Source organism: Balaenoptera borealis (genome assembly GCF_965194805.1).
Source record: "Balaenoptera borealis genome assembly, chromosome: 12".
In the NCBI taxonomy this organism is placed as follows: domain Eukaryota; kingdom Metazoa; phylum Chordata; class Mammalia; order Artiodactyla; family Balaenopteridae; genus Balaenoptera; species Balaenoptera borealis.
Window position 1 is genome coordinate 71,694,848 of NC_138869.1, and position 58,106 is coordinate 71,752,953.

Sequence of the window (58,106 nt, forward strand, 5' to 3'; positions counted from 1 at the left end):
AGATAAAGCCTGGGGGTTTAAGCAATCAGAAGGCGATGAGAGGAAAGGGCATGGAAGCCCCACTTCACTCACTAGGCATAGTTTGACCAATTGCAAGTAGTTTGGGCCTCGAAGGCACCATTTAATCATAATATGTTATCTTTTCATAACCTAATTCAACTCAGTAGGGTTTGCAGCAAATTGTCAGAAAGACAAATAATTCCAATCAAAACATTCCTTTGGGCATGCAGAATAGTGGAGAAATGGACAGGGAGTGATTAAAGAGTTCTCCGGTGCAGAGCAGGCAACAGATGTCAATGATCACATACAAAGCCAAAAATTAGGAAGCTCTGTGGTAAAAACGTGCTGTGTGCCTCCTCTAGTACAGATACAAGGGAGACAGGCACAGGCCTGTTTTCCAAACTCTGTGCCCTCAAAGTTCTTCCACTCTTCTGTCCTCTCCTTTAAACATTTATTCAATGTATTTAATATTTCAGACAGAAAAAGATACAAAGAATAATATGACAAACAACTGTGCAGCCTCCCCTCAAGAAATAAAGTGTGGCCAATCCAGTCGAAGACCCCAGGCACACACGCCCTGTTTCCCTACCCCAACTCCACCACTCCCCCAAGAGCTAACAACTGCTGTGAAGGATCTCATTTTCCTCTCAGGTCACCACTACTCTTTCTGACCAGGAGTTTGTCATTTCTGTGCATTTTCTTTTCTACTACACATTGTATGCATCCCTAAACAAATGTACTGTTGTTTGCATGTTTTTAGGTTTATATAAATGGTATTATACTCTACATATTCTTCTGCAGTTAGCTTTTTTTGGGTCACCACTGTAAGTGATATTCATCCATTTTGTTCCATGCAGCTCTCTGTAGCATTCGTTCCACTGAACGATTACAACATAATCTTTTCTCATGGTGATGGATAGTTAGGATCTTTCCAATGTTTTTGCTATCATAAACCATGCTGCAATAACCATTCCTATACTGTCTCCCAAACACAAGTGCAGGAGCTCTCAGGGACTATACCTCATGGGGGATATGCAGGCTGACAGTGTATCAGCATTTCACCAGTACTAGATTTCCCCAACTATCTTGCCAGAAGTGGCCCCAATGTGCGCCCCACCCCCAGTGCTCTCACTCTCACCCTTACTGCTCGGAGGTCCTTTTGCCAGGCTTTTTCTAACGTTTGTCGGTCTGAAAGGTGTCAGATCTCTTGTGGTGTTTTAAACTGCGTTTCCCTGAAGCTGTGCGTAATTTCCTGTTTACTGGCTATTTAGCTTCCCTCCTCTGTCAACAGTCACATTTCTACCGAGTGGTTTCACATTTTAAAATTTATATATATTTTATTAGTAGGATTATTCTAGATACTAATCCTTTGTCAGTTAATGCTTTTGCAAATACTTTTTTCCAGTTTACTTTTTTCACTCTTTTAATGGGATCTTCTCATGCAAAGAATTTTTTGCAGTTGAAATTCCTTAATCTTTTTCTGTATGATCTGTGCTTTCTGTTTCTTTAAAACACAAAAACAAAAAACCTGTCTTATCCCCAAGACTGCTCTGATGTGCTTCTTCCTTCTCCTGCTCACTGACTGTAGAAACCTCTCAAGGTGAACTAGAGTGGCATCTAAGACATGGAGAGTGGTCTCTTACACAAAGATTACCATACTTGGTGCTACCTGTGCCTACCACTCCCATGCCACAGCTGATGGAATCACGGATTAATATCCAGCCCTAAAGCAGCCACAGGTCAGCCAGTTAGCCATTAGGAGGCCCACGTGAAAGCTCTGCCTGGGGCATTCGACACAAGAAGGCAACTAACAAAACCAATCAAAGCCTCTCTTCCAGCAAGAGAGCCTCTAACAGATACCGCAGATGTCCTCCGAGCATTTCCAACCCCTTCTCCATGGCCTGCCTCAACCTCAGAGACAAAAAAGGCAGGTACTGACCAGTCCCGTCTGCAGCTAGGGGTAGCCAGATGACCCAGTTCTGACTTACTGACATAAACAGAAGCCATTGAGTAGAGCTTCTAGGAAAGCTATAGCTTTCCTGATTAAAAAAGGACAACACACTCCTGTCTTTCACCCATAGCTCTTTCCTCATCTTCCTTCTTTGAAAGCAGAGGTGATGTCAGGAGCAGCAGCAGCCACCTGGCAACCATAAGACAAGTTTGAGATCAAAGGCCAACACACTGAGAATGGTGGAGTGGAAGGACACGGCAAGCCTGGGTCCCTGACAACTCTGCTGGGCAGATGAACCAATGCCTGCAACTGCTCACCTCCAGACATTTTGTTATGTGAGAAAAACAAAAGCTCTCTTTGTTTAAGCCTCTGTGGTTTTCTGTTACTTGCAGCCAGAAGCATCCCAAATTGATACAATCACTTTGTTAGTAACAGTCGGAAGGGGGAACTGACTAGTGGAGCTACTATTGGATTACCAGGGCAAATGCCAGATACCAGATCTAACACAGCAAACAATACTACAGTTCTCCAAGAAGCTTTAGCTCTTAAGATAGAGTCCTCTCTTCCTCACTTGCCTTTGGGGTCAGAGAGATCTGGATTTCGGTTCCCACTCCACCACTTACTAGCTGTGTAACCTTAAGCAATATACTTACCCTCTCTAAGCCCCAGTTTCCTTGTCCAAAAAATAGGAACAGTAGTAGTACTTATGTCTCAAAGGACTGTTATGAGAATTAAGTAAGACAATGCATGGAAACCATGTAGTATATGACATGAGGCAAACACAGTAGCATCAGTGATGATGAGCCTCCTCTAACCGAGATAATCTGGGCATTTTCTGCGAGAGACGACTGTAGGTTGTGACCAACAGTCCACCCTGGGAGGCGGTCTGCCCAAGTTTACGCCAGTTCCTCTGTCTTCAAACCTCCACCATTCCCCCTCTGCTCCTTGCTCTTTGTGGATAACTTTGTTTCTTATTTCACTGAGAAAAAGGAAGAGAACTTTCACAGGTTCTCATCACCAAATCCACTTTCCTTCCTATATCTCTACCCGTTTACCTTGCTTCATCCATTATTAATACACTGTATAAATAAATTGTTCAAATGACTATCCCACCACCACATACTAATCAATCCCATTCACCTTTAAGGAACTTTGCAGCTACAATTTTCCCTTCTCCTGTATCAGTTTTTCTTTCTGAGAGATCATTCCTATCAGCATAAAAACATGGTATTACTATTTCACATTTTGGAAAAACGACGACAACACTGTCTTCCAAGTATCTCCCCATTTCTCTGCATCAATTTCCAGAAAAACCCCACCCCACTTCTTCTCCAGCCTCTTGAATGCTCTCCATTCAGATGTTTGCCCTCACCATTCCCTGAAACTGCTCTTGTCAAGGTCATCAGTACCACCACGTTGTCATTAAATCCACTGGTCAATCCTCAGGCCTCACCCTGCCTGACCCAACAGCAGCATCGGACAGTTGATGCCACCTTTCTTGAAATCCCACCTTCCTGGCAGCTCTTCATTTTCCTCTACTGGCTCCTTCTCCACTTCCCTCTCTCCTTTCACAGATGTTAGACCTGCACTGATATGTGAAGACTTCTCCTTCCAACACTTGCTCCCTCCCCCCTTTACCTTTCACAAGTGTTACCCCATTAAATCTCTTGAATTTCTCACTCTGTCTTGGCATGTGCTTCCCAGAGGACCAGAACCAACAGAATCCCTATCACCATAGTGCAAACTATAAGCTTTAGCTTTGACAACAGTGAAAGCTTCTACTTCATCTCCCTGCTTCTGGCCTTGCCTCCTGCTTTCCACACCAGTCTATTCTGCATGTGCAAGTCAGGGGATCCTTTTAAAACAAGTCTCATCATGGCAGTCCTCTGCTCAAAATCCTCCAGTGACATTTCATCACACTTCAGACAAAGTCCAAAGTCTTCATCACAACTTACAAGACTTTCCATGATCTGGTTCTCTGATACCTCCTGCCACTCTCCCCCTCACTCACCTGCTCCAGCCACAGTGGCCTCTGTGCTGTTTCTTGCAGAGCACACTCTGGTTCTAAGACCTCTGACTGCCGTTCCCTCTGGATTGTCCTTGTCCCTGACATTCTCATGGTTCATTACTTTATTTTATCCAGAGCTCTGCTCAAATGCCTTCTTATGAGAGAGGTCTTCCCTAATCACACTATCCAAAGTAGCACCTCCCTCATTATCCCAGTGGTTCTCAACCAGGGGTGACTCTGCCCCCTGGGGACACTGAACAACGCATGGAGACATTTTTGGCTGTCACACTGAGGACTTCTACTGGCATCTAGGGAGTAGAGGTCAGGGATGCAGCTAAACATTCTACAATACACAGGACGGCCCCCACAACAAAGAATTATCCAGCTTAAAATGCCAGTACTGCCAAGGCTGAGAATCCCTGCTCTATCCCCTTGTACATCATTTTTTCCATAATCATTTGTCACGCACAACCTGACAGTGTATTACGTACTTATTTGTTCATTGTCTCTCCCACCAGAATGAGCGTTCCATGAGGGCTTTCTTATTCATTATTGTATCCCCAGCTCTTACAATAATGCCTGGAGTCCAACAGACATTTGTTAAATGAATTAACAACCAAAATAAACAATAAACACCCATACTTTTCTGAGCTCCTATTTTGTGTTGAACCTGTGCTAACCATTTTATAAATATCTGCTCGTTTACTACTCACAACAACCCTCATGAGGTACATATAACCACACTCCCCATTTATATATAAGAAGGCTCAGCAAGGTCACATAAGTTGTCTAACATAACACTTAGTAAGTGTTCGTGTGAAGCCAAGATTCAACCCCAAGCCCAGCGGGCTCCACGACCCTCTGTTCACCCCCACACTACACTACCTTGCCGTATATCACGGCTGGATTAAATGTCCTCACACATTTTTCTTATCAAGAGTCCAATATGGTCCCTGAATGATGCTAATTCAAATCTGAACTCCCGTGTGGGAGTCTCCATGAAATGGCCCAATCTTAACCCCCATGCTGTCTCCTACTACTCTGTGCACTCTGCCCCAAACTGCTCCTCCCTTACTCTCCCCTAAGCATGCAGTTTGGGGGTCTCAGAAATCACATTTTATGCATCTGTCCTGGGCGTGGAGAGGTGGCTGGGTCACGTCACAGAGCCAGTCCAGCATGAGACGTGACACCTGGGGTGGTGGGTTCTCCTTCACACCTTACATGTGTGTCACTTGTGCCTCCATTCTGTATTCACTCTTCTTCCTAAATCTATCAATAAAATGCCCTTCCCTGTCCTCTCAAAAGTTAAAATCCTGCATTTCCTTCAAGGCCCACCTCAAAATATTACTCCAGCCCATTCTAACCCCATTCCACTGTACTTTTTCTCTCATTATGAATTATCCCAACAAATATTCTATACATAATCCATAGCATACCACCATGCATTTGCATATTTATCATATTATTACTTTCTAGTTGTTTCTTATAATGAATACACTGTCTTCTTGGCAGGGCAGGGTTCTCTGCAAGGAAGAGAAAAATGCCTTGTCTTCTAATGCTTAAATACTCCTCACAGGCCTTAGAATAGTACAGGATACCCCACAGACTCTTAGCAAATATTCATCAAATGAATAAAATTAACAAGAGCTTGCTGTTCAACACGTGAAATTTCAGGTGTTCCTGGAGCTACTAGGAGGTGAGACGAAATCAGAGTGAGGGTGACACACAGCATCATCAGCACGTAATTAATCACTGTAATCACGGCAGCTGGTGAGCACCGTGAGGCTACATGCAGAGCTGGAAACGTGAAAGGAAGAGCTTGATAGGATGCCATGTCTTACAGGGAGAGGAGAAAGAGAAGAAGTTAGTAGAAAACAGAGAAAAGACATTCAGAGGGCTAAGAGAAGAGCCAGCACAGAGTTATTACAATAATGGAAATTTAAAAGAAGAAAAATGGTTTAAAATGAAGCAAGAGGTCAAAGTCAAAGACATCTGAATTGAGAAAACATCTGGCAAAGGTGTATCAGAAAGACCCTGGAGGACTTCCCTGGTGGCACAGTGGTTAAGAATCCGCCTGCCAATGCAGGGGACACGGGTTCGATCCCTTGTCTGGGAAGATCCCACATGCCGCGGAGCAACTAAGCTCGTGTGCCACAACTACTGAGCCTGTGCTCTAGAGCCCGCGAGCCACAACTACTGAGCCAATGTGCCACAACTACTGAAGCCCTTGCGCATAGAGCCTGTGCTCCACAACAGGAGAAGCCACCACAATGAGAAACCCACACACCACAATGAAGAGTAGCCCCTGCTCGCCGCAACTAGAAAAGCCTGCATGCAGCAACGAAGACCCAATGCAGCCAAAAATTAATTAATTAATTAAAAAAAAAAAGAAAGACCATGGAAAGTATAGTTCCAGAGGAGCCGGACTGAGGGACAGAAAGGATACATCGGGGATAGAAAAGCTACATCGACCTGCTGAAGAGCCCAGAATGCCACATGCTGGTCATCTGAGATGTTCAGCAAAAATTATGCTACCTAGTCAGCCAGCAGTCCATACTAGTGACCCAGGAGGGCCTAACTCCTGTTGGCCTTCCACCATAAGCCTGCCAAAAGGCTTAACTCAACCACTCACTATACTTGAGGCTGGACGCAATTATTTGGAAATCTTTTGAGTGATCCAATTTCATTAAAATTACATCATGGAAATGTGACATTATGAAGGATTGCGAACTAATTACAGAAATACAGGGAAGCTCTGACAAGAGCACTCACATCTGAGTCACTTCCAATTCTTGTACACTAATCAAGAACTCTCAGTTCACTGGTGTTATGAATTAAAATTTTATCTCATAACAACAAGAAAGAGGAAGAAGATAGGAAAGAAGTACAACAAAGTGTTGACAGGACATTTTCAGATAAAGAAAGTGGACTGAAGCAGAATTAGACTTAGCCTTCCCCAATAACTGATGAGGCAAACACAAAAAATTCAATTGTTTTCAAAGCCAAAAATTCATCAGCAACAACCAAATAAGAAAAGGGAGACAAACTTATTCCAAAGATTCTGAAAAGAGTCAGTCAGGGAAAGAAATAAGAGATTCTTCTGCCTGTACTCCTGAAAAGTAGTAATCAGGAAAGGAGGAGTGTCACCCAGAGAATTCTCACAAATACCCTCCAATTTTGAGAAGCCAACAAGGGGAGTGGGTGAACAGCCCTGAAGAAGTTAAGGAGAAGCCCTTGAAGACAGAAGCCCACACACCACAGGCGCTCAGGAGTGGCAGGTCAGGGTAATAGCAACGACCACCTTAGTTAGGTGGAGGAACACAGGGCCATGACAGGGATCAGGACATGCTACTCCAAAATAAGGCACCCTGGCATAATGAGTATTTCAAGTTGAAGGAATGTGAGAAACGGCAGGTGCAGGAAGGACTTTCTGACATTCCCCTGAAGTGGGTCATAAGACTCTCAAGTGAGAGGTCCCCTCCGTATACCTGGAGGAAAGGAACATCCCTACTTTCATGAAAGAGGGACACCCAAGAGGAATCTGAACGAACAAGCCTTGCTAAGTCTCCCCTAGTTTACTACACTGAGCTTATACTCATACCCCTTTTGTCCGCTCACATTTTCCCACAACTTTCCACTCTGTATCAAACCTAGCCTAAAAACGCTCAAGGTAACCCCTTCTTCAGGTCTTCATTTCCCTATAAAGGAAATGTCATGCAGAACTTATATTAAATAAATTTGTATGCTTTTCTCTTGCTAATATGTCTTCTGTTATAGAAACCCAGCTGAAAACGAAAAAAGGTATGAGGCTCTTTTCCCTCTGCTACAGCTATACTCAGGGGCTACCTAGGGCCTGGGGTGGGGGTAGAGGGACACCACCAGCATGGAGTCTCGGAAGACAGAACAGAAGTCAGCCCTCCCACAGGGGCTCACTCAGCATGAGCTGAGCCGGTGTTCTCTCCCACACCCTCAGCAGGCTAGAATAAAATGGAAAGAAAGCAACCTAGCACTTGGGATGGGGAAGATGACTGGTCCCACAAAGGTAGGGAGAGTGACAAAGAGAATCCACTTAGTCCCACAAAGGTAGGGAGAGTGGCAAAGAGAATCCACTTACACTGTACCCAAGCAAATAAAAGGTAAGGTCAATGCAGGTTCCGACGTTAAGCGTGGATTTGACAACAAGAAATGGCATGGAGACTATGCAAACATACACAACAAGTGGAAGGAGAGAAAGAAGGAAGAAAATATAATCCAAGAGGGGCTTCTCCATGGTTGTCTCAGCTACAGATGCTTCAACAAAAATAAGAATCCAAGAAAACAAGAGCTCAAAGACAAGATAACAAATCAACAGAATAAGGTGAAAAGATTGCAGAGCTGAGGAAACAGACTGAGAGCCAAATGACACCAAGACAGCACTAATAAATAAATTAGAGCAGTAAAGAACAGAATAGACAGGGCTCAAAACTGAATAAGGCACAGAGTAAAGGTCTGAGATTATTTCAGTGGATGCAGGAAAAAATCGAAAAACATCACCTCACTTACTCAGGAGAAATGTGACAGATATGGAAGGCAAAGGCAATGAAATAAAGAATAACTAGTTTCCTGAAACAGAAAATCTAGTAAGTGTAACAGAGAAAATATTCAGAAATACAAATAAAAAAATTTCCCTGAACTGAAGGAAGGAGTAAATCCGGCCTCAGTATTCTCCAAAGCCATGTTCAAAACCAGAAGGCAATGGAGCAGAATTGTCTAAAAAGATCTGAGAGAATTAGTCTGGCCCAAGAATAGTAAATAAGTCATGATCTTTTTCAACTAAAAGCGTAACTGGCAGAAATTCTCAAACATGATTGAGTTTGAAAATATAACACCCTCCAGCCCTTGCAATAAAAACCACTCAACAATATATTCTGCCTTCTACCACTTGTGAATAGAAAAGCCTAGTGGTGAGCACTGAACCCTCTGAAATGTAGAATCCACACTGTAACTGAGGGACTCACGGGTGCAGAATGGAAAATACTGTAAACTCTGATAAGGAAAAATAAAACTAACAACAAAAAAGTGGCAGCAAGGGAGGGAGGACAGGTGTGAGATAATAGAAAAAAAGATATATCTATATATACATATATTTAGAGAGAGAGAGAGAGAGAGAGAGAGAGAGACATATAGATGCCCCTGGTTCCTGGCACAGAGCCTCTAAAACCCTTGTAAATTCCTAAGTGGTAAGAACACTAGGAGCGTCTCTTGTTCTAATATTTGGTCTTTGACCCTATCCCTGACACAGGGCTCCTGAAATCCTTATAAATTCCTAAGTGATTAGAGCACTAGGACCATCTTTTGTTCTAATGAGGTGACTCTGGGTGGAATCCTGGATGGGGGCTGGTCACCAGAAAGACCAAGTCATGATTAGAAGCTTGGAATTTTCAGTGCCTGCCCCACCCCCTTCTCCAGAGAGGGAAGGAGGGGAGAAAGGCTAGAAATGGAGCTAATAATTGATCATGCCTACATGAGGAAGCCTCCATAAAATCCCAATAGCACAGAGTTTATAGAGTTTCAAAGCAGACGAACATATCCACCCTGGGAGGGTGATGCACCCCAACTCCATGGGGATAGAATTTCCCATCTCAGCACCTTCCCAGACCTCACCTGAAGCATCTCTGTTCATCTGTATCCCTTACAATATCCTTTAATAAACTGGTAAATGTAAGTAAGCACTTAGGTTTCCCTGAGTTCTCTGACCTGCTCTAGCAAATTAATCAAACACAGCTGGTGTCACAGGGAGCTGTTTGTTGTGGGGAAAAAATTCCATACATTTGGTGACCAGAAGTGTCAGTGAAGTGTTCTGTGCGAGCATATAAAAGTAAAGGAAAAACCCAGGAGGGAAGAACTGAGTTTTTCCCAACACAGGAAGCAAGTAAAACTAAGTTTTTCCTAAACAATAAGAATGGGTAGAAATTTAAGTACTAATTGCCTCATCTTTCATAGCAGGAAGTCAATTTTTCTGTTAAGTATATACAAAATTCAATAAAATACTTTTTGTTTTAGAAACAATAGCATGCATGACATAGCCTATTCTCTTGAAATTATTTCCATCTAGCTAGTTATCCATCCTTTTAACTAGGTATCTGAAAAGAAAGATGTCTAGAATAATGGCCACCAAAAGTTAACGTTCATCATTTCTGAGAGGTGGGACATTGGGGGAATAGCTAATGGTGGTTAGGAATCTTTAGGAGGTAAACTTATGAGTGATTTTTTTTTTCTTTTCTTTTCTTCTTTGGCCACGCCGCACAGCTTGCGGGATCTTAGCTCCCCAACCAGGGAGTCCTAACCACTGGACCATCAGGAAATTCCCTCTTATGAGTGATTTTTTTGTTCTTTTTTTCTACTTTCCTCTATATTCTATATTTTGAAATGTGTCCATATATATTGAAAAAATAGAATGCCTCTTTGTCATAAAGGATAAATAAAGGACAACTGAGAATGACAAGGAAGAAAAAGACTGAGAAAAAACTGCCACCAAGAAAACCAAGCTTATTTAAAGGCAAAAGAGCAGGAATAGGAATTAGCAGAGAGAAAATGCAGACTGGGAAGCAAGGGCCCTTGAAACTTATAAATGTTGGCATCTACCAATTTCACTAATAAATCCCAACTAAACGATGATAACTCCCAAATTCATACCTACATCTCAGACCTTTCCATGAACTCCACACTCATATCCCATTAATCAACATTTCCACTCTCTTTCCAATCTCTTTCTCTCACACGCCTGTCCTTCCCGGCTTCCAACCTCAGCAAATCCCACTGGCTCCATTTCTATCAAAATGTAACCTGAATCCAGTCACTTCTCACCACCTTCTCTACTATCAGGCTAGTCCAACCACATATATCTAGACTGGATGACTACAGCAGCTTTCTAACTGGTTCCCAGCTCTCACTCTTGCCCCACATCATCTAGTCTCCAAACAGCAGTCAGAGTGATCTTTTTTTTTTGGCTGTGCCACACAGCATGTGGGATCTTAGTTCCCTGACGACCAGCGATTGAATCCGTGCCCCCTGCAGTGGAAGCACAGACCCTTAACTACTGGACCGCCAGGCAATTCCCAGAGTGATCTTTTTAAAGAATAAGTCAGATCATGTCATTCCTTTGCTCAAAACCTTCTAATGGCTCCCATCTTATTCAGAATAAAACCCAAAGTCTCTACTATGCCCTACAAGGTCCTACATGATCTCCTATGTAGGCTCCTGCCTCACAGCCTCTGGGTCTACTCTTCCCTCCATGGGAATGTTCTTCTCTCAGTCACAAGGTTCATTCCTTCACTTCCTTCAGATCTCTGTTCCAATCACATCTTTCAGACAGGACTTCCCTGACCTTTCTACTAAAGTCCCATCCCCACATCCTTTTCCTGCTTTATTGAGAGCAGGAAGTTTGGGTTTTCTTTTTTTTTGTCTAGGCACAGCCATATCCCAGAGCTCATAAAAATATATGACACAAGGCAGGTGCTCAGTATTTGTTAAATGAATGAATCAATCTAAGAACTCACTATTTTCTTTTCCTCAAAACACTGCAAATGTCCTTCTTTACTCCTGATTATCCAGACTACTCTATGCAGTACTATAATTCAGGCAAACATTATTTGCTCTTAGAAAGCAATACACAGAAGTTATGAGAAACTCTATAAAGTCCAGGAGTCAAGATTGGTTTCTGTTCAATTCCACTTGTGTGTGTTTGGGGAAGGGGGTGTGCTAGCAAGGGCAGGAGTAGCCACCAGAATCAACTAACCCAGTCCCTGGTATATGGAAGAGAGCCCTGACTACCTTCTACCCAGTTATAACAGGATGAGGCTTCAGAAACTAACGTTGACTTAACTGTACCTGTCCCTGTTGGGTCACCTCCCTGGATCATAAAGTCTTTGATGATTCTGTGGAATTTGGTGCCATTGTAGTAACCTCGACGAGCCAATTCAGCAAAGTTCTTACAAGTCTTTGGAGCATGCTTCCAGTACAGCTCCAGCACGATGATCCCCATGCTGCAGGGGGAGAGGACAGTAGAGCTCCAGTCAAGAACAAGGTCACAGCAGACAGAAACATTATGGGACTGCTCCATGACTCTTCCTTTCCAAGCTTATAAATCATGAAATTATGATAAATATCAGATTTCATGCTCAGCAAAGGAAAACAACACAATGCAAATAACATAAACACAGATACCTCCTTTGAGTAAAACATGCAGGGGCTTCTGGTACTTCTTTTAAGCAAAATAACCATGGACAACTAAAAATTCTAACACCTTGTATACAAGAAATCACTATACCAATATAACCAATATAACCAACCCTTGAATTATGGGAAAAAAATCTTACACTTAATTTGTAATTTTTTTTAAGTTGGACATTAAAATATTGGGAATTCAAATTTATTTATACATACATAAGTTTCTGGGTGGGGGTGGAAAGTGGGTAAATGGGAGACAGGAAGGTTTTCAGTGAATATCTTTTTTAAGCTTTTGTATTTTTGAACTATGTAAATTACTACCTATTCATTAAAAAATTTAATAGGAAAAAAAAAAGGTACAGTTTGTGTGTATTTAGGAAGGGTACAACAAAGGCAAAATCTGATTACTTCAAAGCTTTACACCTGCCCAGTGTGATGAGTGCTTTTCCCCTTGAAGTAGTGCTAAGGAAAAGGAAGAAGTAAGACTTAGGACAGGTGCCTTCCCCTCCATTTCATCACTCACCTAAACTTTAAGCTCCAAGAATGTGTGAACTGAGTCAACTCTGTATAGCCTGAATACCCAGTGCCAAGCACAGTGTAAGCACTCTATTAATAAATGTAGTATGTGCTAGAACATAGTTTTCTAACAGCCTTTCTACTGGCAATTCATCCTTCACACTCCTAACATTCAACACGGATTAACAACTACTCTGTGCAAGATACAGTTCTAAGTGCTTTTCCTCTCATGGAGCAACATTCTGGTGGATATTTGTAAAATACAGGGAATAACTTTTTGGAATGGCAACCAGAAAATACCTATACAAATTTGAAATGTGCATACCTTTTGACAGCAATTTCAACTTCTAAGTTTCTAGTCTATGGAGAAACTTACAAAAATGCTTAAGGATACAATATGTGCAAGGATGTTTATGCCAGTATTTGTCCTAACAAAAAAAAATATGAGAAGCAATTTAAGTCTTCAAAGAGGGAATGACTAAAATATGAAATATCCATACTACGGAAGGCTGCGTGTACTAGTGTGCGAAAGAAGAGCAAATTACAGAAAAAAAATATATATATATACAATATGGTCATACAATCTTATTATTGTTTAAAAATAGAACATAAAAGAGATGCCTATGTGTACAGAGAAAAAGATCTGGATGGTCATCCAACAAACTATTAATGGTGTTTTTACAGAGAGGAGTGGCTTTCACTTCTTATTCTATACACTTCTACAACTGCTTGGATGTAAATTTTGATTTATGCTATAATTAAAAAAACTAACAGGTGAGTTCAGAAATAACATACTTTCAAGTTGAGGCCAGAAAAAGTAGAATTTTCTCATTAAGAAGGTGGGGAAAATGGCCAAGGGGCAAGAGCAGCATCTGAGAGAACTGTGCTCTGATGGAAAAGCAGCACGGGCAAGAATAGAAAGATGGAAAGATGACGGCTGGACCTTGGCTGCTGGTGTGAGAACAGCAGATGTAGGGAGAGAGGTAGGCAAAGGCCAGGATGAAGGTCAGACTACAAAATTTCAATTTTATACTGTTGTAGTAGTAAGAAGTTACTTAAGGTTATTTGTCCCACTTTGGAAAGATCACTTTTAACTTTTTCCAAGGAAGCAATGGAATGAGTGGGGCTAAAGAATCTAGCACATAAGGCAGACAGACCAGGCTCCAAATGAGGTTCCCCTACTTACTAGCTACATGGGTTTAATCAAGCCATTTACTCTGTAAAATTTGACATTTCTCCTGCTAAAACTGGAGAGAAGCTGAAATTGTACCTACATGATCTGAGTTGCTAAGAGGATTAAACTAAATGTGATGCTACACATCAGGGGCATGGCACTAGCTGTTTGGTGCTCAATATTACCACTCTTTGATAGGAGAGAATAAATGTGCTTCTTCCTGTGTTCTCCTAAAAATCTGGTTATACAACTGTGCTACTTACAACCTTAATATTTACAAATCTGTCTCCTTCACTATACTGTAAGCTTCTAAAGGCAAGGCTGTGTTTTATCCACCTCTGACCCTCAGATCCTACGTCCCCGGCCTGTAGATTCAATACACGTTAGTTGAATGAAAGGATGAACGAACGGAGGGGTGAGAGGAAGGCAATCGGGCCTCTGTCGCTAAAGTCTCAGCGCGAGTCGGTGCGGAGCTCGGACGCCGGCAGTGGCGGTCCCCACTCAGCCCTCAGGCTGCCGCCACGACCGCGGCTCCACGAGGAGGTCGGCCTCCCGAAGGAGCGCGCCGGGAACCCAGCCCCGCGGCTAAGCCTGGGCTCCGCGTCGCCTCCGCCAGCCCAGCCCCAGAGGCCGGGCCCTCACCTGGTCTCCAAGTATACGTTGGGCGGCTGCCAGGAGTCTGGAGGGATCGCCGCCATAGCGAAGCTGGCGGAAACCTCCCGTAGCAATTGCTACTTCCGGCGATTCGCCTGGGACCCGATTCGCCGGGGACCCGCCGCCGCTGCACACACTTCCGGTTCCCGCCATTCAACTCTAGCGATGCTAAAATTTGGGGGCTTGAGACAAGGAAGGGGAAGGACCCCCACCTCCAAGGACGAGAATCTGGGGTGCAAGGCGAAAGCAAGCTGTCCGCAAGGACGGAGAAAAGTGCAAGCTCTATAAAAGGGGGTCTCCAAGTGGAGAGATGCCGCGCCACTCTCCGAACGCTCTGATTGTCTTTTAGGCGTGGAAGGCGTGACCAGCCAGCAAATCTGCACTTCTATTGGCGTTAAATCCTAACCTTTCATTTGGAAGAATTCCCTAGTCCCACAATCTAAGGAGAGGAAGAGTGGAAGGGAATAGAGATGAGAGACGCCAGTAACTAACGCTTGTAAGGCACTGTATATTTAGAGAGCACTTGAACATTATAATCTACTCCGCAAAACAATCCTATAAAGTAGGTGTTATTATTCCCATTTTTCAGATGTGAAAACTGAGATTCAGCAGTTAAATGACTTATTTGTCCGTAGCCATACAGCAAATCAGAGCTTCTAGACTCCAAAGGCAGAGTCTGGAGAGACGGGAGAGGGAAGGACAGGGAAGAAAATGAGAGATAAGGAAAGGGAGAGACAGGAGAATGAAGATCAAATAGATCAGGGCTAGAGCAAGGCTTAGAGTGACTGTGGCTGGGATAGATGATGCCCCAGGGTTATTAGAGTTTGCTCAGGATCAAAGAGAAGCAAAATAGAGGCAATGTGATGAGGTTTGGAGGGAGGACAAAAAAGAAATGGGGTAAATAAACATATTGTAAATGCTCTGCACACCGCTTAATAATGATGGCTAAATGAATGCTTACTTTGTGCCTGGCATCCAGCTAAGGACTATTGTGTACTTTCACATTGTTAAAAATCAAACACAAATGGAGCCCAGACTTGGAAATTCTCTGAGCAGACAAATCAGTTTAGTCGTACAAGTAAAACTTAATTTAGCTTATTCTGTAAAACAAGCAAAACTTAACTTGGGCCACTTCTTGTTAATGCCTCTGAAAATCATAAACGAAACTTAAACTTCCCCAAAATTAATGTGAGGTAACCACTTTTAACCCATTCCCTAGCACTAGGAAAACTCTTAATAGTATAACCAACCACTGTGAAGAATAAACAACCACTGCCTTCTCACTGTATAAGCTGCTTTATAAAAATATACCTTTGAGCCTCTTTCCATGTTCTGAGTGCCCCCAGTTTGCAAACTGTTTTGTGTGTGTGTGTGTGCAATAAACTTTTACTAACTACTATTCCAGTGATCCAGTGTTTTACTTCTGCTATTTCTGAACTTTTTAAAAAACTGAGGTACAGGGACTTCCCTGCTGACGCAGTGGTTAAGAATCTGCCTGCCAACTCAGGGGACACGGGTTCGATCCCTTGTCTGTGAAGATCCCACATGCCACAGAGCAACTAAGCCCACGTGTCACAACTACTGAAACCCCTGCGCCTAGAGCTCATGCTCCGCAACAAGAGAAGCCACAGCAATGAGAAGCCCACGCACTGTAACGAAGAGTAGCCCCCTCTTGCTGCAACTAGAGAAAGCCCGTGTGCAGCAACGAAGACCCAACGCAGCCAAAAATTTTTAAAAATTTTTTTAAAAACTGAGGTACAGTCGATTTACAATATTTTGTAAGTTTCAGGTGTATAGCCTAGTGATTCACAATATTTAAAATTTTACTCCATTTATAGTTATTATAAAATATTGGCTCTATTCCCTGTGCTATGCAATATATCCTTGTAGCTTATTTCTGAACTTTTGACAACACTTAATCTTCAAACCCACAGGAGGTAGATATCACTATTCCCTTTTTACTTTGAGGAAACTGAGGCTTACAGAGATTAAATAATTTGCTCAAAGTACCACAGCTGTGAGCCTGTGCTCTTGACCACAGTTCAATCCTAGTTTCCTTAATTGCCAAGCAGGAATAAGGGTATACAAGGTTGTAAAGGTCAAAGTAGACAGTGAGCTCCTTAAGAGAATAACTGTGCCTCCTTCATCTTGGTGCCCTCCTCGCAGAGGACTGAACATAGGATGCTCAGGTTTCACTGAATGACTAATGGACAGAAAATAACGTTTTAGACTGATGAGTGCTGTGCTAATGTAAGGTATAATTAATTTTACACTTCCTGCAGTTTTGTGTTATGACCCTTGAGCTGGATGGAAAAGTTTTCATCGTTGGTCCTTTCTGTCTGTTATCTGAGTTTCCTTTCTTTGGACTTTATGTAGTTCCTTACTGTATATCTTGGGAGGCTTAGGGTACAGTGAGGATGTATTGGGGTTTAACGCAAGAATAAGACAGCGTCTTGCTGGCTCATTCCAAATCCTTCCTCAAGAGGCTCAGTATTTGTTGGACTTTTTGTCCCCAAGAGAACATTTGGTGTCAGTGACTTCAGGACAGAGTTGACAAAGAGGCGTGGATTCCTTTTCTAAATTCACTATTATTAAATTGTAGCTTGTATAATACTTACTTCATTTATTCTGTATCTAAGCTTAATGTGTCTTCTGAATAAATGTCCCTTATTAAAAACAAAATTATAAACTTTTACAGAAACATCATTTTTTGAGCGGGAAACCTGAAGATCATCCTCTTTCTCTCTGCTCCCTATAAGTGACACATCAAGACGTGTCAGTTCTTTTTTCCAAAGATCCCCAAATTGTATCCCTTCCTTCCCATTCCCACTGCTGTTTCAGACCTTTAACACCAGGATTATTTCAGAAGCCCCTTTGTTGGGTTCCCTGCCTTTTGGCTTCCCCCCACTAATACATCTTACACACAGCAGCCAAAGCCCTCCTCCCGAAATACTACAAGATACTGCCATGAAGTATTAAATGGTTTCCCTTTGCCCATTAAAGTCCCAAATCACTTGGCCTGGGCTTGAAGGCCCTTCATCATTGACCACTCACTGACTTCTCCAGCCTGATTTCCTATTATTTTATTATCCAAGCCTTAAATGTGGCACCAGCATTCCCACTTCCAGACCTCTGCCCAAGCTAGTCTTTTTCCTTGCAATGCTTTCCCAAACTTCGCCCATGTCCTTGTTCCAGCTCCTTCAGAAAACCTCTCTACTCTTCCTGTCTACAGTAGACTCTCTCCCCTTCTCTCTTCTTGGTCTTTAATTCGGTGCCACCTTCCACCGTTGTCTAACTGCTTGTGTCAGATTTTCTTCTCACCAAGAAGATTGTTAACAGCCCATGTTAGGGACCATGTCCTAATTCAGTTCAGTTCAACATTCACACAGGGCCTGTTCCAGACCAGAACCTGAACAGAGGGAGCTTCCAGTGTAATCTCGAGCAATTTAACCTTTTCATAAACTTCAGCTTGGTTGGTATGAGGGTAAATGGAGGTTGTTGAAGCATTTTCGCGAATATAAAGTCCTTTGTAATGTCTGGCAAAGAGTAAACTCTCAATTAACATTAATGAGTGGGCCGTGTGTAAATCTGAGTGATTTGTTTGCCTGCCTTTCTTTTATTATTTTTTTAATTTTAATTAATTTTTTGTTATCAATTCTTTATTACTGCCTTTCTTTTAGAAAGATATTATTATATAAAGATATATTATATATATAATATATAAGATATAAGATATATTATATAAAGAAAATATTATTTACTGCCTTTCTTTTAGATCCCAAGGGTAAGGGCCTGCCCACCATTTACGTTATCCCTCCCACTCCCACCCCTTAATGCCTAACACGCTGCCTGGCACGTAGTAGGAGGCTCAACAAACGCTCATTGAATGAATCAGTTCAGCTATGAAGTCTGCTGTAGCCCACGAAGAGGAGAAACCCTGGCAAGAACTGAAGAGGACCGAGGAGGAAGAAACGACGCCAGGGGGAGCAAGAACCCGTTCTCTCCAGATCTCGCGAGAGTTCCCGAGCGCTCCGAGTCTTTGTGCTGTCGGCTTCTGGCGGAAGCGTGGGGCGGGAAGAAAGAGCGCAGCCTCGCCTTTGGCGTAGGAGTTGCTTCCGGGTTGTGCGCCCGGAAGCAGGAAGTTGTCGGCCTATACTCCACGCCCGGCGGTTTACTGTCCCCGAGGCGGGAGGAGCCCGAGGGGGCGCGGGCCCCGCATGTGAGTGACTGGGGCACGAGGCCGGGAGGGGGGAGGCAGCTTCGTGACAGCCTCGTCACCGCACCCGTCTATGACATCCTCGCGCAGCCCACCTTTCGGGGCCACTGCCACTCCTGCCCCTGCGCTGACCCCTTTTCTGAGCCTTTGGCGTTTTGCAGACTGACGGCATCCTCCAGCAAGTCCCCCGGGGTCGATTCCCTTGTGACTTCTCTTTTTTTCCTTGGCTCTGCCGGGGAGAGCAAAGCGAGTTAGACCCTAATTGAACTTGTTTCGCGGGCGTCACAGCAGTGTCCAACACAGCGGTGCTAGCGAAGTCGGGATTTCACTGCCCTTTTGACAGATTTCTAATTTTTTTTCTTTTTGGTAGGTTGAGAGTAGATTCCCCGCCCCCTTACGAAACATCTTTTTCTAATAATTGTTAGGGAGGGAATTTTTTTTTAAGTGTGATCTTGGTATATGATAAACATGGCATCTCGGATTTTAGAAAGGAATATGACTTGGTTTATTGACCCAAGTAAATGAGCTGTTTGTAATCTCCTTTTAGAACGAGGAAATTTGCCTGCCTCGTGTTGCGCGTACTATTTTAAGACCATTAACTCTGCAAGCCACACTTTTTCTCGTCTAAGAGCCTGCATAGCCTTGGTATTCGCCAGTATACTTCTTTTAAAGTATTTGGTCGTCTTCTTATAATAGAGACTATTCCCAGATACTTATTATTCTGGCTTTTTCTGTTTGCTCATTTAGTTGTTCCCATGGTGAAATGTTCTTTGGGCATCTCTCCCTTAATAAGCTTGCTTATTTGAGTTTGAGTTATCACAGTTTCCCTCTAAGGAACAACATGCCTTAACCAAATTTAGCTTTGCTACATTGAAGTTTTGACTGAAGTTCACGTCGCCCAGCTTGAATACCACAGGCCCTGTTTGCCCTTTCTGCTTTGGACCAAAACAATTTTCAAGACCCAGTTTGAATCCCTATTCTTCCACAGCTGCTCTAAAACTCCACAAAAAATATCCAAGTGTAAAGTTCCAAACTTGCTTACCTAACCTCTCATTAGGCTGATGTATTTTTAAAAAATAAGAAGAAAAAGTAAAATAAATGAACCATGAGTTACATCAAATTAGTTTGAGAACAGAATGATCACTTTAGGTCCTTTCTATAAATTTGTTCAACAGACACTGATAAGGTTCCATGTCTCTGAGGTGAATTTCCATGCCTGTTATTTGTGTTGTTATTTTCTCCACTTATCTCTGCTTTCAAGAAACAATTTAGTGTGAGAGGAAGACAAGGAAATAGATGTAATACAAAATGATAGAGTTGTGTTTAAGGTTCATAGGGCAAAAATGAAGGTTGGGATAGCGTTCAGTCATTGGACAAAGCACTGGGGGCTACATTTTGTAAGCAAAGGAAATTATGTGTACAAAAGCAAAAAGATGTGAAATAGTATGGCAATGAAGACTGTGAGGGAGGAATGGAAAATGAGACTGAACAGGTAGGCAGTAACCAGATCATAAAGGGCCATGCTAAGTAATTTGGACTTCATCTTATAATAATTATTAAGTATTTAATTTGGGTATTGAGACAAATGTTTTCGATACATCACCTTATAATCCTTTAACAACATGGTTGGAAAGACACAATTATCCTCATTTTATAAATGAAAACTCTGAGGCTTAAAGAGGGTAAACAGTGACTCATGGCCACGCAGTAGATGGAGAATCCAGTATTTGCATTCATCTTTTTCTAACTCCGGTGCCTGTGTTCTTAACCACCATGCTAAATTGTTCCCTAGCAGGGCATGGGAAGTCAAGGAGGGTGCTTTAAATAGATGAGCAATGTGCACCAATTTGTGTTTTAGAAAAATAACTTGTAGAGGATGGATCAGAAAGGAGAAAGAGGATTTTAAATATAGAGATTAAGTATATCTTTGTGATGGTCTGTGGGAGAGATGTTGAGGGCCTTGACTGCCGCTCATGTAGAGCTGAAGAGGAGGTGATGAATGTGAGAGCTATACAGGATGTAGAATTGAGGATTTGGTGATTGGTTCATTAGTGGGGATGAAGAAGCAGGAGGAGAGGTTTTAAATTTGGAGAACTGGTGTTTCCATTAATTAAGAAAAGGAATATAGTAGGAGAAATGGTTTGCAGGGGAAAAATAATAAGTCAGTTAGGAACACATTACATATAGGGGACTATAGGAAATTTGGGCCAGGGTGTCTGGTAGGTAGTTAGATAGATGGGTCTTGAGTTTTGGAGAGAGTTCTAGACTGGAGAAGAGATTTGGAAATCACTAATAGGTGGTGGTTAAAGCCATGGAGGGAATGAGACGGTCAAGGACAACCGTGATGAATACCAACATTCCGGGACATAGACTCAGAAGAGAACAAAAGAATTATGCCAAGGTTTGAGAGCCCTTGAGGGAGATAATGGGTAGCAATGGCAGCTGCTGCAGAGAGGTCAGATAAGGTGTTAACTGAAAAAACGTCCTTTGGACTTGGCATGTGTAGAAAGCCTTTGGTGACCTTAGTGGGAGCAGTATCAGTGGCATGAGGGGGTCAGAAACGAATGGTGACCTGAGAAACAAGAAGGTGAAGTGATACCTTTTTTTTTTTTTTTAAGGGAGCTTGGCTCTGAAGGGAGGAAGAGTATGAGCTCTGGAAATCTGAAGAGGAAGGATTTTTTTTTTTTAATGGTAGAAACTAGAAGTGGTGAAGATAGGAATAAGTAGAAATATGTTTAAAGATGTGGGGATTCCTGCTTCAAATATATCAATGTCATAAAAGGCCAGAAAGAAAAAAAAAAAAAACCACACCAGCATCTATTGTAGATTTAAGTAGACCAAAGAGACATGACAGCTCACTGTGATAATGTGATCATTGGTTGGATCCTAGACTTCTAAAAAGCTACATGGCTTGCCTTTCTTTCTTTCTTTCTTTCTTTTTTTGGACCTTTGGGGAAATTTGACTGTGGACTAGATATTAGGTGATGTTAGAGAATTATTCGTTTTAATAGCTATGATTCTGGAGCAGAATCACCCCAGTTGAGATTCCACTGTTCCACAGCAATGTCTCCTAATTGGGGGTTGTGTCTGTAATCAGCAGGGAAGAGGTTTGAAATCTTCTGCACCTGGGTCCCATTCCCAAGGTTCTGGCAATTCAGTATATCCAAGGTGGTGCATGATACCTTGATTTTTGCAACTCTGCAAGTGATTCTGCCTGTGCCCTTGCAGGTATAAGCCACTGTTAAGAGTCAAGCTCACTCATCGGAACTTCCCTCTGTGGCAAAGCTCATTTCTGCCAGAGTTGGACCTTCTTTCTGGAGGTAAAGGGATTGCCATCAAGCTTCAGCTGATTTCACTCAGTCTAAATGAGTATACTTGATGCTTAGCCATGACTTTGTGTTTTTCTTTAAGGGACAAGTTTTTTGTTTTTGTTCTTAATACAAACTGTCGTGTTGAGGGTTGACTTTCAGCAGATCGCAGCAAGGGAGCTGCTCTATAATCTGACCTAAAGGGACAAGATTTTTTTTGTCATTTAATTAACATCATAGCCACTAGATGCCAGTAGTATCCTCAAGTGTGACAATCACAAATGTCTCCAGACTTTCCAAATATCCCCTCAGGGGCAGAGTTGCCCCCAGTTGAGAACCACTGATCTTACCAAAGGCAAAAGGAAGGCTTATTATCAAGACCTCCATGTGCTCTTGGAAACTTCACTAAATTATTAGTAACTACCCTTCTGATAACTTGAGAAATGTGTCAGAATCTCAGAGAAGAAGGATGTACAGCTTGCAAAAAATGTATGTATTCAATATCATATTATCACTGTGTACTTGAATTAAAAAAAAACCCTATTTGCAACACAAACTGGGAGTTTAATGAGATTTTTATGTGTATCAAAAGTGGGCAGAGGTTTACAAAGATTGTGAAACAGTCTTCAAAACCGATGATAGTTGGTTCTCCTTTTAACCTCACCTGCACTTCTTTCCCCTTAATGGTGCCCCTAAGTGCACACCAATGTGACGTTCTCTTCTCCCTGAGGATACCTACAGGTGCCCCCATCTCTCAAAACTTTAAAGTTTTTTACTGGAATTTTTTTCTAGAATTCCCACTGCTTTCCTTTTCTGGTCCTCTACTGAGTTTTAATGGATTTTGACTGGGTATTGTTGGATAATTTATTGTAGCTTGCTTGCTTGCTTGGAATATCTTTGTTCATTTAAACAGGAAAATGCTGTGTCTCTGGCAGTGAAAGCACTGAGTCCCAACCACTGGACCGCCAGGGAATTCACAAAACTACACATTTTAAAATAAGAGTTTTCACCATCCTTTTACCTGAACCTTGAAATGAAGGCCTTTGTGGTCTTAAAAAAATAGTTTGAGCAACGGCAGAGAGTTTGGAGAAAGGATGTGTCCCCTTTAATGTGGGGTTCCTCCCTCCCTCCCCCAGTCCCCAAAGTCTAGATTACCTGCCTGTTAATCCACCATTAGAAGTCTGATTCTGATTTAGTTGGTCTTGGGTTGGGGCCCTGGTATAAGCATTCATTAAAAGCGCTCTAGGTGATTCTAATGTGCAGGCACAGTTAAGAACTAGTGAAGTAAAAGGTTAATAGTCAGAAAGAGGACCAAAGGGAAGGAGTCATTAGAGGAGGCATTGTTAGAAGAGGAGCTATGCCGGGATGTGTGCTGGTTTGTGGCAGTGCAGACCTCTTCTTCTGCTGGAGCTTCATGACTGTTGTCCTCTGTTCTACAGGGGGCAGCATCTCCTTACTGAAGAAATAGTTGTACCATGTCAGTGCTTTTTGGTCTTAGCAACACCTTGGGGATGAACTATATGAAATAAGAGGACCCTCTGCAATGTAAAAACAAGAAAATAACAACAACAACAAAACCCAACCAACAGAAGAGAGCATAGATCCCAAGCACTGCTTTTCCTCCTATAAATGAAGAAAAACATTGTTCCGTAGCACAAGCACTTTTTAAAAATAACTTTTTTATTTCATTTTACAAATGATACAGAGAGAATTCTATTTTGCCTTTAGTTTTCGTCTTTTATTCTGTAGCCACTGTGAAACATGATACAGAGAGAATTCTATTTTGCCTTTAGTTTTTGCCTTCAATTCTATGGCTACTGTGAAACAATCTGGCTTTAAAATAACTATGAGAATGCAAATTGAATTTTGAAATGAGTTATAGATCTTAGGCCTTTAAGTATGTAAAATACAAACAGAATGCCCTTTATTGTCTAAGATTGTATTTGCAGAAAAGCATGAGGACTGCAACCTGCTAAGTCTGAAGCGCTACCATGCCATGGTTTTGTGTTGTCTGAAATTCTTGCTCTGTCAGGAATAAAGCATATCAGTGTGTTCCTCAGTAAATCTTGCCTTCAGTGATAAGTTCCTCCCCTTGTGTTGCTAAAAGGTTCATCTGATGTGAAAGGAAGGAAATAATTGATCAACAACACTTTCCATATTCCATTTTTTTTTATTTTAGTAAATTACCGGTAGCGGATCTCCTGTGATTGGTTTCAGAAATCATTTTGGATGGCACTAGTGTTTCTGAGTCCCATTAGGGATTTATTGTGCTCTGGACAGGTATTCCTCAAAGTGTTTGGGAACCAGTGCTGGCCTGTGAACCATTTATTACTAGCCCACAATTAAAAAGCACTTAAATACTTGCATTGCATCTTGACATTGTCTCAATGTATTCATTGTGTTTTACAGAAGAATTGGTCCTTCCCCACAGGTGGTCAAAAAAGCTGGTCAAAAAGCACTGTTCTAAAGGAAGTAACTTTGTGGAGGAAGTACTTTAAAGAAACCATCTTTCTTTTTGCATTCATTTTCTTTCTCTCTCAGGGATTTTGTGTTAGAAGACATGGATCTTGCTGCTAATGAGCTCAGCATTTATGACAAACTTTCAGAGACTGTTGATTTGGTAAGACAGACGGGCCATCAGTGTGGCATGTCAGAGAAAGCAATTGAAAAATTTATCAGACAGCTGCTGGAAAAGAATGAACCTCAGAGGGGGCCACCCCAGTATCCCCTCCTTCTAGCTGTGTACAAGGTAAAAATGTGTTCTGACTTGGAAATAGCTTAGAGCACAAACTCTTCAACATTCTCCCCAAATATTACTGTTGACTGATTCCACCACTGAACCTTGGTTTTTCTATGAATAAATTGGCCTTTACTCTTTGTTGTGATGTGTTATTAACAAATTTGACTACTTTGTTAAATGTTCTAGATGAAAGCTGTGTATTTGTCATTAACCGTATCTGTGTATATTTTTAAATGATGAACATAGCCCCTGGTCTGTATGATAAAAACTTGGTAAGCCTTGCAGTCCTCACAGTTCTCAAGCTTTAAATGCTTTCAGAAGTGAATGTCAGTGGCTTGTTTATGTAAATGGATTAGTTCTTAAAGCACACTGGAAATAGTAGAAGATGCCTGTTTTTTTTCCTTGGCCTAAAAGTATTTTGTTAGCTGTGACAATTATTAATCCATTTCCTGTCTTTCCTTGTAGGTCCTCGTAACCCTGGGATTAATCTTGCTCACTGCCTACTTTGTGATTCAACCTTTCAGCCCATTACCACCTGAACCAGTGCTTTCTGGAGCTCATACCTGGCGCTCACTCATCCATCACATCCGGCTGATGTCTTTGCCCATTACCAAGAAGTATATGCCAGAAAATAAGGGAGTTCCTCTGCATGGGGGTGATGCAGACAGACCCTTTCCAGGTAGAATACTGCATTTGTTACTTATTAGTTACGGCTTTCTTAGCAGTATATCATGAGAAAGGAAATAACATTTACTGACATCTAATGAGAGACACTTTCCCTGTGTTGCCTCATTTAATTCAATCCTTAGTGAAACTCTATGGGATGGGTTTTATTACCCCATTTTGCAGATTGAGAAACTGAGGCTCAGAGGATGAAGAAGCTTGTCAGAGAAACACACCGGGTGGAGCCAAATTCAAGCCCCCTGATTATAAAACACACGTGATGGGGATGAGTGTTTTTGCTCATAGGAGGGATTTGAGTGTATCTTACTCTACTGTTTTCTCTCCTGTGATCCCTATCCATAATAGATATTTTAATAAATAGCTATTGGTTTATTGAAAGCATCTGAGTCCATATCCTCTAATAGTCCTTAGCCTGTTGGCTAGGTTTTTGTCTGGGTATATCCTTCTCTTTCAATTGAGTCTTTTCTCTCTGTTTCACAGTTCACTACGTAGTGCTCCTAAGTGTACAATTTTGCCAATAAATTGAATTTAAGAAGCACTTAAATTTAGTAACAATGCATCAGTGATAGCATAGGAATTCCTGTTCCAATAGACCATTTGAGGAGTTCCCTTTTGAGAATAGTGTAATGTGGTAAGATTCGAAATTTACTTTTGAGAAAGAATAAAGGGATATTATTTGGGGATTTTATTTTATTCATTTCTTATTGTTTTATCTTAGTCTTTATCTTATTTGCCTGTATGAAGGAATATGTAAGTTAATATCACAAATGGATTATAGAACTTTTTGTGTAACTGTGTTCTGAAACCTTTAGGCTTCAGCATAACTGTTGAGGAAGTATGTTTTCTCTTCAGTGTTGTTTTCAAAAAAAATTTAGCAGTTGAAACTAAGCTTTATAATCATAATGCTACGTTTTAAGCCAAGACCTAATCAGTCATAAAAATCATCACCTCCTTTGGGTCTCCTTTGAAAGCTATTTTTGTACACTTGAGGAAATCATGGAAAGGTTTCCAGAATTATATCAAAATCAGAGGAAGGGAACATTGTAAAACAAAAACCCAGCCTTGTAAGTTTTTAAAAAAAATCAACTTATGTATTTAAACTTTTAAATTCCAGATATATAACTTTCTTGTATTTACTGGGGAGGTTGTTTTTGAAACAACAAAGCTCAAAAAAATGAAGTTTCCAACTCCTATCAGGAAGGTCCAGAGCATGTAGGGGAAAGAGCCAGAGAAACGTGTCAGTCAGGCCAGCCTGTGCTGCTTCCTCGGATGCATCAGCCTCCTTTCCTGTCTTCCCCTCACAGCCTCCCTAAAGTCATTTTCTACTCTTTGGCACATGAGATGAAGTCAACAATTTTTAGGACCAGGTTGATGGCACTTTCTTTCTCCCCATCTTATAAAGTACATCTCCACAGACTGCTGAGTTAAGCAATAATAGTCAATGGACAGTGATTGCTTATTCTGTGTATCGGAGTTTAAAAAGTCAAGAAACATAGGTGTCTTGTCAACAAGCCAGGTTGTTTGGCCACTCCAAATGAATATTTTGCCTTGCAGATGGAAATAAAAATGAGTCCTTAGAGCTCACTTGTAAAGAGAGAGCATTGGAAGGGTGTGGTTTTAGGTCTTTAATGTTGTTGATTCTATTAAAGTGCTGCTTTTACTTGTAAATGGAGATACTGCACCCTATTTTCCTATGTGTGATAATTCTGGGAAGCTGTAGACATGTAAAACTAACAGCATTTTGCATAGCACTTGGAAGGAAACTTAAGAATGCATAATAATGTAAGTGGTGAATAGAAACATATTGGGGAGAACTAGGTATAAGAAGGGCAAACTGCTGGGCCTGAAAGAGGGCCAGAAAAGTAAAAAATATATAAATCATTCCTATTGTCGTGGTACCCAAAAGCAGCTGCCTTTCAGTTAGGACTACTTAGCAATACCTTTAAAGTAAATGTCGAGGGAGAATGTAAAGTGAATGTAGCTCCCATGGGAAAGCCCTCCACCATATTGTTTCCTTAAGGGCTGTCCTAATGCTCCCGGGGATCATCTGACACTCCTTGCAGGGAGCAGCAGTGACCTACCAGATTCACCACCTCCAGTGCTGCTAGGTTTCTTCCTGACCACTGGTGGGTTTTCCACTTGACTCTAACCAGGGAACAAAAGGCAACAGAAGTTGTTCTTTTTCTAAGTTTCAGCCTTGGGTAGGATACCCTGCCCCTAACTCCTCTTCATGGAGTGAATGAAGTGACTCTGCAGTGAACATCCCACTCTGCAGCAGAAAATAAATAAGCTGACTTATTTAGTACTTACCAGATGCCAGGCCCTGTTCAAAGGGCTTTCCATATATTGGTTCATTTGATCTTTACAATATCCCTATGCAGTAGGTTCTGGTTTTATGTCTGTTTTACAGATGAAGACACTGAAGTAGAGTGAGATTAGCTCACTTGTCTGATCTAATAAGGCTAGTTAGTCATGGAACCATGATTTGAACCTAGGCCGCCCATCTTCAGAGTCTGAGCTCTTAACCTCTGATATGAGTAGTTTGTAGCTACATGGTATACCTGAAGAGTCTGGCTTTAAGTTTGATTTTGGAGTTCAACACTCTTTCTTTCAGGTCACCAGATGCTTTTTCTCTCAGCTCCCTAGTCCCCGAAGAAATAGGGTTCTTTCTGGCTGGTACTGCACGTCCAAAAATAAACGGTCCTCCAAGCCATTGGCCCTTTAGAATTTTCCTGAACTAGTCTTTTCTAGGCATTCAGCCCAGTTCATCCTCCCAGTCTTCACCCTTATAGGTAAGGTTTGACTTACTGTTTGACTAAGTCCTTTCTCTTATTAACCTGCAGTTTTCTCTTCACATTCACATTCTTAGTTCTTACCCACCCCCGCCCCTGGCCTCATATCTTTATATCTGCTTTGACCCTGCCAGCCACCCTCTTGGCTTTCACCCTTCCGTGGAATCATTGAGTCTTAGAGCTCAAAAGGAACTTTATAGAGTTGATCTGGTACATACCCCTGTTTTTGTTTTTGTTTTTTAAATTTATTTATTTATTTATTTTTGGCTGTGTTGGGTCTTCATTTCTGTGCGAGGGCTTTCTCTAGTTGTGGCAAGCGGGGGCCACTCTTCATCGCAGTGCACGGGCCTCTCACTGTCGCGGCCTCTCTTGTTGCGGAGCACAGGCTCCAGACACACAGGCTCAGTAGTTGTGGCTCACGGGCCTAGTAGCCCCGCGGCATGTGGGATCTTCCCAGACCAGGGCTCGAACCCGTGTCCCCTGCATTGGCAGGCAGATTCTCAACCACTGTGCCACCAGGGAAGCCCCATACCCCTGTTTTGTAAAGAGGAAATTGAAACCAGGAGAGGTGAAATAGCTTGCTTACCCAGCTAAACGTGACAGACTAGCACTTGAACCTTAGTTTCTTTACTCTAGTCTAGCATATTACATTTACTGCCTGCTGCCTCTGCCCTCATTCAAGCCAGGTTCCAGAATGTTAGGCCCAACTATTTTGTTTACTTGGGGCATTTATAATTTGTAATTGTAACATCCATATATACTGAGGAGGCCTGGGACAGTTCTCACATACAATGAGAAGCTGCATCTCTGTATCTGTACTGCATAATTGGAACTTTATGTACCCATGAACTTTCAAGGGAAGGTTGAAGTGGATCTACCAATATCAAGGAGTTTGGGGAATAGCAGATCATTCACTGACTTAGAACTAAGGTAAGGACCTAATCAGAATTAGAGTCCAGGCCAGTGCTCAAAGTGAAATGCTAGGACCTGTTTATTTACAAATAAAAGAGTAAAGTGATAACAGCTCTGTTGGGCACTTACAGTATACTTGGCACTGTGCCATATACTGTGCCGTGCATTCCTCAGTCTTCACAGCAGTCACGTAAGGTAGTTAATATTTTTATGTCCATTTCAAAGATGAGGAAGCTGATGAGCAAGGGGGTTGACTAACTTGCCCAAAGTCTCACGTTTAGAGACAAATTTTTATACAAGGAGAACTTATAAAAATAGATGGACTCTCTGGTTTGGAATGGTTCAAACGTGTTGCTTCCTGAAGGCACAGCTGTTGGCGAGATGATTTCTTGGGTTCCTTCCATCCCTACGGTGTACGAAAGTGGCTCTGGGCCTGTTACCACCCATGCAGGGGGCCTGGCCAAGGTCAAGACTTCACTCCTGCCTCATGCCCAGGATGCTAGAAGTGCTAAGCAAAACAAGCTGCTGGAGAGTAGCCTGATTAAATACCGAGCACGTACCAGCGAAAGTCACAGAGACTTTGTCGTGGACTTCTGCAGGGTTTTCTTGGATACGTTTCTAATATGAGAAATCTAAGAAATCATGAGGTTATATTTATTTAATCCTTATTTTGAGGTTTCTCCAAGTTCAGATTACTTGTTTGATTTTTCTCCCCATGGACTTAATCCTATTGTTAAAGCTTCTGAAAAGTCAAGGTTTCATTCATTCATTCATTCAGTGAGTGTGTATTCAGACCCTGCTGTACACCAGGAACTGTTCTCAACAGAGCAGTGAACAAAACAGTCCCCCTGCTCTTGCGGAGCTAGTCTTGGCTTTGTGCCTTTCTTCTTCTCTATCCTTTTTACCCAGAGGGAGGTTTTTTTGGTCCTGGAAAGAAATCTGTTTTTTATTTTTTAATTTTTTGCTTTTTGCTTTTCACCAGATTAATAGTCTGTGTAAAAGGACTCTCTCCACTTAGAATTCTGGAGTATGTTATGGTTGTCCACAGCGAGCCAGCCTGAGTGTGTTTTCTTTGTAAACAACTCTCAGGCACCAGGAAGCCTCCTGACAGGCTTGGCTCACCATTGTTCTGCAGAGTGCCCAACTTGCAGAGAAGGCTGGGCGGTTACAGTTTCTGCCTTTCTTAACTTCAAGGCTGTGTTTTGTCTGCAAGACCGTTTTTGACACCTCAGACAGCAAAGTGATTCCATAATCACGGTGAGAATTTGGAATACAGACCATGGCGTTTTATTGAACTCTTAGACGTGGAGTTTCACTTCTTTGTCACACATTTTTTTAGTATGAAATAGCTAGTATAAGAAGGATATCTTGCATAAAGAAGCCTTGGAAATCAAAAGAAAGTTAGGAAATCGCTATCCAACTTCCACTGGCCTTTCTGTCTGGTGCTGGAGGAGTGGATAGAAGCAGAGGAGGGCTGCAGAGAAGTGAGATGTAGCATGTTAGGTAATTGAAGAAAAGTTGTGGCCTGGGGTGGCATGGGATGGTCTGCTGTGTGCTACTGGCTGTTTTCTAGCATGGGACTTTGATCACTCTGTGGTATGTTGGCTTCAGCCAGTTGTATAGTGCACACGTCAGATAAAACCTTTTCAGATAGATGGAGGCCAAGTTGAAGTCGGGGCACTTCTTGTTTTTGGAAATTCTGTGAGAAGGGGAGAAAGAGCCCCAACTGTACACTGCCCCCTACTCACTGCCTGGCCATTCCTCAGTCCCTCAGACCAAATATGAGCACATTCTTTATCCAGCTTGAGGACGAAGCCTGCAGAGAAATCAAAAGTAGCTCTTCCTCTTGCAGTGTGCTCCCCTAATTCAGATGGATGGTATAAACTACCCCTTTCCAGCGATCCTTCTTCCTCATCACTCCCCTCTTCCTTGGCTGGCCGCCAGCCTAGCCACAGTGCCTCTTCTCCTGTCAGGTACCTCTCCAGGAGCCTGCCTTCCAAGATGACTGAACTCTACATTAAAAGTTAACAATCTCAGCTTGAGTTTTCATGGTCTCCAAAGACCTTTTTTTTTAAAAATTTAGTTTATATTGAAGCATAGTTGTTAACAATGTTGTGTTAGTTTCAGGTGTACAGCAAAGTGATTCAGTTATACATATACATATATCTATTCCGCCCCTCTCCCCCGCCATGCCGCGCGGCTTGCAGGATCTTAGTTCCCTGACCAGGGATTGAACCCGGGCCCTCGGCAGTTAAAATGTGGAGTCCTAACCACTGGACCACCAGGGAATTCTCTCCAAAGACATTTTTATTTGGAAAATACATAAAACATTTACATACAGGAACTTCCCTGGCGGTCCAGTGGTTAAGACTGTGCTTCCAATGCAGGGAGTGAGGGTTCAATCCCTAGCAGGGAACTAGGATCCCACATGTCGCGCGGCACAGCCAAAAAAAAAAAAAAATGCTTACATACAAAGACAAAAAAAGAGGTATGAGATTTTTGATTTTTAAAAATATACTTTTAATGAAGTGAATTTTCTCACCTGTATCCCTCTAACTCTTCCACCCAAGCAACCACTGGTAATAATTTGATATACATCTTTCTGAATTTTTCCATGGCTGTACAGATAGCTATACTTAATATCTATAAATATAAAATAGTTTTTGATTCACACATGCAAGAAAGGGCTTATGTCCATATTTTTGGCTAGACACATTGTATTAGTTTCCAAGGCTGTCGTAACAAAGTACCAAAGGCCAGGTGGGTTAAAACAATAGAAATTAATTTTCTCACAGTTTTGGAGGCTAGAAGTCTAAAATCAAGGTGTTTTAGGGCTCTTCTCCTTCTCAAAGGCTCTAGGGAAGAATCTTTCTTTGCCTCTTCCAGGTTCTGGTGGTTGCCATCAATCCTTGGCATTCCTTAGCTGTGGTAGCATAACTCCAGTCCCCATCTCTGCAGGGCCATCTTCCCACTGTGTGTCATTGTGCGTCCTCTCCTCTTCTAATAAGGACACGATTTAGATTGAATTTAGGACCAACCCTACTTCAGTATCACCTCATGTTTAATTACATCTGCAAGGACCCTATTTTCAAATATGGTCATCTTCTGAGGTTCCAGAAGGACTTGAATTTTAAGGGGGACGCTATTCAACCCAGTATACACATTTTTCAGGATTTTATATTATTCCATTCTGTGAGTATTCCATAATTGAACAGTTTCTAGATTTTTTACTATTATAAAAAAAAAAAGACGTGGGACATTCATATACACACACTTTTATATACATATACTATTATTTCTGTAAGGTAGATTCTCGGAAGTAGAATAGCTGGGTCAAAGAGCATGCACATTTTACATTTTAATAAATACTAACAAATTATCTACATAAACTTACACCAATGTGTAACTTTCATTAACTAACATTAACAGCATATGTAGATCATCAACACTGGATGTTGCCATTGTTTTGCCAGTCAAGAAACTGAAAAGTGGTATCTCACTTTAAGTCACCTTTTAGTGGAGTTGGATGTCTTTTCATGTGTTTCTTTTAGGCCATTTGTATTTATTTTTCATGAATTACTTGTTCATATTATCTACACAGAGAGAGCAAAGCAATGCCCTTTCCCTCTAGTCCTGCCCTCCTCATGCGTGGCACAAAGAGAGGCTCGAGCTCTCCAGTGACCCATGAGCAGTCAGAGGTGAGGGTCCTCAGGTCCACAGTCTGCCCAGTGTCTGTCACATGAGGCTCTTAATATAGCCTCTGACTGTATCTGTGCCTGAGAGGAGTATCTGCTGTAGATTTTAAGCAGTGACCATACTTCGTGATTCATTTGTATTACCCCAGCATGCCTTCTGGCACTTAAATATTTCCCAGAGTTAATTTGTCAGGGGGCGGGTTGTTGCCTGTTGCTATTCTCACACATTTTCTCTTCTAAATGAACTTTAGAATGCCGTCGTCACAACCCCACCCCATCCCCACCTTCACCAATAAGAGACTCTGATGGGATTCTATCCAAGTTGTATTAAGGTTCATATATGTATTTTTTGAATAGACTTGACATCTTTATGATATTTAGTCTTCCCATCGAGGATCATGGTATGATATGTTTATTTAGGTCGTATTTTATATCCTTCAGTAAAATTTTATAGTTTTACCTTTCTTGTTAAATTTATTGCCAGTTTTTATGAATGAGATCATTTTCCATTTCCATTTTTAAATGATTATGGTCAGCAGTGTCAGAACACTATTGATGTTTACATGTCTAGAGATCTCTATCTTGTGTTCTGCCACCTTGTTAAATTATGTTATTGTTTTCTCTTCCTTTCTTGATTTTCTTTGGGTTTTCTTCCTCCACCTGCTTTTCACATATCTCTACCTGTTAATCCCAAGAATATCTAAAGCTCAGAATAAAACTAAAATAAATTACAGTTAAAATAATCTCTTGATACCCTTAGGTTCAGAACTGCCTGCTATTAGCCCATGAAGCACCTTTGTATAAATTAGAAGAATTTCTCCTGACACTTTACTCTTATCTCCTGGGAAGATTGTCATCATTAATTGATTCATTTGGAATATGACACATTACTACAGAAAATTGTGATGATAAATATATGCAGCTCTCCAGTGTCTCCTTTAGATGAGGATCTCTTGCGCCATCTCAGCCTGCACAGACATTCTCCATAGTGCTGCTTAGAACCATAGATTGTGTCATCACTGCCTCTGGAATCACCCCTTTCTTCCCAAGCCCACTGCCTCAGTTAAAACTCTCGTTATAGGGACTTCCCTGGCGGTCCAGTGGTTAAGACTCCGTGCTTCCAGTGCAGGGGCATGTGGGTTCGATCCCTGGTTGGGGAACTAAGATCCCACATGCTGCACATTGCGGCCAAAAAAAAAAATTAAAAAAAAAGAAAAAAGACTCTCGTACTTCACTTCTCATCACAGTACAACCCCTCCCTCCCCCAAAAAAGGACAAAAACAAAGTATAACCGGGTCTTCCTCTTCCCAGCCTTTCTCTTCCAGGACACCCTAGTCACAATCCAGAATAACCTTCCTAGAAGGAAGCCCTAGAAGTCCTCATCACAGTCTTCCTCAGCAGCCTCTGTCCTCTTATCCCCGCCCCACCGCATCCTCTGTGCTCTTCCCACCGCACCCAGGTGCCTCGGTAATTCCTCTTGCCTCTCAGTCTCAGTTTGCTCATCTGTAAAATGAGAATAGCAATGCCTCCTCAGTAATTATGTGGTAAAGAGTAAACGATACATTACCTGCAAAAATGACTCGTATTGGGCTTGGCGCTGAGCACGTTAGTTTTCTTTCCCCTTCCTACCCCCTCCCTCACAAGTACTTTGGAAACGGAAATGCTGTATAATTGTAACATGTTGTTATGATTATTTATGCCTCATTGTATGTGCATTACCCGGAGTTCTTGTATTTTGGCAAGAATTCATCATATTTGACCTCTAATAAGGAACATTTGAAAATATTCCAGAAGGGAAAAAAAAAAATTAATTGCAGCCTGAGTATGCCACTGAAAAAAAAAAGCGTAACTGCAGCCTCAGTGTGCCACTGGAACAGGTTCCACGAAAGGGTTTTCTGCTGCCCCTGGAGGCTCATGGTGAACACTGTGTGTGCCAAGGTGTGCGTAGTCCCCTGGATGAGAACAGTGGGTGGCAGCTGCCTCAGGGAAACACAGGCTCTGTCTGCAGGCGATGGAGGATTCTCAGGAGACGTGCTGAGAACAAACACAGCCCTCCCCCGATGAGGATTTCTCCTACTGCTGCCTTCTACTGACTACAGAAAATGTTTTGTGCTTAAGAGTCGGTTTCCACGTGTTTATTGGTTTAAAGAACTGACTTCATTTCGGCCACATTTGGTTGTTGTCTTTTGTTGTAGGCTCTCTCCTGATTGGGTTTCCATTGGGTTGTTTTTGTTTGTTTGTTTGTTTTTATTTTTGGCTGTGTTGGGTCTTCGTTTCTGTGCGAGGGCTTTCTCTAGTTGCGGCGAGTGGGAACCACTCCTCATTGCGGTGCGTGGGCCTCTCACTGTCGCGGCCTCTCTTGTTGCAGAGCACAGGCTCCAGACATGCTGGCTCAGTAGTTGTGGCTCACGGGTCTAGTTGCTCCGCGGCATGTGGGATCTTCCCAGACCAGGGCTCGAACCCATGTCCCCTGCATTGGCAGGCAGACTCTCAACCACCACCACCAGGGAAGCCCCTCCATTGGGTTTTTTTTTTTTTTTTTTAATTTTTATTTATTTATTTATTTATTTATGGCTGTGTTGGGTCTTCGTTTCTGTGCGAGGGCTTCCTCTAGTTGTGGCAAGCGGGGGCCACTCTTCATCGCGGTGCGCGGGCCTCTCATTATCGCGGCCTCTCTTGTTGCGGAGCACAGGCTCCAGACGCGCAGGCTCAGTAATTGTGGCTCACGGGCCTAGTTGCTCCGCGGCATGTGGGATCTTCCCAGACCAGGGCTCGAACCCGTGTCCCCTGCACTGGCAGGCAGACTCTCAACCACTGCACCACCAGGGAAGCCCCCTCCATTGGGTTTTAATCAGAAACCATCTGGTGAAACATTTTGGATTCAAATTAGAGTTTGTCAGAAACATCTATCTCAATTCTCTAGCATATTTTTTTACATGAAATGTTCTCTATTACCTATAGCAGATTCAACAAAACTGAGATGTTGGGATTCTGGGCAGTCAACAATGGCCACTCAAAAGACCTGCTATGTTACATTAGCCTTCCAGCATGTATGCTTCAAATACTAAAATTAAAGTGCTATATGGTTGTGTTGTATCTGGTACCTTAGGTTTAGTTGTGAATAAAGTCAATCACAAACTCAATTATATGTAATGATTTAATATAAAGCAATTTAACATTAAATACCTCAGTTCTTTTACTACTAATCAAATGAGTAAAAATAGGAACATTTAAATGAACTAAAGGGAGATGGTGATTTGTTAGTTGAGGTATTTGAAAAGCCCCACTTGTTTGAAACACATGTGAACAGTTACAACTCTTTCTTGACCAATACAGTACTGTCTACTATACTTTAACTTTTATGTATGACTCAGAACGGGAACTTGTTGGTTGGAAAGCTACTACTTGTCTCTCTAAATCCCTTCTGTAAGCAATAAAGTAACAGTGATAGATATATGATAAAACTAGCACAGTAAAATATTAACGGTAGAACCTAGGTAGTGGATATACTGATATCTACTGTAAAATTCTTTCAACTTTACTGTATTCTGGAAATCTTTCATAATAAAATATTGGGGGAAAATTCATCTTAAAAAAAAAAAAAAAGAAAGAAACATCTATTTCAGAGAACACAGGTGAAACCCAGAACGGAACAGGAAGCAAACAAGAAATAGTGTAATAATATTATGAACAGAATAGTCTCAACGGGAAGGAACGCAGAGAAACTGAGAAGAGCTGCATAGAAACAGAGCCAACCCCTCAGAGAAGGACCAGAGAAAGGTGTGGGGAGCCAGCAAGCTCTCACATCGGGGTCTGGGTGGGGCATTCTTCTAGTTCTGACCAACCTGCAGTCCTTGGGGCTAGAAACCATGGTTAGTAGCCACTACCCACCCTGAGCTCGGACAGAGTGCTAACGGGCAGATGCAGTTCACTCTACTCCAAAGACGGGCCCCTAAAAAGTCCTGTCTCTCCTTTCCATCCCTTCTGTCTGTGCCCTTTTCTCAGTTTTCCTTCCCAGAGCCATTCTGGCCTCCACTTGTACTTGTGAACCCAGGGCCTAGGGTGTCAGAAGACATGCATGCAGAGGGGCTCATCACTGACGATGGGACCACCCTTCCTGCCTGCCCCTCCCCCATGTGCTGTAGCCAGGTCAGACCTATGGGTTGCAGGTTAGAAAACAGTGGAAGAACTGCATCTCCAACCCCATGTCTCCGAATATAGCTCCTCAAACTGTTCGACTTCAGTTGTTGATTTGACTTAGGAGATACTTGTATGTGTTAAAAAAAATATTTTCCACAAAGCCTAGAAGACTATACAGAGAAAAGTACCTCTCCTTTCCACCTCTGTCCCCTAAGCCCTCTGTTCCCTTCTCTGGGGTTAATGTATTTGATATGTACCTTTTCAGAGGTCACATGCGCTTATCACTGTTAGCTTTTAAAATTGTTCTTATGTCTTTCTGCTTCCATTGCTGTGGCGACTAGATTTACCTGCTCTGTCTGCTTTCTCCATATCCCTTCCTCTCTCAGACTTTGACCCCTGGTGGACAAATGACTGTGAGCAGAATGAGTCGGACCCCATCCCTGCCAACTGCACCGGCTGTGCCCAGAAATTACCCCTCAAGGTGATGCTCCTGGAAGATACCCCAAGGAAATTTGAGAGACTCCATCCTCTGGTGATCAAGGTGAGCAAGAAGGCAGATTCTCCCACTGATCGACCACCCATTTAATGGCTAGGAAGCATCAAGCGCTGTGACATTCGTGATTAGTAATTCCGTGTTGTCTTGTTGCACTTTTGTTTTCTGCCTTGCCAAGACCGGACAACCCCTGTCATCTGAGGGGCTTCAGCGTTTTTTGTGCCAGTACCCTGAGGTGACAGAAGGCTTCACCGAAGGGTTTTTCACCAAGTGGTGGCGCTGCTTTCCTGAACGGTGGTTCCCGTTTCCTTACCCATGGTGAGTGTGGAAAGGGCTGCTCAGCGTGCATGTGTGCAGAGAGGGGGCAGACCGAATGTCAAAACGGTACTATAGGTAATTACTGCCAAGATGCTGCTATGCCCAGCACTGTGCAAGCACTTTACAATACACCCTTCAAGTCAAATGATACTCAGGAGTGCACTGTTGCAAACTTGATGAGAGAGAAAGTGGGTGAGTCCAAAGAGGTGTGTCAAGAGGGACACCACTGTGGTGGACACCGAGATTGCCTGATAGACTCATAATTTACTTCTAAGTATGTGTTTAGCATTGGTGTTTATGCTGAGTGGGTCCTGCGCATTGAGGACTGCAGAGAGAGCACAAAGAGTAAAAGGGAAAGTTATTTCTTGGCAGCCAGGCTGTGTGCCTTGGTGCTTAGTATGTGTTACTCATTGGTGATGCTCATAATAGCTCTGGGAAGTAGGAATTATCACTGTCGTTTTTCAGATCAGAAAAGTGGGAATCAGAGAGGTTAAGTACCCTGCTTAAGGTCACCCAGCCAGGATTGAAACCCAGGTCTATCTCCTTGTTCCTTGGTGTGTCCTATAGAAGACATGGTCTGTTTCTTCAGGTGAAAGTTGCTTTCTAGAAAGAAAAGGCCAGTTTACTTCTAGAACCATTCCAAAGAGAATTAAAACTGCTTTTTCAGGCCTTTTGTCGGATGATTTCTGTGCTTCTGCCTTTCTTTAAATTTGTCGTTTATTTACATGATCAAATACTCGGTGTAACAGGCTGATACAGGCTTCCTACTTCATGCTGCTCCACCTCAGAAGGTTCTCGATTTTTGCCTCCTCCTCCTCCCTTCTTCTCTCTTGCCCTGTCTGCTGTTACTTCAGTCTCTTTGCCAAGAGAGAATGAATGGAGTGTTTCTCTTCTCCCTCTATATGTTGTTTTAGCTGGATTTTATAAACACCCCACCCACACAGACAGATCATGGCAGTAGAGTTTGTGTGTGTGTGTACGTTTTACTATTAATTGATTTGGCATGACTGTTCTTCATGGACCTAATACTTCAGATATCGTCCTGACATTTTTCCCTCTTCACCCACCGCCCACAGTTTTCCCACCCTTGCCGAGCTCTCTGTTAGTCACAGAGTTAGGCTGGCTTGCCCAGTTTAACTACATTTTTCTCTTTTACACATTTTACAGGAGAAGACCTCTGAACAGATCACACCTTTTACGTGAGCTTTTTCCTGTGTTCACCTACCTGCCGTTTCCAAAAGAAGCCTCCTTGAAAAAGTGCTTCCTTCTTCAACCAGAACCTATTGTGGGGAGTAAGGTAGGAAATTTTGAGAGGACTTGGCTTTAGAATTTTTCTCATTTGGTACCTGGGCTGATGTCATAATCAAAGCCTTCCCTGCATGTCAACTTAGGGGGTGAATTGAGGGGTCACCCACATAATCTAAAGTTCTCTCCTCCTGCTGCTTGCCAACAGACCTGACTTTTTACTGAAGACATGCTTACAGAAAGTCTAGTGACCTTGCAGATATATTTCCTGCCCTTAACACCTGGGGGCAAGTTACTTTTCTATATTAAAGGAAGTAAAATCCTAAAATTTGAAGGGTCCTGAGCACCCCGTTAGTCTGACTTCCCTACCTCCAAGTAGAAAGCAGGCAGACTATGAATGAATAGTATGTAAATGAATAGTCCAGCTTACTCATTTTATAGAGAAGGAAACTGAGCCCCAGAGAGATTAAATCATTTGCCCAAGGACACAACAAGTTAATAAGAGGTCTCTCCTCACCCTCCACTCCCAGGTTGGCTTTCCCCAGAAAAAAACAAATGAGAAACTTCAGATAGAGAACCGGGAAAGCAAAAAGCTTGGGAGCATGGAGAGGTTTGGGAACAAAAGGGTTGACAAGCCTGTGCCTGAGGCAGGCAGCCCAGCGTGTGTGGCAGTGGTTCTCACCTCAGTCTGTGGCCAAGTACCCAGAGCCCGCATTTACCGTCTCTGGGGCCAGCGGACTGGGCAGAGCTGTTCTGTGTTTGTGTCTGTTTACTTTTCTCTGAATTGCTCTTTTTTTGAGTCTCATTCCTGAAGAAGGTTTTTGAGCCTGGATTGGTTTGGAATAATTAAAAGGATGAATTTTCCTTTATTAAAAAATTAAATTTGCTGAGCTGTGACCCCTACCAACTCTGGGTTGTGTCTTTCACCTCCTGACACTATTGTTTGGCTCCAGTTTGCTGAATCGTGTTAAAGGAATTTCAAAGCCTTTAAAAACAATCATTTCATCTAGAAGTAAGAACTTCTGTCTGCCAGCTGTAGGGTGGAGGTGCTGGGCTGTTGCCTCATATTTTAAAGAAGCTTATCCTGCTGTCTTTGGCTAAAACTCGGGGCCCTAGTATGATTTCATCTTCATAATTATGATATAATTCTGGGTGAGGGCCTTGATCTTTATCTTGGGTTTTCCCACTTGAATCTTAAGTTAATTTCACCAGTCTGCTTAACAGGGACACCAAGGAGCCCAGCCAAAGGGGTAAATACACAGTTACACAGACGCCTGTCAGAGTCATCTCGTTGCAGTTCTCAAGGATGTTTTGGGAAGGGGAGTGGCCCAAATAGGCAAAAATCCTGAGAGTCTGATTTCTTAGAGCATCTGTTCCCCACCCTGGCCCAGGCTGTCCTTCCTCCACAGCCTTGTTACTCCGCCCTTGGTCCACATCCCTGTGCCCTGGACCCAGTAAAGTCACATGTCTGTGGGCCCAGAATCCAAGAGGCAGCCTTGGGATAGAAGATAAGCAGTGGGGGCTGATTGTTGAGAGGCCCTGGGGGAAGAGGTGAGGGGCTCCAAGGCCCACTTTACCCACCCCACGGTGTTGCCTAGGGCTGGCCCACTCCATCCTGTTGTCAGTTTCTCCTCATCCTGAATGTGGAGGAGCATGGTCCCACCCCCTCTCAGGCCTATATGAAACAGAGATACATCCGCTTATTTTTGTCTTCTGGGATTTTTTCAAGACTGCATATGTCAGGGCTTCTGCCAATGTTACTACCAGTCAGTCACAGGCCAGCTCACGACACTAGTCCTCCGTCTGTCACTATAGCAGCAGTTGAAATGGCTGTAGCATTTCCACGGACACAGAGTCATGGCCAGGGCCTGTGGGAGCAACCGAGAGACCAGGGTTGGGGAGCAGGAGAAGATAGGGCCACATCCCAAGGCTCTAGAGGACCCAAGCGGTGAAGGAAAAACCAGGACGTGGCCCAGGGAGTCAGACTTCTTACCCCTGCTTTATAAGGGCATATAAAGAGTTTCCCTAGAGGGCAGGGGCTGGCAGGAGGGGGAAGAGGGGAGGGAAGGGGAGACCCTAGGGGTTTTCTCTCACCATCTAGACAGGAAGAGAAGCCTGAGCAAGACCAACCTCTCCCTTTATCTCTACTCCCTGCCCCTCCCCAACCCCAGGGTTCACGGCTCTACCTGGTACACAGCAGGTTGCACTTAATGCCTGTTGGTAGCAGTATTATGCCCTCAGCAGTGCAGTAGTTACCTGTGTAGCTGTATATCCTGGTTATCTCCTTAGCTTTCAAAATCAGAGGCTGATCTTACTGTCATTAGTTTTTAATCAGTAGCATCATATATCTGCTCACTTGAGTCTTGCCAAAAAGTATAAACTTGAACTTGCTGCTGTCAGAAGCCTAACAGTAAGTGATAATGTTCCATGGACCGTTGTCCAAAGGATATGCAAACTATCTATCTGGGTCAAACCAGACCCTCAGAAGATTGCCTATTTAGATCACCACGTGTTGGCCTCTGCTAGACTTTTGTTAAAATGCAATTAGATATTTTGCCTTTGACCTACTTTGAAACTGTGGCTAGAAATAGTTGTGAATTATGAAGCTCGTGCCGTTTCTGCTACAGGGCTGTCATTGAGGATGCTGCCCACAAAACTACACGATGTCTCTTTAGGAAAAACCATAGAAGAAATCTTACCCTGGTCTCAGTACCAGGAGATGCCATACTTAGGAGAAACTAGTCTGTTTTTGTCTTTTGGACGTAACTGTGAATTGTGTTCTTGGTACTGTTTTCCTCTTTGCTTAGGCTGCGAGGAAGCTCAGAGCCATATGTGTAAGAGTTTTTGTGTATTACTGTCCCATGCTCCGGGGTTTTGTTTTGTTTTCCTTTCCTTCCTTTTCTTCCCCCATGTCTTTTCCTCCAGATGCATAGGATGCATGACCTGTTTACCATTGGCAGCGGCGAGGCCATGTTGCAACTCATCCCTCCCTTCCAGTGCCGAAGACATTGCCAGTCCATGGCAATGCCACTAGAGCCAGGGGATATTGGTAGGTGGAGCCCCCGGCGGGCAAGGTCACTGGAGGGTCTTTTTACTTTTTAACTCAAAAAACATTCTAAAAATTAAATATTGCCTTCACAAAGATTCATTAAGTTGAGTCAAAAATAGCATTCTTTTACTAAAAAGGTCAATATTTATGCTTAGATGTAATGAGAAGCAATGAGAAAATGTAGCAGAGAGAAATGTCTTATACGCACATTTAGAATGTATGTGTCCATTGGCTTTATTTATTTTTTATTTTGGCCACACCACGTGGCTTGTGGGATTTTAGTTCCCCGACCAGGGATCGAACCCAGTTCCTCAGCAGTGAGAACATGGAGTCCTAACCACTGGACTGCCAGGGAATTCCCTCCATTGGCTTTAGAGATTTCAATTTAGAAAGAATTACTATGGGGAGTATTTAGAGTGATCCTTTATTTTACGAATAAGGAGATTGAGATCCAGAGAGGAGAGGTGACCACCTCAAGGCCCCACCATCAGTTAGGCAAAGCATCAGTGTTAAGTGACTCCTTTCACTGAGTCAGGCCAGAGGAGGTACAGTTCAGATTTGAGGAAACCCTTTCTGTGCCCATTTTGCTAATAAAACAATGCAGGCAGTATGTAAGGGCAGCAGCCACCCAAGGAAACACTACCTTCCGTGTGGGTCCCACAGCCAGGTCACAGCCTCACAGTCGTCACTCACCCTTGGCTCCATGGTTTCCCACTGTGACTTGTTCTGTACCTGATATTCTAAAAATCCGTTCCAAAGAAACAGCCTTGAATCAACTGCTGTCAGTAGCCGTCAGTTTGACAGTGGAATTTTCTTGGCAGAAGCACATAAATCAGCAAGCATCACCATCGCCCTCCTTGTTTTTCTTGCCTCACAAAACCTAGAGGAGCCCTGGAGTTCCTGGCAGAGCCCAGACTGGTTTTCCAGTTGATTTCTTTTAATTTTATCTATTTGGAAGACCCTAATCCCTAGAAACCTCTCACCTCATTTGGAGGTCGGATGCAGACTGCGAACTGCCAAACTTTAACCCAACCAAGTTACATAACTTTTATTTCAATTTAAAAATGAAAAAATAAAAATAATGCACAAATTAAGCATTAACCGATAATGGAGCACAGCTGCCCTGGCCCTTGAGAATTACTGCAGAAAAGAGGATTCTTATGTGGAAATTATTCTGAAACCATCTTCCTTTAGTGGAGTGACGCCGCACAAGTCTGTATGGCATTCTGGGTTTGGAGTGTGTAGTTGTGCTTGAAAAAGTTTCTGTCTTACGTTCTACAAACGCCTGACAGTTCAGACAACTACAGAGACGCTTTAGTTCTCCAAATTCCATGTTTTCGGCTCCCAGAAGCATCCAGAATGCCAATTATACAATTAGGGAAAAAGAAAAAAAGATGGTGAGTGGCAGTGATCAAAGAAGCTTTACGCCTCAAAGGCTGCTGCGGCTGGTCCAGAACAGCTTAAAATCCAGAGCCTGATGCTTGTCGTGCTGTGACCGGCAGATTGCTGACCAGAGGGGAAGGAGCCGTGTGGTCGGCAGTGTCCATGAAGGCCAGCACATGACAGGAACGTCGAGAACTGATGGAGACCGACCAGAGCAAGGGGAAGCGGGCAAGTCAGGAGAAGAGTAGAGGTGGAGAGGGCGGAGGAGGACGGTGGGCACTTGAAGCAGCGGCAGAAATAGAAGCAGTGGCCGCAGCTGCCACAGTGAAAAATGAGGGCAGGAAAGCAGACCCTGACAGTGGAGGAGACTAATTTAGTGGCTGTAGGACAGGTGGCAGCTCCTGCACCTAAGAGACCCTTCAGAATAGCACTGTGACAAGCAGGTTCTGTGTTTTTTGACAAAATAAGCATTATCCTGTGAAAGCTGAGGGGAAGGGGATCACCAGAAAACCTGTGACGGGCGGAGTTTTCAAGAATGACGTGGGTGTCAGGCATCAGAGGCTGATGCTGGTGAGCCCACACACCTGCCATGATGGTACAGTCACGGCTGGTAGTAACCCTTCTGGAGTCACCAAGTAGAGGGCACATCCGTTCAGCGCTCTCAGTTTAAAGATGGGTAGTATATATCATTCTCTAGAAATTTTTCCATCAGGAAGTTATTGAAGTGTTAAAATTGTTTAACTTTACCTTCCTAGCCTATTCCTATCGCTCAAATGATATAGGTCAGTGTTTCCTAATCGATTCTTCAGATCACTCATGACCCTAGGGGGCTAACAGGAGCCCCTTGGAAAGACCCTTGGCAAATAGGGCTCTTGAGTCATTGACTTTGGGAAATGCCTGTCTTGTCGGAACATAGTATACATTAGTGTACAAAAGGCTCTGAAAAGCCTTGGAGAAATCCAGTGTTTTTCAAGCTTACTTGACCAGGGAACCCTTTTTCCTTGGACTGTTTTATGGGATGCTGCTGGCTGCAGAATACAATTTAGGAAATACTGGTTTGGGTTAATCTGGATGTTCTGTAATGAGACCATATTATGCATAACCTCAGGAGAATTGGATAGGGGGTCCTGGTGCCCCTCAGAACCCGTCCTATCTTCTTGCTGAAAAAAATGAGACCTGAGAATTGATGTCCCATATCAGCCTTATCTAGAGCATCCTGCTTTTGTAAACCTGCTGAATGGTGATTCACAATTACCCAGGTGAGGGCTGGTGATGAAGCACTTTGGTTCATAGTGGCTCCCATTGGATGTCAGGTTACAGAGAGGACTGATAATAACTGGGGATACTTATGCCAGGAAGAGCTAAAAGACCTCCAGAGCAAGCATTGCCTCTGAGTCTGTAGGTGAATCTGAGGGCAGCTCTGGCAGACCTGCCTTGCTCGTGCCCACGGGTAGGCCTGACTTTCACATGCTTTCCTTGTTCATGTCTCCCTTCAAGGCTATGCTGGCGCCACCCACTGGAAGGTCTACATTATAGCCAGAGGGGTCCAGCCTTTGGTCATTTGTGATGGAACCACCCTCTCAGAACTGTAGGAAACAGAACTAAAGGAACAGGTTTGAGAGCTGAAGACCGGATCGAAAGGGGGAAAATAAAAACAAAAAACGATGAAACCACTTTCCAGGGGTTGGTTGCTTAGTTACCTGCCCTGTGCATGCGTGTGTGAGCCAGTTGTGTGCTGGAGGCAAAGGCCAGAGCCCAGCCCTCCCAACTCTTCCAGCCCAGCTGCTTGGCCAGGACTTTGCCAATACCCATCTGTGAGAGACAGGCCTCTTCCAGGCCTTTTGGCACCGAAACCTTGAGGCTGCCCTTCAGGCAGGGAGCACGGTTGATACCTTCCCTCACTTGCATGACATGATCCCCTCTGCTGGCTCCCTGGCCACGAGAGGGCAGTCACCAGGTCCTGACTTTAAAGCCATCCTCTACCAGGTGGGCCTGCCTGTCCTCTCTTCCTGGTCACACCACCCTGTACTTTTTTTGGAAAGCCATGGATGATTAAAGAAGTCATTGCGGTTTCCCAAGCTGAATGGAATCTAGAACCAGTGAAAAAGGTTCACTCAAACTGCACTCCGGAAGTGCACTTCTTTCCCAGTGTCCATGGCTCTTGGAGTATCAGCGATGCCAGGTCGGAGTCTGATTGTAATTGAAATGGTAATTCCTAAGGTAATACTTGTCTCCATTCTATCAGTTCTTATGCCTCTCCCCTCCCTCCCCTTCTCCCTTGCCTATCTGGTTGGCTTCTCAGAAGTTGGGCTCCTGGTCCCCCTCCCTTGGATGGGCCAGCGCGCCCTTTACTGCTGAGGCAGCACTGCTCTTGTCAACTATGTTGCTTTTACCAAATGTCTTCGGAGGGGGAGACGGTGCCTCCCTGGGTTTGATCTTTAGGGTCCAACATTCTGCAGGAAAGATGTTTTACAGACGTGTCAAGCTGATGTTGTAATGTGGTTGGGGAAGGAACTCCAGACCCAAAGTGTTGGCCAGCTGGGCGTACGACTGTGTGACCCTCTGTCTTGAAATGATTTCTCTCTGTACTGGGAGCCAAGGTGAGGTGTTTTTATTTTTTGTGAAAATATAAAATTATGTTCTTTTGATTGGATGATTCACTATGCTCATTGTTTTCCCCAAGTGCTTTTAGTGTGTCTTAAGTATGTAAATAAGGACACTCTTTTCTTGTTTCCTTTTTCCCATTATTATTCCTTTATCGACTCTGTTAAAAATCTGGCTTCTGATCGTGCCATTGCCGAGTTGAAGAAAAAGCAAACCACACTGCAGCCCTGGTTCTGAACTGCAGAAATCAAACAGATACTGGAGGTGTCTGTGTCGAGTTACAGACCAGAGGCAGACAGTGGTGAGGGAAGAGGGTGGGTGTGACTCCTTATGGGGTCTTCTTCATCCTTGGAGGCACCCCTGCACCTTGTCCCCAGGCCCTCTTTCTCTACACATCTCACGAGCAGCAGTGAGGGTCATCAGGTGCTTGAGTGGCCTGTGTGTGGGCTTGTAAAGGCCAAGGAGGGTTCACAGAGTTCAGAGTGGAAAAGCTCAGAGCCTCCTCCACGGGCTTGAGTGAAACTAGGATGAATTGTACCTGAGGGAATTTTTCCTTAAAAGAATCAGGCCTTGTGTGAATTGATACAGGAAAAACAAAACTTTGTGTCCATATGAAAGTCGTGCTGCTAAGCAGTTACAATATAAGAGGTTTTAGATCAGAGAGATCATTTGGAGGCCAGCTTTGTGCAAGTTTTTCGAGCCTTTTCAGTGTCCTCACCCCGGCTGCATATGGGGAAGGTTTATACGTAAACAAGTTCTTTAGAGGCCTCTCAGCGTTTTTCTTAACTTAGGTCCTCTGGGTTAACAGAAGAGAGGGTTCCTTAGGAGCAAAGCAGCTGTTCTGTTGATGGAAATTTCTGTTTTTATGAATTACCCTATGTTCCTTTCCCATTTTACTCCAGCCCTTTATACCTTAAGTGTTCATAAAATACCCTCTTCAGCTCAAAACTGAAAAACCCTTGTATGTGTTGGTGTTCTGAGGCATCCTCTGGGAGGTTCCCTGAGCTGTCTACAGTTCAACAAAGAATGGTATGGCAGCAGATAAGTAGAGACTTTTTAAAATCATTTAAAAATCTGTCCAGTTCAGAATTGAATATAGATTTATGTTAGGGGAGAAGTTCTCCAAAGAGGTTTTCCGCTTTTAATTACTGGATACTGAGAAGTAATTCACCTTCTTCTCAAGGTAATTCTGAAAAGCAGAATCTACCACTGACCAGTCAGTGAACAATGGGTTGCCGGCCAATTCCTTTCTAGTTATCCAAGTCTTTGTGTGAGGGTGCCGCAGGATCTCCCCTGCTCACCTAGCTCTCAGCTCCTCCATTGAAGCAGCAAAAGTCCCTCCACATTTCCCGGTGTGGGAAAAGGGTCATAAAGATGAGGAAACAGGGTCGGGGGGCTGGTGGGACCACATAACTCCCCATCTCTACCACCACAGTAAGAGCAAAATCACAGAGCTTGCTATAAACAGAGGGACTTGCTCTCGTGAATTTGAGTTGTTTACTAAGAGGTCACATGGCGGTGACCTCCGCACATGGGTTAGGTTCCCTTTCTTGTTGGTTCCCTTTCTTGTCATTTCCCAGAGCAGAGGCTCGTGTCCCCAGAATTCAGCTCTCAGGGGAGAAAGGCTGCTTTGGCACCAGTTTGAAGTATTATATCGAGGTGTCCTGAGGTCCCCAGAAGTCAGGTGTTGAACAGACACTACACCTGTCCTGGCTTATGAAGAGAGGTAGAACTTATCCTCTCCCCACTCTCAATTTCTTTGAGGAAGGGAGAGAGTGAAATAACTGGTTTATGAAAACAGAATCTGCCTCTTCGGCAAAATACAAAACGGCTATGAAGTGGACAAATTTGGGGTCATTTTCTGAGAGAAAGAAATAGTAACATTTGTCCAGTCCATTCCAGCTTGAGTGTCTCGAGGGGTTCCCTGGTGACGCAGTGGTTAAGAATCCGCCTGCCAGTGCGGGGGACATGGGTTTGAGCCCTGGTCCAGGAAGATCCCACATGCCGCAGAGCAACTAAGCCCGTGCACCACAACTACTGAGCCCGTGTGCCACAACTACTGAGCCCGTGTGCCACAACTACTGAGCCCACGCGCCTAGAGCCTGTGCTCCGCAACAAGGAGAAGCCACCGCAATGAGAAGCCCGCGCACCACAAAGAAGAGTAGCCTCTGCTCGCTACAACTAGAGACAGCCCGCACACAGCAACGAAGACCCAACACAGCCAAAAAAAAAAAAAAAAAAAAAATTAATTAAAAAAAAAAAGTGTCTCAATATACATGATCTCTGATCTTTTGTCAGTCCTGTAAAGCAGGTGTTAGATCCTCATTTTACAAGTAAAGAAACTGGGGCTGAGGACAGTTCATTACTGTCCGGTGGATGGCTGATTCCACCAATAATGGTTCCACATTATTTTCCTGCTACAGCAAGTATGGTGCGCAGGAATTAAGCTGTGGGTTTAATTGACTCAGGTGTGCCCAGCCAGGTAGGAGAACCTAGGGGCAGGGTCAGCAAGCCGGGAACTCTTCAGGGTTTGTTTTCAAAACTGTTTTGGCCAGAAATGGAGAGAATCTAACAGATGACTTTTATAAAAAGCCTTTCACTTTTTCCCTCCCCATCTGAAAACTCTCTAAGAGTGAATGTGGCTGGAACACAACAATGTCCAGCCATCTTCCCATCACCACAAGTTCCAGATGTGTGACCAGAAGAAGGACTCTGCCCAATTCCGGTTTTGGGTCCCCTTGGAGTTTACATCACTTGTTTTTGATTTCTCGGTTTTCTATTCCCTTTTTCCAAAACCCAGCATAGACCTCAGCGTAGGAACAATTATTTTAAAACAAAATAGTTCCTCAGCTGCAGGTGATGGCTTCAAACATTTTAATACAGTCTAGTGATATTTTGCTCATTAACCAGTGCCTTCCATAGTGAAAATTCAAAACCTCAAAGCAGGTGTTTGCTTCTCATGTAATCCTTGTCCAGCAGAAGGCCAGGTCGTAGGGGAAAGTGAAGTCTGGTTGCAAGGAGAAAGACGCTCTTGTCTACCTTTTGAGAATCAATTATTAAACAGGACTCTCTTAGGCTTTTGAGTTCTCCTATCGATGGAAGAAAAACTCTCCTGAGTTACAAGTTCCACACTCATTAACTTTCATTTTTAAACTTTTTCACCCACTAAAATTGGTTGAAGGACGAGAGTGACAGAGATGTGCTCTAAAATAGCATTTTGGTTTGAGAGTCTCTCCACGTCTGGACCTGCGGATATTGGGTCCAGGGCAGATGCATGTCTGAGCCTGGAGGCTATGAAGGTCAGGCGCTTATGGAGAGAGCCCTGTCACAAATGAAAAATGGGAGGCTCTGGGAATGTGCTGTGTCGCCATCAGCCTCCCCATATCTCCAGCAGCAGCTTCTGCAAAAGCATCTCAGAGAAGATGGACGGGCGGTCTCCCTTGTGCACCACATCCGAGTCCACCCACAGGGCGCGACGTGGCTTTAAGTGCTGGCCTTGGTGAGAAACCCTCCAGCCAGCTCGTCTATGGTCCAGGTCCCTTAGTGTCTGGTTTCCCTGCCCTGCATAATTTAAGCATTAGAGCTAAATCTGTCATTTCTCCCTCTCTCGAGACTGTGAAATGTCCAGCCCTCTTCAGAATAGTAGAGAGAAGAAATGTTAACGTAACTGCAAGCGGAGGCCTGGAACTGTCCAGACATGGTGGGGCTGCCCACAGGCCATTCCTCCTGTCTTCATGCAGCTGAAGTCTGCCCGTCAGCCCGCATCAATCCAAGAGTGAGCCACAGCTGCAAGCACCCGTGCTGAGGAGGGAAACCAATTTAGAGTTTCAGACAGAAATTGGAGTGTCGGGACATCTGCTTTGTGCCAGGCATAATTGTCCTCATTATTCCTAACAACAGCTCTGTGGGGTAGGTGAGGTCAGCAGTGTCCCACCCTTCAAACTTCAGCCCCTCAGAGCACTTCCAACCTTACAAGGAACAAACTCTCACTTAACCTATGAGAATTGGTGATGGAAACTGACAGACCTGTGGCATTCCCAGAGAAGCCCCAGCCTCATCATAGGTGACTTTCCCTCCAAACTTCTCTCCATAGTTTCACCCTCAGAAAAGTGCTGGCTGTGGTCTCTTCCTCCCCCTCCCTCCTGGGGAAAGGTCAGTAACAGACGCCTAAGCTGGGGGAGAACACTGGAGAGGCAAAGGGAAGCAGGAACTGTGCTCAGCCTCTTCCCCGCCGCCATCAGGGACCGGAGCCAGGACGGCTGCAGCTCATCTTCAGGGAACCAGGGTGGTGGGCCTGGGTGGTCCCAGTGAGCAGAGGAAGGGGGACACCTGTCCCGCCACGAGTGCTCCAAATGGTCTAAGCTCTTAACTCTGTGTTCAGTGTGGAATGTTGACCGTAACTTAATGTACTGCAAACTTGTAAAGAATGTATGTAAATTAAAGTTTTATGTAACAAAAATTTTTACTTTTTGCAATTAAAAGTGTGTATGTTGGTTGATAAGAACTTTCCTGTACTTGATGTCATTCTTTGTTTCCAGTTTTCTTTTTGCCCGTAACTAACTCGGAGACTTGTAGCCACATCCTACTCATGAGGCAGGCCTTGAGGTTCTTCTGTGGGCCTCCAGGTTACCTGTCCACAGGGGCCTTGGTCCTTCTAACACCTACACCTGGCTTTGTACTTGCTTGCGTTCACAGATTCTTGTTATCCCTGTTCTAACCCTTTGCCCACAATGACTTCTGATCTCCTGTTCCCATGAGTTCTCAAATCTGAGTCCTCCTGTTAATACTCTCCCCTGTTCTTGCACTTTGCCCAAAATTCAAATGAGACCCTCAACGCCTTTTTCCTTCTGCACACGGCCCAGGTGCCCTCACAGTGTCACCTCCTCCGTGGATGTCCTTGGTCCTTGCAGGAGGACAGCCAGGCCCCCTTGCTGGCTCACCCCCGCTGCCACAAGATTAGGGCCACTCTCAGCACTCAACTCAATCGAGATTTGATTTAAGTCATTTTTGTGTGTTCATTTTTTCATAATTTCTTTTTAATATATGCACAGTTTTATATAAATGCATAAATATGGCCATTTCTTATATAGTGTTTAGTGTCCTGTTTTATTTTCTTTTATTACTTGCTGCACCCTTCTCCCTCTCCTCCACCTTATCCCTCCCCCTTCCCTGGTCAGGTAAATGTAATATATACACAGCCATACCCTGCCATGTATCTTTCCACACTTTCTTCCTTGTTCTCTAATCATAATCAGAAATCATAAGATTTTTGTCATTGCTTTGCCAATATTGGGATCATATTACAGGCACTTGATGTTTCTTGCTTTTCTTACTCAATACTCCACAGAGTTCTCTTCAAGTCAGCTGGCATAGCTCTCTAATCCATTCTTTTTAATGGCTAATATTCCATGGTATGAATTCAACCATTGTCTTGTTGGTAAATCACATCCTGTTAAATGATTATCTGGATTATAAATCAAGAAGTCTGGAGTTAATTTTTAAAATACTTGTTTTTACAAAATGTATATTCCTTCTTGTTTGCTCCAAGTCTAATGTAGGTTCTTCAAAACTCGCATTCCACAGTGCTATTCATTTACCTGCTTGAAAACTGCACTTCAACATAAATAGATAGATAAATAAATAAATAAAAGTAAAGCTTGATTCCATGTAAAAAGGTGGCAGAGTTGCCTGTTTTCAGTCCTCTTCTTTCTCAATCCCTCTATAGCCCTTGACACTGACCTGTGGAAAACACCTCCCTCCCTCGGCTTCTGTGAAACTCACTACTCCCCTCCTGAACCTCCTCTTTCCGCTTGTCTCCTCTGTAGGATCTTCTGCCTGTCTCTGAAACACTGGTCTCCCCTACCAGTCTGCCCTTGTGTCCTCCTCTTTTCTTTCTCCCTGGGAGAGATCTCAACTCTGTGCTTTACCTTCCACCCATGGGCAACCTCCGTGCCCGGCCCACTTCTCACCTGAGCTCTAGTCCTGTAAATCCAAGTGTCGGGAGCTCATCTCCATCAGCTGTCTCCCAAAGCACCTCTACTTCTGGTCAGGACCAAGCTCTGGAGCATTTGCCTCCTTGTCACATGTCCAACCCCCTGGCTGCTGCCTCAGTTTAGAATCTTGCTGTTTCACTCCTAGGCTTTGCCAGTAATTGCCTAATATGTTTCTCTTTTTTTTTTTTTTTTTGGCTGTGAATTCATGACTATTTTTTTTCCAGTTTTTTTTTAATTGGAGTATAATTGCTTTACCATGTTGTGTTAGTTTCTGCTGTACAATGAAGTGAATCAGCTGTATGTCTACCTATATCCCCTCCCTCTTGTACCTCCCTCCCACCCCCCCACCTCCCACCTCATTTGTTTCTCATGCACATCCTACCATCCCAATTCACCGTCCACTTAGCTGCCGCAGTGGTCTTTCTAAAGCACGTGTCACTTCACTTCCATGCTCAGCACTCCTCAATGGCTCTCCCTTACCCACAAGACAAGAAGTGCTGGCTGGCCGCTCCAGCCTCATTCCACTTCTTGCCTTTGCCTCCCCTCCTCATCTCCTGTGTCCCACCTCTACTGGACCATCCATAATTCCTGGAAGCATCCAGGCTATGTGTGTGTTTTGTGTGTGTGTGTGTGTGTGTGTGTGTGTGTGTGTGTGTTTAGAGCAGTTTTAGGTTCATAGCAAAACTGAAGAAAAAGTTCAGAGAGTTCCTGTACACCCCCGGTCCCACACAGGCACAGCTTCCCCACCATTGACTTCCTGCACCACAGTGGTACATCTGTCACAGTCAGTGAACCTACACTGACACATCATCACCCAGAATCCATAGTCCATTTGCATTAGGGGTCACGCTTGGTGTTCTACATTCTGTGGGTTTGGACAAATGTATACTGACATGTATCCATCATTATAGTATCATATAGAATATAATATCATATAGAATAGTTTCACTGCCCTAAAAAATACTCTGTGCTCTGCCACTTCAACCCTCCCTCCCTGTTAACCCCTGGCCACCACTGATCTTTTTACTGTCTCCATAGTTCTGCCTTTTCCGGAGTGTCATATAGTTGACATCAATCACACAATATGTAGCCTTTTCAGATTGGCTTCTTTCACTTAGAAATATGCATTTGAGTTTTCTCTGTGTCTTTGCATAGCTTGAAAGCTCATTTCTTTTTAGCGCTGAATGATATTCCATTGAATGTACCACAGTTTATCCATTCACCTCCTTGGTTGCTTCTAAGTTTTGGCAATTATGAGTAAAGCTTCTATGAACATCCATGTGCAGCTTTTTGTGGGGACATAAGTTTTCAAGTCCTTTGGGTAAATACCCAAACAGCACAATTGCTGGGTTGTATGAGAAGAGTAATGTTTAGTTTTGTAAGAAACTGCCAAGCTCTTATAAAACGGCTGTACCATTTTGCATTTCCACTGGTAATGAATGCGAGTTCCTGTGCTCTTCATCCTCACCAGCAGTAGGTGTTGTCAGCGTTCTGGATTTTGGCCAGTCTAATAGTTGTACAGTGATACCTCATTGTTTTAATTTGCAATTCCCTATAACATATGATGTTGAACATCTTTTCATATGCTTACTTGCCATCTGTGTATCTTCTTCAGTGAGATGTCTGTTCAGACCTTGGCCCATTTTGTAACCAGGTAGTTCATTTTTTTATTGTTGAGTTTTAAGACTATGTATATTTTGGATAATAGTCCTTGATCAAACGTATGTTTTGTAAATATTTTCTCCCAGTTGGTGGCTTGTTTTCTCATTCTCTTGACATTATCTTTCATAGTGCAGAAATTCAAAATTTTAATGAAGTCCAGCCTATCAATTGTTTCTGTCATGGATCATGCCTCTAGTGTTGTATCCAAAAAGTCATCCCCATACCCAAGGTCACCTAGGTTTTCACCTATGTTATCTTCTAGGAGTTTTATAGTTTTGCATTTTACATTTAGGTCCATAACCCATTTTGAGTTAATTTTTATGAAGAGTATAAGGTCTGGGTCTAGATTCATTTTTTTGCATGTGGGTGTCCAGTTGTTTCAGCACCATTTGTTGAAAATACTATCTTTGCTTCATTGTATTGCCTTTGCTCCTTCCTCAAAGATCAATTTGCCATATTTATGTGGATCTATTTCTGGGCTCCCTACTCTGCTCTGTTGATACTTTGTCTCTTCTTTTTCCAATACCACATTGTTTTGATTACTGTAGCTTTATAGTAAGTCTTGAGGTCCAGTAGTGTCAGTTGTCTGACTTTATTCTTCTCCAATATTGAGTTGGCTTTTCTGGGTCCTTTGCCTTTCGTAAACTTCAGAATCAGTTTGTCGAAATTCACAAAATAACTTGCTGGAATTTTGATTGAGATTGCGTTGACTCTGCAGATCTAGTTGCATCCAGGTTGTTTTAAATTAGAAGTTATAATTCCTATCCCATGATAATATTTTTGCACTCCAATATGTCCTTTTGCTCAGTTTGAATTCCATTGTATTAGGGCACATTCCTTCAACATGACACATGTACTTTAGGCTTTCTTAATAAATCAGACTGACAAGCCTCTAGGTACCATGTTGAAGATAGATATTTCACCAATCTTATTTTTCATAATAATGACTTTATTATTTCTGTAAAAATGATTCATCTTATAAAGAATTGAAGACAGTTTGAGTGATCTTATGAAAACCTCCACCCAGCGATAACTACTGACTTCAGGTGAACAGAATTCTAGGTATCTCGAGGGTATTTCTAGTTAGAAGGCTAGATAGAAATGCTTTTATTAAAATGGGCCCAGTCATGCCATTTAAAGAATAAAAACACTACATCAATTTTATGTGAAGGTAACAGAAGAAAAAGGAAGTGAAGTAGACATTTCTTTCCCACAAAAAAAATATTAATTCCTAAAAGATCTCTGTGAAGTTAAGATGATGAGAAACATTGAGAAACTACAGCTGTTCTTAATAAGGTTTCCTTTTTGGATGGCATGGTTCAAGGCTCTGAAGATAAGGAAATAGCCTGCTCTTTTTCCAACCTTATCTCTTCCTCTACTTCCCAATTTGTGTGAATTATAACTACATTGACATTATCAGGGTCTATTGCATTTCCTTCTGCTCTGAAACCATAATTCTCAGTTATTTAGCCTTCATTTTATATTTAAAATGATTTGTGACTCATCACCAGTACTTTTACCATCACTTCTTCATTCCTGAGTTGTTTTTAAACTCTCAGTTGGCTGAAGCAGCACTAAGTTTTTCAAGGATGGCTCATCAACGCTGTGTTTTCTGTGTTTGAGAATGTTTCTGTGGTCTTTATGCTTGAATACGACTTGGCTGAGTAAAGTATTCTTGCATCACATTTCCTTTTGCTCAGAACTTTGGAGGCATTTCTCCATTGTCATTTGGCAGCATTGACTGTTGGTAGGGACAAGACAGGCCAGCCTAAGTTTCCCCTTTAAAATGAAGGTGCCTTTCTTTTTTTCTTTCTTATTCTTCCTCCCCTCCCCACCCTTTCTTCTTCCTCTCCTTCTTCTCCTTTCCTCCTTCTTCTTCTTCATCTGTGTGCCTGAAGAATTCTTTCTTTCTTGTTCTTTATCAGGTTTCCTGGAAAAAGGTGTCTGCTTTTTTTTTTTTTTTTTTTTGGCCACACTGCGCATGGCTTGGGGGATCTTAGTTCTCCGACCAGGGATTGAACCCGGGCCCCTGCAGTGAAAGCGCCGAGTCCTAACTACTGGACCGCCAGGGAATTCCCAAGGTGTGCTCTTTTGAGTTGCAATTCCATTCTTCATTCTGGGGGAGGTGGTTTGTATTTTCTTTAAAATGACTACTTTTTCTTTTCCATTTGTTAGGTTCTCTGTTTCAGATTCTATATCTATTCCTTTGTTTCATTGTCTTGATCTTTTATGACTAGTGTCTTCTCTTTTTTAATACTTACCTTTTTTCTCAAAAGGAAGAAAAAAAGCCATCCTACGAAGTTCTCTCAATGGTCTGTGGTTCCAAAGAATGGAGCCATTTTCTCTCTGTGTTCATCGTGGGTGGAGGGAAGTGTAGGGGCTCAGATCTGCCCGAGAAGCGCACGATTTACCCACAGCTTGTGGGCTGGCTGGAGGCTGGCCTGACCTTGGGGCCCCACTCTTGGCAAAGATAGTGAAGAGCAGCATTCCCTGACTGACTTTCACGCCTTCTAGGTTAAATCTCTTTAGAAAAATCTCAGAGTTACCCAAACAGAATAAAAATGTCCTTTCTTATTTTGGGGAATGATTTGCACCGACATCTAAAATAACCCCATTTAAGCTTTTGAAATGGTGTATAGTAGAACCTCGGTGTCTCTCCAGAGATCAATACCTGCGCTGTCATCACAGGGTAAAAAAAATATTCAGTATGTAAATAAAACAGGGAAAAAAAAAAAAAAGATGAACTGCTTTCTCAGTTGCCTGCAAAGAAGAGGCAGAGTTCTTTAGCAGGCCTGCTTGCACAAATGCAAATGTTGAGATGACTTTTCATAATGTATAAAAGCAGACTCGGCCAGGCATTGATCATGAAATGAACTCACAAATGACTGTACACAGCTGGTATAAATCAGTGCCACCCGGCAAAACAGAGGAGCCCAATCAGGGCTTGGTTGTTGCTTTTCTTGAATTCTTTCTTAATATATCTGTTTTAAAAAAAAAAAAAAGATTCTGACTGTCAACTGGGATTATTACACTGCATAATGATATTTTTTATGTCCAAGCATATGGATAAAATTACTTTCTCACCATGTATATTATGGTTATACATGCTTTCTGAAAGTGAATTAACATAGAAATAAATCTGTGATGTCAAGAATATACATTAACCTGTTCGGGCCTTATAAATATGTAAAAATAGCATCTAGCTTTTTGCCTCTCTGTGGAGGTATACTATCTTAACGCTGAATCTAGAACTGGACATTTTGTATATTAGCATATACAATTATATTTACTTGATACAGTTTAACAATAATTTTTAAAATACCATGTGTTGGGTGTTGTACCTGGTGGTCTAGGGAATACAGTAAAAGGCTTTAATGTAGTCTTATTATGAATATCATAAAAAAAAAACTTACCTTTTTTCTCATTTACCATGATTATCTCAAGTCTTCCCTCCATATCAGTTTATTTTTCAGCCATATCTACTCAGTTTCTTGTTACTTCTGATATGTTAGTTTTATAAAAGTGCCATCAGTTTGTTTCCTTTTTATCTCGTTCTGTCATTTCATCTTTGCTTACTTCTTGAATTCATGTTGTTGTTAAATTATTTTTAATTTTATTTTATTATTTTTGACTGCATTGGGTCCTCACTGCTGTGCACGGGCTTTCTCTAGTTGTGGCGAGCAGTGGCTACTCTTCATTGTGGTGCGAGGGCTTCTCATTGCGGTGGCTTCTCTTGTTATGGAGCACAGGCTGTAGGCGCACGGGCTTCAGTAGTTGCAGCACATGGGCTAAGTAGTTGCGACACGTGGGCCCTAGAGTGCGAGGGCTTCAGTAGTTGTGGCTTGTGGACTCAGTAGTTGTGGCTCGCGGGCTCTAGAGTGCAGGCTCAGTAGTTGTGGCACACGGGCTTGGTTGCTCCTTGGCATGTGGGATCTTCCCAGCCCAGGGATTGAACCCATGTCTCCTGCATTGGCAGGCGGATTCTCATCCACTGCGCCACCAGGGAAGTCCCGTTAAATTTTTCTGTAGTTCAAAATGCTGTAGGAAAATTTTTCTGTTCCTTGGGTTACATTTTTTTCTAGACTTGGTTTTCATCGATCACATACATGTTCCTTTCTTTCATATATTTCTGTAGCCACCCTGCCATTTCTTTTCAATGTCTCATGCTTAACATGGCAGCTCTGGCCAAACCTTTTGTTTGTTTCTGTATAATCTGGCTACATTCTCAATTCTAACGGCGTCTGTACCCACCACTAAGATTTTACAAATGCTAACGTTTTACCATATTAACGAAGTATTGACTTATGCAACCCATTTAGCACTTGCCACAAAAGCCCCATCTTTGCACTTTCTTACCTGAG

At 42.9% G+C, this 58,106-nt stretch overlaps 2 protein-coding genes across 7 annotated transcripts in view; one reads left to right on the forward strand and one right to left on the reverse strand.

Moving 5' to 3' along the window:
• Positions 1 to 14,659, reverse strand: part of PPIL1 (peptidylprolyl isomerase like 1) — an 18,194-nt gene extending 3,535 nt beyond the window's left edge. The window contains exons 1-2 of one of the 2 annotated variants that reach the window (XM_082346802.1): positions 14,500 to 14,659; positions 11,829 to 11,983 (exon numbers count right to left, since the gene is read on the reverse strand). In XM_082346802.1, the coding sequence (XP_082202928.1) occupies positions 11,829 to 11,983; positions 14,500 to 14,555 (211 nt within the window). In that variant the 5' untranslated portion in view covers positions 14,556 to 14,659. Of the gene's footprint in view, positions 1 to 11,828; positions 11,984 to 14,193; positions 14,466 to 14,499 lie in introns of those variants that run through there. The other variant, XM_082346803.1, reaches the window with a different exon arrangement.
• Positions 14,660 to 18,601: 3,942 nt separating this feature from the next.
• On the forward strand, positions 18,602 to 50,594 carry LOC309607811 (bombesin receptor-activated protein C6orf89 homolog). Of its 5 annotated transcripts, none has more exons than XM_082346800.1 (9): positions 18,603 to 18,730; positions 21,956 to 22,047; positions 24,577 to 24,784; positions 25,241 to 25,454; positions 37,385 to 37,539; positions 37,670 to 37,809; positions 38,977 to 39,106; positions 41,980 to 42,103; positions 44,984 to 46,134. In XM_082346800.1, the coding sequence occupies exons 3-9, from the start codon at positions 24,596 to 24,598 to the stop codon at positions 45,076 to 45,078; spliced, it is 1,047 nt and encodes a 348-aa protein (XP_082202926.1). In that variant the 5' UTR covers positions 18,603 to 18,730; positions 21,956 to 22,047; positions 24,577 to 24,595; the 3' UTR covers positions 45,079 to 46,134. The 5 variants fall into 5 exon arrangements, 4 of the variants coding, with proteins under 4 accessions (XP_082202925.1, XP_082202926.1, XP_082202924.1 ...); XR_014232555.1 differs by lacking the exons at positions 18,603 to 18,730; positions 21,956 to 22,047 and adding exons at positions 22,096 to 22,524; positions 47,993 to 50,594 and having other exon boundaries at positions 44,984 to 46,086; XM_082346799.1 differs by lacking the exon at positions 21,956 to 22,047 and having other exon boundaries at positions 18,602 to 18,730.
• Positions 50,595 to 58,106: the final 7,512 nt, after the last annotated feature.

Bases quoted from the DNA above. Each gene is read 5' to 3' on its own strand.
- LOC309607811 (XM_082346798.1), top strand. From the start codon at position 22,505: ATGTACAGCTTGCAAAAAAT. The intron at 25,455-37,384 runs GTAGAATACTGC...TTCCTCTCTCAG, and splicing joins TGCAGACAGACCCTTTCCAG to ACTTTGACCCCTGGTGGACA. The intron at 39,107-41,979 runs GTAGGAAATTTT...CTTTTCCTCCAG, and splicing joins AACCTATTGTGGGGAGTAAG to ATGCATAGGATGCATGACCT.